Here is a 65388-nt window from a genome sequence, read left to right on the forward strand (position 1 = left end):
GGATCGGTAGGATAGTCAGTTTTCCTAGGGTAAGTTTGGCTGCGTGAGTGAAGGAGGCTTTGTTGCGAAATAGAAAGCCGATCCTAGATTTGATTTTGGATTGGAGATGTTTAATATGAGTCTGGAAGGAGAGTTTACAGTCTAGCCAGACACCTAGGTATTTATATTTGTCCACATATTCTAGGCTAGAACCGTCCAGGGTGGTGATGCTAGTCGGGCGGGCGGGTGCGGGCAGCGATCGGTTGAAAAGCATGCATTTGGTTTTACTAGCGTTTAAGAGCAGTTGGAGGCCACGGAAGGAGTGTTGTATGGCATTGAAGCTCGTTTGGAGGTTAGTTAGCACAGTGTCCAAGGAAGGGCCAGAAGTATACAGAATGGTGTTGTCTGCGTAGAGGTGGATCAGGGAATCACCAGCAGCAAGAGCAACATCATTGATCTATACAGACAAAAGAGTCGGCCCGAGAATTGAACCCTGCGGTACCCCCATAGAGACTGCCAGAGGTCCGGACAACAGGCCCTCCGATTTGACACACTGAACTCTGTCTGCAAAGTAGTTAGTGAAACAGGCGAGGCAGTCATTAGAGAAGCCAAGGCTATTGAATCTGTCGATAAGAATACAGTGATTGACAGAGTCGAAAGCCTTGGCCAGGTCAATGAAGACGGCTGCACAGTACTGTCTTTTATCGATGGCGGTTATGATATCGTTTAGTACCATGAGCGGGGCTGAGGTGCATCCATGACCAGCTCGGAAACCAGATTGCACAGCGGAGAAGGTACGGTAGAATTCGATATGGTCGGTGATCTGTTTATTAACTTGGCTTTCGAAGACTTTAGAGAGGCAGGGCAGGATAGATATAGGTCTATAGCAGTTTGGGTCTAGAGTGTCACCCCCTTTGGAGAGGGGGATGACCGTGGCAGCTTTCCAATCTTTAGGGATCTCGGACGACACGAAAGAGAGGTTGAACAGGCTGGTAATAGGGGTTGCAACAATGGCGGCGGATAGTTTTAGAAAGAGAGGGTCCAGATTGTCTAGCCCAGCTGATTTGTTCGGGTTCAGGTTTTGCAGGTGTAGAGAAATGCTTATTGAAATTTTCGATTATCATGGATTTATCGGTGGTGACCGTGTTACCTAGCGTCAGTGCAGTGGGCAGCTGGGAGGAGGTGCTCTTGTTCTCCATGGACTTTACAGTGTCCCAAAACTTCTTGGAGTTAGAGATACAGGATGAAAATTTCTGCTTGAAAAGGCTAGCCTTTGCTTTCCTGAATGGCTGCGTGTATTGGTTCCTGACTTCCCTGAACAGTTGCATATCGCGGGTACTATTCAATGCTATTGCAGTCCGCCACAGGATGTTTTTGTGCTGGTCAAGGGCAGTCAGGTCTGGAGTAAACCAAGGGCTGTATCTGTTCTTAGTTCTACATTTTTTTGAAAGGTGCATGCTTATCTAAGATGGTAAGGAAATTACTTGACTGACGGGATGAGGTCAATATCCTTCCAGGATACCCGGGCCAGGTCGATTAGAAAGGCCTGCTCGCAGAAGTGTTTTAGGGAGCATTTGGCAGTGATGAGGGGTGGTCGTTTGACCGCGGACCCATTGCGGATACAGGCAATGAGGCAGTGATCAGTGAGATCCTGATTGAAAACAGCAGATGTGTATTTGGAGGGCAAGTTGGTCAGGATAATTCATATGAGGGTGCCCATGTTTACGGATTTAGGGTTGTACCTGGTTGGTTCCTTGATGATTTTTTGGTGGCCTTCCTAAGCCAGGATTCAGACACGGCAAGAACATCAGGGTTGGCGGAGTGTGCTAAAGCAGTGAGTAAAACAAACTTAGGGAGGAGGCTTCTGATGTTAACATGCATGAAACCAAGGCTTTTTCGATCACAGAAGTCAACAAATGAGGGTGCCTGGTGACACGCAGGGCCTGAGTTTACCTCCACATCACCCGAGAAACAGAGGAGGAATAGGATGAGGGTACGGCTAAAGGCTATCAAAACTGGTCGTCTAGAGCTTTTGGGGACAAAGAATAAAAGGAGCAGATTGCTGGGCGTGGTAGAATAGATTCAGGGCATAATGTGCAGACAGGGGTATGGTGGGGTGTGGGTACAGCGGAGGTAAGCCCAGGCACTGAGTGATTATAAGAGAGGTTGCATCTCTGGACATGCTGGTTATAATGGGTGAGGTCACCGCATGTGTGGGAGGTGGGACAAAGGAGGTATCAGAGGTATGATGAGTGGAACTAGCAGCTCCATTGTAAACTAAAACAATGATAACTAACCTAAACAACAGTATACAAGGCATATTGACATTTGAGAGAGGCATAAAGCAATCACAGGTGTTGATTGGGAGAGCTAGCTAAGACAACAATGGGTAAGACAACAACAGCTAATCAGCTAAAATAACAACAACAGGTAAAATGGCAATGAGTGGGCAGAGAGGGTCGGTTAACTACACACAGAGCCTGAGTTCGCGGCTGGGGCCGACAGATAAGCAAAAATTAACAGAATGGAGTACCGTGATTAATGGACAGTCCAGCAGGCATCAGCTATGTAGTCAAGTGATCATAGGGTCCAGGAGACAGCAATAGATGGAACAGGGAAGCCGCGGAGTAGTCGCTACTACGTTGGCACGCGGGCGACACGCCGTTTAAAGTTAGCAGCCCGGGGCTAGTAGAAGCGTCTGCGCCGATGTCTGACGGAGGCTGGTTGAAGGCACAGCGGATGGAGTATTTGTCGGCAGACCAGTCGTGGTGGTGCGGCGGGGCGCCGTGTCGACAAAGGATCCAAGCCAGATGGCGAAAGAGGTATTGTAGTTGAAGTAATTTAGTTTGCTAGCCAGGAGATGCGCATGGCTCACGGCTAACTGGTGCTAGCTTCGGGGCAGGGGTATTAGCCACTATAGCCACTCGGGAGCAGCGGTGATCCGGTGCCAAGGTCCAGAGCTTACGGCAAGGATCCGGTGGAGTAGTGGATTCTAGCCGTGTTTGGGTGGAGTCCGGGTGAACAACACAGTAGGCCGGGAGGTGGGCCTGGCATGGCTCAGGGATAGCTTCAGTACTGGGTCAGTCGGTGGCAGCTAGCTAGCTGTGAAGATCAGGAGTAATGGTCCAGGGTTTACGACAGGAATCCGGCGTTGTAGTGGAGAAACAGTCCGATACCGGTAGGCTGGCGAGTATTATCCAGGCTAAAAAAAGGGCTGGTATCTGTGCAGAAGGTAAAGGCTGCTAGCAGTGGCTAACAATGACTAAATAGCTTGTGGTTAATTAGCTGGTTAGCTTCTGGTGGTTCTGGCTATAAGGTCTAAAAATAAAAAATAATAGCAGTTCCGTATCACATTGGGTGAGGCAGGTTACCGGAAGGTATAATAGAATTAAAATGGAAAAGAGATTGAAAATAAAATTGAAATATATACAAAAAAGGATGAAAAATACATAAGTACACGAGAGGACGAACAAAACACGTCTGCACTGCTACGCCATCTTGGGCTATATCAGTTTAATTTGCTCTGAAATCTTTACATAGCGGCACAACCAAGCCGACAAGCTCCCCTCTCATTTGGGGAGAACCCAGGCATAGTGACCATATCTTGGTTGTAAACACTTTAAATGGGCACTTCCTATTTTTGCGGTATTTCCTAGGGACTCTCGGGATAATTATTAATTACTCACGGTATTGAAACTTGGTATATTTTTGGGAAAATATTAATCCTTATTATGGATGAACGTCTATATTTTACGCATTAATTCTGCGTGGTTACAGGGTTAATTCCACATGGTTACAGGGTTAAAACAAAAACAACTCAAAGGTTAACAGTTTAGGTATTAATTGCGAGTGGTTAAGGTTAGGGCTATGGTTTGGGGAAGGCATAAAATAAAATAATAATAAATGACACGCGCTTACCATCAAGTATCATCAAGTATTCTCACGACTTGCTAGAGCATTCTGAACTGCGGTGGTGCAGTGGTCATAGCAGTGCGCTTCATCTCCAAGGTGGCGCCGTGGTCATAGCAGTGCGCTTCATCTCCAAGGTGGCGCCGTGGTCATAGCAGTGCGCTTCATCTTCAAGGTGGCGCCGTGGTCATAGCAGTGCGCTTCATCTCCAAGGTGGCGCCGTGGTCATAGCAGTGCGCTTCATCTCCAAGGTGGCGCCGTGGTCATAGCAGGGCGCTTCATCTCCAAGGTGGCGCCGTGGTCATAGCAGTGCACTTCATCTCCAAGGTGGCGCCGTGGTCATAGCAGTGCGCTTCATCTCCAAGGTGGCGCCGTGGTCATAGCAGTGCGCTTCATCTCCAAGGTGGCACCGTGGTCATAGCAGTGCGCTTCATCTCCAAGGTGGCGCCGTGGTCATAGCAGTGCGCTTCATCTCCAAGGTGGCGCCGTGGTCATAGCAGGGCGCTTCATCTCCAAGGTGGCGCCGTGGTCATAGCAGTGCGCTTCATCTCCAAGGTGGCGCCTTGGTCATAGCAGTGCGCTTCATCTCCAAGGTGGCGCCCTGGTCATAGCAGTGCGCTTCATCTCCAAGGTGGCGATGTGGTCATAACGGTGCGCTTCATCTCCAAGGTGCCACAGTGGTCATAGCAGTGCGCTTCATCTTCAAGCATCACGAGTTCGTTCCCAATGCTGAGCAATCACTTCGTTTTTTTTGCTGTGGAAGGAATATATCGACATTCTCAGGACCATTTCAAACGTCTGAAATCGAAGTCTATTTCTAGTGATCAGGCTGTATAATGCACTATAAAAATTCAATTGGTGGGATTTTGGCTCTGATTGTGCAGTAAAGTGTCAATAGAATCTGGCAACACTGTGCTCATTTACCCATGGTGGAATCAACTGTGATACTCACTAGTGACTACATCACAACTCACACCTCACAGTCATGTAGGATAGAATAGGTTTCCGTTAGTAGGACAAGGGGTATTGTTAACGCCACAGTTTGAGATGACAAATCAACGTCTATAGAGACAGGGTTTGTGTGAGATGAGCTGGTGCTGGTTCGAGGTGATATGAGAGAGATTTCTGTATTTTTCTCCCCCTGACTAGTAGGTGTGGCAGAGCGCTGCTCTGATGTTTTTTAGTGCTTCTCATTAACCATTCACATTTGTACCTTATGTGCAGATCACCATCGCTGCTCAACGTGGGGCCAAGCAGTTCAAAGGGAAGCGTTGCTTTGGAAGTGTGCGAGCCACCCCAGGAGGTGCCGAGTCTCGGACGCCTGCAGAGTCGTGGGTGCTGAGAGCCAGGGCGTGTTTGGATCAGGGACTGAATTTCCCTCTGAAGATGTGGAAAGGTTTACGGCGCGCTCCCACGAGAGTGACTCTCCGCTCTTTGAAGCTCCTGTCTTGGTGGCTTCTCTTATCTCAGGAAAGGATTATTTTATCTCCTCCCTTTTTACTTCTCTCCCTTTATTTCTCCATTCAGCTTTCTTCTTCTACTTTCTCTCTGTTCCTCTTTCTCTTACTTTCTGATTCTCACTCTCTCTCCCTCAGGTTTTGCCCCAGCACTCTTTCACCCCAAGACCATTACACTCCTCCGTCCCGCTTGTTCTGTCTGTTTCTCTCCCTCTGTCCCCAATTTTTCCCTCACACTTTTTACACTCATCTCCATTCCCAATTTTCTCTTTCACAGACTAGTACACCCAGCCTCTTTCCTCACCTCCTCCCCACTCTCTCTCTGTGTCTTCATCCCCTTCCCCTTCCTCCGTTGCGCCCCACTCCCTTTCTCTTCCTATCCGCTTTTCTCCCCTTCCAGCACATGACAGGCCGTGTAATTAATGAGCATCATAAACCTCTCTTTCTATTAGCTACCCATTAGTAAACCTGGCAAGCCTGTCATTTTGGACAAAAACACACAGCTCCTTCATTTGATCCCCACATCAAAGGGGGATCCCCACTGTTTTCGGCTGAATACACTAATTGTGTCCTCGTTCTGGATGGGGCTACACCCCCACCGCTTCAGAAAGGAACCAGAGTCAGTGCCGGGTGCAGAAAATAGTGAAAAAGAAGAGGTATTGATTAAAGTAGAGCTAAATTTGGGTTTTGTGTCAGAGAGGAAAAATGAATACAACCATCTGGAACTGTGACTGAAAGTCTGTGGCAGACAGCGTACGTTAACTTCGTTATTACACACTACACATTATTTACTCCATTACTGTCTTCTATACTGTAGACACATTTAGCAGAAAAAAATGGAGGGCTTAAGGCCCTATTAAGAGTGTTTTTACATGCTGCCTTTATTAGATAAAAAGGAATATTTAAGTGGGACACCAGAGTTTCCCCTCTTTTACACTACAAGCCAATAACAAAAAGTACTAGATCAGCAGCTAATTAAGATAAGTCTCTTAAAAGAAATAAGCCGGACGATTCTTTATTTGTAAGGTATGCATATATTCCAGTTTAGCAGCACCTTCAGTTTTAATTTTGCCTTCTACTTTCATTAAGTTTTTATTGATATCGCAAAAACTGCATTTAAGCATAAAAGTGTCAGAGTTGGAAATATGGTCTGCAGCTGGTCACTTCACACACCCCAACACACTCCTTGAAGAGTTCAATCAAACATATTTCCAGTACATGTCTAAAACACAAATTACTTGAAAAGATGATAGCTTTATCAGTTTAGATCAACTTAAACATATGGAATACACATTTAATTAGGTATGTGTGTTACTATGTTTGGTCAGCCAGAGTGGGAATTTGTATATAATACTTGAAGATGCATTATATGATCCACAGTCACTTTAATCTAACACAACGTGGTATCTTGTGATAGTGTTGATATCTGGCCTAGCCAGAAACATAAAGCAGATGATATGAGATAATGGAAGTGGTAATATGCAGGAGGAGATATGGTCTGTAGTGATCTTCTAATACATGTGAAAATGTCAGTGTATGTAACGATTGCAGTAGTGGGTGTGGAGTCAGGCGCAGGAAACAGGAGTAGTTGCTAACGGGCTTTTAATGAATTGCACCGTAAAAAAGAAAAGTACACCCACGAAAACACAACTGGGTGTGATCCAACAAACACAATGATCCAATAACACGTACCACTGCATAAACAACAGTCGACAACAGAAAGTAAGCCCGCACACAGAACAGGTGGGGAAACGGGCTTAAATACTCAACTAAACACTAATCATACACAGGTGCAAACAATCAAGACAAAACCAACAGAAAAGGGATCGGTGGCAGCTAGTAGGCCGGTGACGACGACCGCCGAGCGCCACCCGAACAGGGAGAGGAGTCACCCTCGGCAGGAGTCGTGACAGTACCCCCCCCTGACGTGCGGCTCCCGCAGCGCGCCGACACCGGCCTCGGGGACGACCCGGAGGGCGAGGCGCAGGGCGATCCGGGTGGAGACGATGGAAATCCCTCAATAGTGTTGGGTCCAGTATGTCCCCCACCGGCACCCAGCACCTCTCCTCCGGACCGTACCCCTCCCAGTCCACGAGGTACTGCAGGCCCCTCACCCAGCGTCTAGAGTCCAGGATGGCACGTACTGTATACGCCGGGGGCCCCTTGATGTCCAGAGGGGGCGGGGGGACCTCCGGCACCTCACCGTCTTGTAAGGGACCAGCTACCACCGGCCTGAGGAGAGACATGAAACGAGGGGTTAATACGATAATACGAAGGAAGTTGTAATCGGTAACACACCTCGTTTATCCTCCTCAAGACTTTGAAGGGCCCTACACGCTGCGGACCCAGCTTCCGGCAGGGCAGGCGAAGGGGCAGGTTTTGGGTCGAGAGCCAGACCCTGTCCCCTGGTTGGAATACGGGGGTCTCACTGCGGTGGCGGTCAGCGCTCCTCTTCTGTCGTCCCCTTGCTTCCTTAAGGGCCTCCTGGACGGCCCTCCAGGTCTCCTTGGAGCGCTGCACCCAATCCTCCACCGCAGGAGCCTCGGTCTGGCTCTGATGCCACGGTGCCAGGACCGGCTGGTAGCCCAACACACACTGAAATGGTGAAATGTTAGTGGAGGAGTGGCGGAGTGAGTTTTGGGCCAGTTCGGCCCAAGGTATGTACCTGGACCACTCCCCTGGCCGGTCCTGGCAGTACGACCGCAAAAACCTACCCACCTCCTGGTTAACTCTCTCCACCTGCCCATTGCTCTCGGGGTGATAACCGGAGGTCAAGCTGACTGAGACCCCCAGGCGCTCCATAAATGCCCTCCATACACGGGACGTGAACTGAGGACCCCGATCAGAAACGATGTCCTCCGGCACCCCATAGTGCCGGAAAACATGGGTGAATAGAGCTTCCGCAGTCTGTAGGGCCGTAGGGAGTCCGGGCAACGGGAGGAGACGACAGGACTTAGAAAACCGATCCACAACTACCAAGACCGTGGTATTCCCCTGAGACGGGGGAAGATCGGTGAGAAAGTCCACCGACAGGTGGGACCACGGCCTCTGTGGAACGGGGAGGGGTTGTAACTTCCCTCTAGGGAGGTGCCTAGGAGCCTTACTCTGGGCGCACACCGAACAGGAAGAGACATAAAACCTCACGTCCTTAGCCAAGGTGGGCCACCAGTACTTCCCCTTAAGGCCTAGCACTGTCCTTGCCACCCCAGGATGACCCGACGAGGGTAACGTATGAGCCCATCGAATCAATTGATCCGGGACACCAAGCGGCACGTACTTACGCCCTGATGGACATTTGGAAGGCGCAGGCTCCAGCTGTAGCGCCCGCTCGATGTCCGCGTCCACCTCCCATACCACTGGTGCGACCAGCTTAGAGGCTGGAAGGATGGGAGTAGGATCGATGGGCCGATCCTCAGTATCATAAAGACGGGACAGTGCGTCGGCCTTCGTGTTCATGGAACCTGGTCGATATGAAATAGTGAACTGGAACCGGGTGAAGAACATGGCCCACCATGCCTGACGCGGGTTCAGTCTCCTAGCTGCCCGGATATACTCCAGGTTCCGGTGGTCAGTCCAGATGAGAAAAGGGTGTCTAGCCCCCTCAAGCCAGTGTCTCCACACAGTCAAAGCCTTGACCACAGCCAACAGCTCCCGGTCCCCCACATCATAGTTACGCTCCGCCGGACTGAGCTTCCTAGAAAAGAAAGCACAGGGGCGGAGTTTCGGTGGCTTACCCGAGCGTTGAGATAGCACGGCACCCACCCCAGCCTTGGACGCGTCCACCTCCACTATGAATGATAAATAAGGGTTTGGGTGCGCCAACACAGGTGCATCAGTGAACAGTGCCTTCAACTGGGTGAAAGCCCTGTCCGCCTCTGTCGACCAACGCAAACGCACCGGTCCCCCCTTCAGCAGTGAGGTAATGGGAGCCGCTACCTCGCCAAAACCCCGGATAAACCTCCGGTAGTAATTGGCAAAACCCAAAAACCGCTGCACTTCCTTCACCGTGGCTGGAGTCGGCCAATTACGCACGGCCTTAACGCGGTCACACTCTATCACCACCCCCGAGGTGGAAATGCGATAACCCAGGAAGGAGACGGCTCGTTTGGAGAACTCACACTTCTCAGCCTTGACATATAGGTCATGCTCCAGCAACCTCCCAAGCACCCTGCGCACCAGGGACACATGCTCGGCGCGGGTGGTGGAGTAAATCAGGATGTCATCGATATACACTATCACGCCCTGCCCATGCAGGTCCCTGAGAATCTCGTCTACAAAGGATTGAAAGACGGCTGGAGCATTCTTTAACCCATACGGCATGACGAGGTACTCATAGTGGCCCGATGTGGTACTAAATGCAGTTTTCCACTCGTCTCCCTCCCGAATACGCACCAGATTATACGCGCTCCTGAGATCCAGTTTCGTGAAAAACGCGCTCCGTGAAATGATTCCACCGCCGTAGCAATGAGAGGTAGTGGGTAACTAAACCCCACTGTGAGGGAATTGAGACCTCTATAATCAATGCACGGACGCAGACCTCCCCCCTTTTTCTTCACGAAAAAGAAACTCGAGGAGACGGGTGAGATGGAGGGCCGAATGAACCCCTGTCTCAGAGATTCCGTGACATATGTCTCCATAGCCAACGTCTCCTCCTGAGACAAGGGGTACACGTGACTCTTGGGAAGCGCAGCGTTTGCCAGGAGGTTTATCACACAATCCCCCTGTCGATGGGGTGGTAATTCAGTTGCCTTCTTCTTACAGAAGGCGAGAGCCAAATCGGCATACTCAGGGGGAATGCGCACAGTGGAAACCTGGTCTGGACTCTCCACCGACGTGGCACCGATGGAAACTCCCAGACACCTACCCGAACACTCCTCTGACCACCCCTGGAGAACCCCCTGTTTCCACAAAATCTTAGGATTGTGACTGGCCAGCCAGGGCACTCCCAGCACCACTGGAAACGCAGGCGAATCGATAAGGAAAAAACTAATTTGCTCCTTATGATTCCCCTGCGTTACCATGTCCAGCGGCACCGTAGTCTCCCTGACCAGCCCTGACCCTAATGGCCGGCTATCTAGGGAGTGCACGGGAAAGGGGGAATCTAACGGTACTAACGGAACTCCCAGCTTAAGGGCGAGTCCGCGATCCATAAAGTTCCCCACTGCGCCTGAATCGACTAGCGCCCTATGCTGGGAACAAGGGAGAAAATCAGGAAAAAAAATTAAAACAAACATATGACCAACAGATGGTTCTGGGTGAGTTTGGTGCTGACTCACCTGGGGTGAATGAGGAGTGTTCTGCCTGCCTTCTTGACTCCCAGAGGGACCCCCCAGCACCGGTCGACCGTGTGTCCTCGGCGACCACAATTGGTGCAGGAGGAGCGCCCTCCTCCGGTTCCCTTAGATGCAGCCACTCCCAGCTCTATGGGAATGGGTGCCGGAGGGCTAGGAGGTGGAACTGACAGGACCCCTTCGGAACGCCCGCGGGCAGCCAGCAGATTGTCCAGTTGGATTGACATGTCTATCAGTTCATCCAGGGAAAGTGTATTGTCCCGACACGCTAGCTCCCTGCGGACGTCCTCCCGGAGACTGCACCGGAAATGATCCATTAGGGCCCTGTCGTTCCACCCGGCCCCCGCAGCTAAGGTCCGGAACTCCAGAGCGAAGTCTTGTGCGCTCCTCGTCTCCTGCCTGAGATGGAACAGTCGCTCACCCGCCGCCCGGCCTTCTGGAGGGTGATCGAATACGGCCCGGAAACGGCGGGTGAACTCAGGGTAATTCTCCCTCGCTGAGTTGGGGCTGTTCCAGACCGCGTTGGCCCATTCCAACGCTCGCCCCGTTAGGCAGGAGACGAGGAGGCTGACACTCTCCTTTCCCAAGGGAGTCGGTCTCACTGTAGCCAGGTATAAGTCAATCTGCAGCAGAAACCCCTGACATCCCGCTGCTCCTCCGTCATACTCCCTCGGGAGCGCACGACGCAATGCTCCAGAACCTGACGTAGGAGGGAGCGGAGTAGGTAGACTACTCTGGTGAGTCGGGGACGAAGAGAGGAGACCACTCCTCTCCCATCGATCCATCCTCTCCATCATTTGGTCCATCGCCGACCCGATTCGATGGAGCACGGTGATGTGGTGGAGGACCCGTTCCTCCATAGATGGGAGAGGGGTGGTGGCTGCTCCTGCTGACTCCATACTTGTATGGTGCGGGCTTCTGTAACGATTGCAGTAGTGGGTGTGGAGTCAGGCGCAGGAAACAGGAGTAGTTGCTAACGGGCTTTTAATGAATTGCACTGTAAAAGTAAAGTACACCCACGAAAACACAACTGGGTGTGATCCAACAAACACAATGATCCAATAACACGTACCACTGCATAAACAACAGTCGACAACAGAAAGTAAGCCCGCACACAGAACAGGTGGGTAAACGGGCTTAAATACTCAACTAAACACTAATCATACACAGGTGCAAACAATCAAGACAAAACCAACAGAAAAGGGATCGGTGGCAGCTAGTAGGCCGGTGACGACGACCACCGAGCGCCACCCGAACAGGGAGAGGAGTCACCCTCGGCAGGAGTCGTGACAGTGTAGCTTTGTGTGACAATGGGGTATTTCCATACACAATGGGATTTTTTTGGTGGGTGAATTGTTTTGGAAAAACTTCTCACACCTAGAATTATGCAAAATATCATTGTCTTGATTTGGTACATGTCTACTGCTATTTTCCATAATAATGATAGGCCTGAATGCTACATAGCAGTGTTACACTTAGACATTAAAACCACTAGATAGTAGTGCTGATGTCATCCACATATCCCTATGGAAAATGCCCGATGGCGCTAGTGGCGTGGATTCATAGATGCCAAAGGAAGCCAGGCTCCCTCAAAAAATTGACCAAGAAAAAAAAAAATAAACATATAAAATAATGTATATTTCATCTCTTTGTGTTTACATAATTTTCCTTGTATCTCACCAGAGAAAGCATCCAAGCGAGCGAAACAGTGGCCCTCTGTCTCTGTAGGCAATCTATCTGAAGCGGTCTGGTCATAAAGTGTATGATATTGTTGCCACCTGTAGCATTGAATGCAAGGTAAGCCAGTAAGCATTTGGCCTCCCTTAATAAAAAAAAAAGTATAAAATAATAGCCAATCAGCGTTGAGCTAAATTGAGCGAGCTCAACTGTGAATGGTCCTGACGCACCAAAGAAAAAGTGTCAAGGGAAGCCAGTTTGCAATTGGCTTCACTCATATCACAGAGAAATACGTCATCGACAGAAACAACTTGAATCGTTGCATATCGTTGTGTTGTTGTCCTACAATTGGCCCTTTCCTAAATTAGCCATGCATGGCGATAAGGGTTTGGACTTGTGGTTTTACTTAATTCTCCGTACTGGCCAATGATTATAACGGCAATTCTGATCCAACCATAAAATACATTGTGCCCCTGCACTGAGAGGATGGAAGTTCAATATGTAGCTAGTATCACGACACAAGGTGAGACCCAAATGCAGACACAGGAGGCAGATGGTTTGAGCTCTGGTATTTATTATAATCCAAGGGATAGACAAAAGGCAGGTCGGGACAGGCAAGCGTTCATAGCCAGGGCAGAGTCCAAAACGGTACAGGGCAGCAGGCAGGCTCGAAGGTCAGGGGCAGGCAGAGTGGTCATGCAGGCGGGCTCAGAGTCAGGACAGGAAAGGGTCAAAACCAGGAGGATGAGGAAAAAGAGAGACTGGGGAAAACCAGGAGCTGAGAGAAAACTGCTGGTTGACTTGGCAAACAAGGCGAACTGGCACAGACAGACAGAAAACACAGGTATAAATACCCAGGGGATAAGTGGGGAAGATGGGCGACACCTGGAGGTGGGTGGAGACAAGCACAAGGACAGGTGAAACGGATCAGGGTCTGACAGCTAGATGTAGAAGGCTGATATGTTAACTTTCTAATGTTGCTCACAGCTATGAAATGAAGTAAGGCTAGTGAGCAAGCATTTTAGCCAGGTAGCCTAGGACGACAAAAAATAAAAGTATGACAGAGTCCATTTCATCAACATGAAGGATTCTCTACAAGAGAACAGGAATGCAAACATACACACAAATCAGAACCATCATATCTAGCTTAAGTTGATTGGACTAAATTGTTTTTGGTATCTTTTAGTTGTCACTGTATTAGACCAAGAATAGGTGATTTTATGATGCTGAAATGTTGAAGTTGAAATGGTGCTGGAATAGTGGAGGCACTTTCACCATGATCCTTATCGATTTTTTTTGGGTGCTGTTCAGCCCCATTCAGCAATATGGCGCACTTGCGACCGTGATATATGCCTAAGGCTGAGACATTAATAAGACACAGTGGCAGAATAACATCAACCACACCTTTGTTTATTAATCCGAAAATGTCGGAATCATTAACTTGAATGACCATGCTGTAGGTCATGTAACTGTTTGTTACATGCAATATGCTTTGTGGACTTCACCGGACAGAGGTTGCTCTCCGGTTTTGTGATAAAACAAAGGTGTGGTTGATGTTATTCTGCCACTGTGTCTTATTAATGTCTCAGCCTTAGGCATATATCACGGTCGCAAGGCATATGAACTAACAGGTTATAGAGAAAACAACACAATTATCACAACACATATGTTGTAATATGACTTTTTTTCCTGGCTTGGCTTCCCCAGGGATTTGACCCACGCACTGCTACTGGATGGCAAATGAAGCGGAAGTATTTTAATTTGAAGTGCGCCATATTGCTGAATGGGGCTGAATGGCACCCAAAAAATGTATAAGGATCATGATGAAAGTGGCCGTAACTAGCAAAGGATCATGGTTGATGTAGTCGTTTAAATCCTGCCTGAGAGTGTCAACCACGGACATTAAAGCCATCATCTTATTACTGCATGTCATGAAACGAAGACGACCAAATTAAGTTAGCTAAATCGACCAGGTATGCCCATAACCTGCATAATCATGCAATAACCTAATGCTAACCTACTGTTAAACCTTTGCAGCAGAATGTTCATTTGAAAGCTCAGCATTACCTAGAACCTAGCCAGGTCAACATTGGAGAATAAAATGGACAGCAAATATTAACTATGATAATCAGAATGATGACTGATTTACCGGAAAAATGGCGATTAGACTCTTTCGAGTGGCGATTAGTACAATTAAATAATGAACATGTTGGCATGGTGACTGTCTTTGTAAAATCTAACTCAAATTGCAGTAAAGTTAAGTGCGAGTGAGTACCCTTTCTAGTCTATCATAGACCATGATCCTTCCACCTGAAAATAAAAAGGTAATGGGCTACCACCGCATCACACCTCGGTTATGCTATATTGGATTACCCCATGAGACTATATATAAATTATATATTTATTTTATCTCAATTCTGTATTTTTATATGATTGTAGACTATCATTTGTGCAACTGCATCATTTTGTCATCATAAAAAATAACCTTAGACATGATGCAGTTTGGAATTCAAAATGTACTAAATTATAATTGCATATTACATTGATATTTCAAACATAGTGTGAGCCAATCCTCCATGTCCATCCTCTGTCATCCTCTGTCAGCCCCATAGCCATTGATCAACCCTTCCATCTCCACTTGATAGGCTCGTTAACTCCGCGCTCTCATCTAGATACTGTAGCACACCACACCCCCTTAGGTCTGCAAAGAGCGTGCAAGAGAGTGTGAGCCTCCTTGTAGCCTGCCGGTCTGTGATTGGTTTGTGTCAGAAAGGATAACTATTTAATTAAATATCTTGATTTGTAGCAAACTTTAAAATAATTCACAGTGAGGACCGAACTTGATCATAATAAACACATTTTAGAGCCCCATACGGTCGTCTAAAATTTTTTTGGGGCCGTTCTGGCAATCGTAATTTACATAGGGCAGACCAGGGCTTTTGGCACTGCTAGGTTGCTACCAGCAGAGCTTGTGACTACACACTCCAGACCGGACACTGGGGGCCTGGTTACAGTACACTGAGTCCATACATTTTTTGTAGATTAATTCAGCACTGGATGACTATAGGCAGCATTCTCCATTCTCCATATGGAACGGCATACACACGACCGGCCAGAGCTCCCTTCCTAAAGACCCCTCGCCTGACACATCACACGCTGAGCTCACCACAATCAGCTGAGTCACCACCGCTCCAGGAACCAACACTGTACTTCAATCACGATTGTCTTCTGCCCTTTACATCATCCCCCCTCCTTTTGTCCCACTACAAAAAGGCAACAGTCACATGTTTGTCCTCTAAGCGCCCAGCAGCTGCTCAGCTAGACGCTAGGCCCTCTCTCTATATGCTCCCTCCACACCCCCTCCTCCTCACTGAAGCGGCATCCAGTGTGCACCCCAGGCAGCCTCCCTAACATTGTTACAAGGACATAAACACAGACAAAGCATTAGATCCCCCCGAATCCAGGGAGCTGAATGTCCCCTATTATTCCTGTTGCCAGGGAGAGAACAGGGTGGAATCAACTGGGCTAGGCCACCAAAGTGGTCGGTAAATAGGTTGACAGCCAGGCAGGTGTCCATCTTAAGACCTCAGTCTACACTCTTCTTCCGCTGTGTACTTATACCTCAGAGCACCTTCCTTTCACCTCTATGTGACTGTTGTTATCTTGTTTACTCTCTGAAGTTCAAGCCAGACAGAGATTACTGCACTGCTCTGTACATGACATATCAAGTATGTTATTAGAGACACATGAATAAGAAGATGGCCCCTTTGAAATATATTTTTGGTCCATTCCATAGCGGGATGATGGGTAATGGAGCTGAAAGTAGCCCAGTGCACAACAGCAGAATCAATGGGTGTGGGTGGTTGGAGTTTGATTCAGATCCATCTGTGCAATGGAATTCTGGCTTGAAACCCCTCCACCTCCTCTCCCAGGCATCAAAGCGCCAGGCTCGGAAATCGGGACGCAAAGCCATCTCTCCGTTGGCCTCTTCAAAGAACAGGAAGTGTGTCAGAGGGACAGGCCTTGGTTCCCAGCAAACGCAAGTGAGCCGAGCGGCTATAATAACAAGCTCATCTGCGTGTCTTTGGCAGAGGAGTTCAAAGAGAGAGGCCTGATTCCTCTGATACAACGTGATGATAGACTCAGGATGCGGAAAACCTCTGTTTAGTGGAAATGCACTTGGATGGGGTCTGTGGTGGCTGGTGTCAGAGACAAGCTTGCTGCTTCCACTGTATGTACATTTGAATCCTCCAAGAAGCGAAAATCCCCCAGAAAAGTGTGAAGAGATTAGATTATTGAGCATGACCTCCCCTTCAAAAAACATCCCACTTGCTTTAACTTAAATGAAACCACAGTAAAGTTTCTCTCAGTGCACTACTTTAGCAGACTTCCTGTGCAGGTAGCTGGTATAGTGCTCAGAGTACCATACCGCCACCACACCACACATTGAGACCAGACCTCCCACATGGACCTGCTCCCACGAGTGTTTTCAGGCTTGACTGCAGCTGAATACAGATAAAGGGGGAGGGTGAGAGACAAAGAGAGAGAGACAGAGAGAGAGACAGAGACAGAGAGAGCAAGAGAGACCACAGAGAGAGACCACAGGTTTCCAGTGAAGGAGAGAGAGAAGGCCCCCTTCCTCTAACATGTACTCCACAGTGTCATAACTCACTCTACCAACTCTTATCCAGCCAGATCTACAGACTCCGGTCTGGCTGATTCAGAAACTACACTCTTTGGTCTTGCTGAACCGTGTCTGAGAGGCAGGCAGGCAGGCAGTCGACTGGAGTGGTTTTGCGGCTACTGCCAGCAGTTAAGATTTCGGTGGAGACCCCGGTGCCAGTGATTTTATCCGCTGCTGCAGGGCCCAGGGCCTGTCAGAGGCAGACACTGCTAATGGAGCATGGCCTGGAGCATGGCCTAGAGCCTTTGGGGCTGGAGGTATCCTAGTGGTTAGAGCGTTGGGCCAGTAACTGAACGGTGGCTGGATCAAATCCCCAATTTAAAAAAAATCTGTCATTCTGCCTCTGAACAAGGCAGTTAACCCACTGTTCCCTGGTAGGCTGTCATTGTAAATAAGAATTTGTTCTTAACTGACTTGCCTAGTTAAATAAAGGTTAAATAAATGGAAAAAATTCAGGGTAGGACCAGCAGAGTGCAAGCCAGGCCTGGAGTCTTGAGCCCCAGGGAAGGACTAACAGAGAGCAGGACGTGGAGCTGTACACCCAGGCACAGAGTGCGAATTATACTGTTAAATTCGGGGGTCTCTTTTTTTTCATGGGACTTCCTATTTGTGCCTTGCAGTAAAAATGTAATAGGCCTAATAGTAAAGACATGTATTTTAACAGTAAACATGTATTATCTTTTAATGTGGCATGAACAAAAACCAGTCGTGAGATTTTTATCTGATTGTCAAACAAATTACTTCAAAAAATAGGCTACCTGTGCACATTCGTCCACTCCAAAATAATTCCAGCTTCCAAACAGTGCACTGTGCACCAGCCATTGGGTGAATGGAAAGCGACATATGTTCCAAAACACCATAAAGTGTAGCATGATGACCTTCTGCGATTGTCATCAGATCTACACTCTTGTAGCCTAAATTAATTGATGTGTCTTGCTGACAAATGGGTATTTTTTATATAAAAAAAGTTGGACTCCTGAAAAGGGGCTGAAATACGGGACTCAAATACAGCTGTGTCTGTCCCGAGCTCATCTGCATGGAAACTGTGAGGGCCCAGTTGAAACAATGTTGCAAGTTTGCTTGTGAAAGCTGGAGACAGAGACAGGGGGAGTAGAAAGGTGAATGTGATTGAAAGAACCTGAACCAACTGTCACTTGTTTAAACCATGACTGGGGTGTTGGTTTCATTTGGAATAAGCTTTATATTTCATATTTACCACTGTATCAGTACAAAATAGCATTTTAAACAAATAGGAGAATGGTTCAATTAGAGACCCCCCAAAGTTTCACTTTTGTTGCATTTAGGGGAGCTCATGTCTCATTCGGGGGTCTGAGCCCCCCTGTAATTCGCACACTGTTCAGGCATGTGGGTTGGTGGTGCAGGTGGCTGCCTGGCTTGGTAGATCTAAACTGCTGCAGGAGGCTGACCAGGCCTGTAAACTTAAACATAGCCTTGACTGTTATAGAGGCCCAGGATAATTTAGGGGCCATTACACTTGGGCCACGTGGGCCATCCTGTGAAATTGTGCACTTTTTTTGTTAAAGCAATAATTGGCATTTTTTTGTAAGACCTTGTACAAGTCTCCAAGTTGTATGGGACTTCATGAGATTTGAAATGTAGCTAGTATTATACACATTAGAAAATGCAATGTGTCTTGATAGAGACACAAACTTTCCTGTCAACAGGCTCATACAGTATGTTGTAAAATGTCTGAAGGGCATTTATGGTTTATCAAATGTATGCCCCAAATTAGTTTGTCTTGTGTTTATTTTAGTTTTAAAACTGGAATTTTAAAGTGTTCTATAAGTGCCATAAATATTATAAATTGTATTCCATAAATATTCGTTTTTGTTTATTCAGGACTCTCTCCCACAGTGTGAACTATGAATAAAAATTGTAAACAAGTTATTATAGGAAGCAATTAACCCAAAGTTTATATGATTAATAAAATATTATGTTTGCATGTCTATCAATCAAAGACATGTTTTTATTCATAATTTTTTATCGTCCTGCGAAATATCATTTTAAGCCCTATTTCGCTGCTCTACGACCACTGCGACTACTTGGCTGGCTGTGAATGGTGGTAGTGGTTACGGGGGCTGCTGCATTACTGCTCTTTTCATATTTGGAAACTCCGAAAGAGTCTCGGCTGGCTCTCATGTGCCGCCTTCGTCCAATAAAACAGAAGAGGGCCTGCCTGCAAATCGTCTAATCTTGGGCGAGGTGTCAATCATGTTCATTCAGAGGTAGAAGTGCGGGTTTTGGTAACCGCCTCCTTTACGCTTGGAAGGGAGACGAAGGGGGGAGCTTTCTTCGGATCAAAGGCTGGTGTGGCGCTGTTGCCGTAGGATGTACTGAGTGCAGCCTGCTGCTTTCTTTACGGACGCTTCTTGTATCGTCTGGATATCGCTGATTTCTGGATTATAAATACATTTGATGGTTTTCAATCCCAACTCAATGCAGAGAAATGGGTAAACTTCACTCGAAACATGGTAAGATACGATGTTTTACCGAAACATGTCACCCCTAATCGTTGATTTGAATGCTCACTTGCGGTAATACTTTCGAGTAATGCCTATCTTTATGTTCTCTGTTTCTCTCGACAATTGTCCCGAAAAGCTGCGATTTGTAAACCGAGGGAAAGTCCGGAGGGTGAGTAGCCAATAGGCCTACACTTAGGACAGGCTATACATTTGTTGTCTATATTTTATTATATTTGTTTAAAATATACATTGTTAAAAGTATTTCCAGTCTATCATCCCATTTATCCATGCACCAATAATGACCGACTCGTTAACAACATCAGACAGTCTGCTATCATTCAAGAAAAGTTAGGAAAAAAAAACACAATGCTGAAGAAAGATGTTACATTGTAACCTAACCGTAACATGTTGTTTACATTGTAATAATGCACATTGTTTGTTGATTTCAGGCGACAGTTTTGTAGTTAATGCCTGTTTGGCAAGGAAGGGAATTGACGATTGGCTCGTGAAACAGAAATACTATTGCACGGGCTCGCGGCTTGAGCAACAGGACTGTCACCACACGAATAAATGCGGCTTGTCTACTCCGGTAAGTTAAACAAATGGTTCAATAAATTATTATGATTTCAAAAACAAGATTGTTAATATGTTTGTTACAATGAAGCCTGTAGGGTCCTAACTTTCTTAGCTTCCCTTTCGAGGTTTAGCCAAGGCTGCAATTTATTTTTACTGGGATAAATTGTAGTCTAAGGTTTAACTGAATTTATCGATTGTTTCAAATTAAGAACATATACATATATACATACATACATACATACATACATACATACATACATACATACATACATACAAAAGTAGATTCTCGGTAACCTTATTGCAGTACACCAATGGAATGATAATACCTGATAAATATCCTACAAGTCTTCAGATGTTGCCCGCTTAATTTTTCTTCAAACACTCGTAAAGCAAAAAGTCAGCTTCTGACATAGACCTATTCAGCGACATTCTCAAGCAATTTTGCTTATTAATATGTATTCTGTGCATTATGCAGAAGTTGAAAAGAAGAAATGTTGTAAAAAGAAAGTAGCAGTGTGTTTAGTTATAGGCTAGTTGAGGGAAAGTTATAGGTCAGACTAATAATATCAATTAAAAAATGGAAAATGATAATATAAAGCTGACATCATAGAGATAGTCAGCATATGTCTTTTTTTTGTTTGTTTAGATAATCATTATTTGCTTTGTTGGCTAGGCAACATAGATAGACATTCTTCACTCTCTCATCCAGACACATGGAAATTATTGAATGCAGTGGCACATTAGAAGTCTCATGCAGGTGTGGCAAGGTAAAAGCTGCTATTTAAAATTCCGTGTGCACGAACTTCATCATTCTTATCAGTGTGTTCATTTCATTCCCATTGTAAACAGTTAAGGATGTTTTGTGATTCTGGAAAATGTTAACACAATGACATGGCTGTTGACAGTACACACTTGGGCCCATATACATTATGGACCAAATATTTAAGAGTGAAAACTTTGTAGGCTTGTGTTTAAACCTCTCTATTAACAAATATCTTTCCCACAATACTTTTCAGTCTTTCAGCCATGTTTGTTTCAACATACAGTACAAAACAGCATATGTTAATACAACTTTTTACAAAAGGAGCCCTGGCTTGCTACACACTGCTTGCTTTGGTAACTGTCTAATCATCAGACACTTTTGGTGCATGGGAACAAATGTGTCACACCACCAAGAACAGATGCTGCTAAAGTTTATACTCTAGGTAATAGATCACGGCTGAGTTGAAAGCATTGCAGTCTGACAGACTGGTGACAGGGCTGCATTGTAAGGCTGGGGTAGAGGTGGTGGAGGTCATGTCTGTTTCAGATTTGTCATCCCGGTAAACACAGTGGTTGCATCCCAAATGGCACCTGATTCCCGATATAGTGCACTACTTTTAACCAGAGCCCTCTGGTCAAAAGTAGTGCACTATATAGGGACTAGGGCTCTAATCAAAAGTAGTGCACTATATAGGGAATAGGGTGCCATTTGGGACGTAACCTGTGTTGTCGAGAGGAGAAAAGCTTCAGAGGAACCGGGTGTAAGCCTCTTTGGTTAGGGATGCTCACTTCTCAAAGGCAGCATTTTTGAGGATTGAGGGCTCATCAAAAAATCCACCGGGACTTTTCCACTTCTCAGCTACTGAGCTCACTCAGCCCACTGGAACAGAGGGAAGCTAATACTCTGTCCAGCAATGTGGCCATCATGTTGTGACCACAGACATACCATCATTGGGATGTTTACATGCTACATTTCATGCTAAAGTTGCATTCAATGAGAATCATGTCACACTATTTCATGGACATTGCATTTCTAGTGAGCTGCTCATGCTTGTGTGCATGAAAAGCCTTGTGTTAACTGAACAAGAGGTGTTTGCCGTTGTTTCTCTAGTTGGATTATCCCAAGCGTTTGTTACCCCAGCACTTTGAAACTTTGGCAATGCACACAAAGGAATATATCTAAACTGAATCTTTTATGTGATGGCATATGCCTCTTTTTGCTTTGCTTCTTCTGATTTCTCATGTCATTATCATAAGGAAGTGACCGATAGCAGCGCATACCAGACCAGTCTGGTTCATTTCATTTAAATGTCTCTGGTATGAGGAAGACACAGGGATATGCTGGTAAGGAGCCAAGTCAAGGACTCCTTCAGGGAGTGACAATCGGCCTCATGCACACTGTCAAAATATCTTGATCAAAGTCCAACCTGTCTAAAGTACAGTTGTTTTCTCTATCCCTGCCGTGAGGTGTTTTTAATAGCAGCACATTGGTCGGCGGGCTGTGAAGGTGTGATGCTCTGTTAGCCCAGGGAGGTTGACGAGAAAAGCAGCGGGCTGAGATTTTTATGACTTATGCCCAGTTTGTATTGACGTGCGAGTGATCAAGTGTAGCACTGAGTGCCGTGATGGGGTCAGCCTCAGGTCTGCTTGTTGCCTGCACATGGTGTCAAAGCCACTAAGCCTGACATGCTGTCAGGCCTCTAATAAACATCTTCATATTGTAATCGGACCCTCCTTATGACATCATCATCGGGGTAGGAAGGGGTTCGGTGTTCTGTTCCGTGTAGTGTAGCAGCCCTCTGGGCACAGTTAGGGTATCTGTGGGCCCTCTTCACTTCAGCAGACTCACCAGAGGGCATTGTGGGATACATGTGAAAGGGTGGGATTGTTTTGTGGAGCATTTTTTTAATTCGCCAGATGGTGTGAAGTGATATTTGGCCAGGATGGAAAAGGAACCCCACTGAAAAAGTAGGATGGTTTTGAACAATTTGGGCTCACGGAGTTTTCTGTTTTATAAATGATTTAATTCTATGTGCCTAATGGCTTTCACAGCGCTGCGGGAAAATGAATAGAATAGGACGAAAAGTGTTCCTGACATCAATATTTATTTGGATGCTTTTCCCTTCGTTTTTTTCCCTTCAACAAAGTGGTCTTTAGAACTTGAATATTTCAATGTAATGTTTTTCATATTTTGTTTGCTTGCTTTGACATGGCATTTCATGTGTTTTATTTTAGGGTTTATTTTAGGGACCATTTGTCATTTTAGATTTATTCAGTTTTTTTAGATTTTAAAACACTTAAGTATGACAATGCTTGAAATTACAGTACATTTTTCTAAATTGTGAGATTAACTAGCAAATGTCTTATAAATGATCTATAACTTATCATGAAGCATTAGCATTACAAATCTTCACAGGAAGTTCGTGGAAGTTACTGCTTTCCATAAGTCGTAGTAAATACCCTAACCCCATAGTATTGTCAAATGAAAAAGGGCTAAATCCTTAGCTAGGTGAGAATGCAATGCAAACAACCCTCTTAGCCTTTAAAAGCGGCCCATGTTGTATAGGATACATATACTTTATAGGCCGTGTTCTTTTTGCCTCCCGGCTGAATTGGGGTCCAGGAGGATGTGGGTCAGATGGTGGCAGCAGCGGGGAGTCTGAGACTGGAATCCTTTTGATCTGAAACCTCCCAAACCAAACTATCATATTCTTGAAAGGAGAGAGGGGATTACTGCCATAGTCTACCTCCATTAAAATGAAATGCCCATTTATGGAACATGTTTGTTTTGTTGAGCTGATTACATTAGCAAGGTTGTTATCATTGGTTGAGGTATATATGCATTGAGTTATGTTATGTGGTAGGGAGAGGAGAGACTCCAGAGTCAAGAAAAGTTTTCTTGCATATAGATTTAGTGCATATAGATGATTTTAAACTCACTTGTTCTTATGTATTTGAAATCAAAATGTAAGTAAGTTAACAGAGTTATTTTATGTGGAACTGAGCAGTAAGAACAGCTGGTATTGTCATGTGAGGTCCACAACAGGTGAGCTGGGTACATTTTCTCTTTAAATATAGAATCCACTTTAGGGGAAACAGCGCCACTGTTTTCCCCAGTTCCTTTGTTATTGTTTTTTGTTTGGTTGACAAACGGAGGTGAGCGGCATCCAAATGAAATGAGCAGTTTGGGGGGAAAAATTGCAGTACTTAATCCTTGTCTCATTATCGCGCGTGCAATAATGTCTGAGGGGGAAAAAACGGTTTGTTCTTTGCAGTAACTTCTATGTTGTTGTGTTATCCCGAACAGATGTGTTAGTTTCACCACTAAGGATTCCAGCTTTAATTCTGACTCTAAGCACACTTTTTGTTTTTGACTATGCTGTTTTTATATCTCCTATAAAGGTTTGTAATCTAGATTATTAAGAAGAAGTAGAGAAGTCAACAGTTTATGATTTGGCAGTTCCAATGCCTGTCTGGTTTGTTGGGTCTTAAGAAGTCTCTGAGCCCAGGTGTTGAAGGTCTACTGCCCTCCCCTGTCTTCTCCGGTTCTCCTCAGGCAGTGTTGTGAGTTGTTCCCTAAGCCAGTGGTCTGTCTGGGGAATTTGCAATGTGCTGAAAGCAAATTGCAAAGATTTAATTTGATGATTTGTTAACGCATTTTCCCCCACACCCTTGCCAGTAACTTTCATCCTCCCTTAAGCCCCCTCCCCCCATCTCAGCTCTCTCCTCTCCACCTCTCCCATTTTCCCTCTCAGGCTCCATCCATCTGTTTCTTGTGTTTACCCTGTGGCCTTGCCTGGTTGTTGCTGATGAAATTAGACTGCATTTGAAGTGGGCCAGGGACGTTTATATATATATATGCCCCCTCTGTGAGGCCTAACCCTCTGTGTAGTAAAAGGAGGCCCCAGTGATGCTACTGCTCTGGACTGACAATTCCAAAGCACATTTTTCAAAACCTTCCATCTAATATTTAGGTTCTAAACCCATACAAAACTGGGACAAAATATCTTAAGGTACATCTGACAACTAATGGCATTCCGAAATGAATCACAGAGTAGAACTTCTGCCCACATCCCAGTGTTTCTCACTGGGAGCCAGCGCTCTGATTTTTGAAGTAAAGCTTTTAAATGTGCTACCCTCAGCCTCTGAGTCTGATAAAAGACATGGCAGTTCTGTGGCCTAGCTTCTTTTCTTACTTCTCCTGTAGTGTTTTTTTTATTGTCTTCACAAAAGCACAGGGTCCTTGTCTCAGTGCTGAATGCACCTTTCAAATGCTTACTCCTCACTTTCTGTCCTCTCTCTCGCTTTCTGTCCTCTCTCTCGCTTTCTGTCCTCTCTCTCGCTTTCTGTCCTCTCTCTCGCTTTCTGTCCTCTCTCTCGCTTTCTGTCCTCTCTCTCGCTTTCTGTCCTCTCTCTCGCTTTCTGTCCTCTCTCTCGCTTTCTGTCCTTTCTCTCGCTTTCTGTCCTCTCCCCATGCCTGTGCTGTTCCCACCAGCTGTCCCCCTATGTGCTGTGCGTGACAGTGTGTCATGTGCCCCTCTCCCACCAGGCCGTACCCCTCCACACCCCCTGGGAGGACAGGCCTGTTGTTGGTCTTTGAAGAGGCTGGGAGAAGTTTGGAGCTGTGGTCTAAGAAAAGAAAGCGTTTGCCTTTGGGGAGAGGGCTGGGGACTAGGGGGACATGCACCTGGCTCTGTTATTACAATGAGAATAGAGGAGAAGAAGTCTTGGGTTGTCGTTTACGTATCTGGGGGACTGGGAGGGAGAGGAGACACAGGTGGCATTAATGTCACTTCCCGGATCGTGTGTCACAGATTACATAGCTGGAGGAATTTCACCCTATGTGACAATGTGAAGCCCTCATTGGGTGTTGTGAATGGGACTGCCGGAAATGGTTTCGGTGAAAGAAGGAGATGATAATGATATACTAAATGAGGTAAAAGTATTGATACACAGACATTAGATCTGTTGGCCCTGTTGTTTACAACTTTCTGTTGTGTGTTGTGATACTCCTGTGCTACATCTCACACGGTTCTCCTCCATTCATTTTAGGTTGAGTATCTTCACAATATTGTTCCATTGTTGATTTTTGTCTCGGTTTATTGTTGGGTTCCATGTCTGTGTGATGTTTTGATCTGATTCTTTATATGTGTGAATGTGTAAAAATTGTGATTGAGCATGTGAGGTATGGGGGTGTGCAGGGGGACGGCATGAGACGTTTGTGTCTGGGATGGGCTGTCCGGATGCACTCAGGAGATCAAAGCAGTCCCTGGAATGTGCTCTGAATCCCCAGGGATTAGCAGCTGAGATTTGAGCTTTGTTTCCCCAAATATCTGCTCACTGTGGAGCTACAGATATCCCAGGATCAATTGGAAGTGTTTCTCTTCTCCTCTCTCTTCTCTTATGATGCTTGGCTTTCAGTAGGAGTTGTTTGTATGCTAGAAGAGCTACTTTTTTTGTGTAATTTTAACACTACGGACCACGGATTGATTTTTTTCTCTTTGACTCTCCCTTTGCCTTTATTTTGTGACAGAGTTTATAGCTTCCGGTTTTGAGATGGCTTATCGAATTGATGAGTGTGTGCATATTAAGTATCAGTGAAAGGCCTAATTAGCAGATTATCCATCTAAATATAGAGCTAATCACGCTGACATCATCACGCTGAGATGAGATGCTCGCTTCTCTTTATCCTTTTGATGTGTGGATGCATCAGACACAGAACAACGATCTAGAAAGCAAATACAGATGTAGGATCTTAATTTGAGCCAGTTTCCTACAGCAGGAAAATAATCCTGCAGCAAAATTAAATGTGGATTATAATTAATGTTTTTTTTTTTAGGAGTTGATACATTTTTCATTAGGGAAAATCAAGTCTGAAATTTCAAATTGGAAATGACAAACTTTAGAAGCATTTTAAACTCATACACTACAAGTTTGCACTTCCTGCTTTACAAAAGAGTAATCAAATTCAGATCCTATACCGGTAAACTATATCCCCATTTTATTTATTTTTTACACTGGCTGATTGAAAAGGGATGGTCACAGAGACTGTTGGTAGTAATGGATGTTATATGGGACAGGAAGAATTGGTAAAGATGGAGCGTGTGAGGCAGGACCATGTATAGACTGAGAGGGGGAGGGAGAGATTGAGCGGGAAAGAAACTCCTGTGGTGGCGCTGGGTTCCGCTGAGCATTCCATGTGAAGCTCAGTGCCCATTTTAATCACACACTTAAAAGGCTCTGCTGAAGTGGGCGTTTAAGCGTTTAAACCCTGAATAATCATCTCTTGTTTGTTTATGTGGTCCCCCTGTGGGTTGTGCTCCGGCCCATGGTAGTAAGCACTGAATAATTTGACTGAGCAGTCAGTCGCTGCATGTATATGGCTCTTATAAATAGGACAAGATCGTCATCTGGGGCGGCAGGTAGCCTAGTGGTTAGAGCGTTGGACCAGTAACCAGCAGGTAGCCTAGTGGTTAGAGCGTTGGACCAGTAACCAGCAGGTAGCCTAGTGGTTAGAGCGTTGGACCAGTAACCTAAAGGTTGCAAGATCAAATCCCCGAGCTGACAAGGAAAAAAATCTGTCATTCTGCCCCTGACCAAGGCACTGTTCCTAGGCCATCATTGAAAATAAGAATTTGTTCTTAACTGACTTGCCTAGTTAAATAAAGGTGTATATAATTTTGTTTTAAATAAATCTGAGTAAAACTGCAATCACACACAGACACAGTCAGGCACACACACTCTCTCTCAACATATTTATTTAGTTGTTGATTTAGGATTAGTAACTGCCAAATACCAATTTAGTCTACTTCCACATTTGTATGTTTTCATTAGTAGGATGACACAGGGAGACACCAATGATGGTCTCCAGTCTACAACTCTTGGAGTAGTTACTCTCTGCTTCAGACACAGGATGACCACTAGAATCCTGTGGTCACCTGAGTGACAGGCAGAGCGAGAACAGAGGAAGTGGGGCATAGATAAACAGCTCTGGGACCATTGTGGCCTCCTGACATCCAGTGTGGGATGTAGGTCCTTCCCATGGCGCCTGGGACCCAGGGGCCCTGGGCCTGGCCTGGAGAGAGGTTGCCTACCTGGGCCTGGATTGCCTGTTGGGGGATGTTTTCGACCTGGGCTGGAGGGAGCTGGCATGGGCTGGAGGTGGCATTGGATTGTTTGTTAGGGGATGTTTCCGGTTGAGTGAAGCCCAAACACAGGACAGGAGCGGGGGGTGGGGTGGGGGGGGGGGCAGCTGTAAAGGAATGGCCCTGCTCCCCGCTGCTCTCTGGTGTGTTTATGCTCCACAGGTGCCTGAGTGAGGCCCAGAGAGGAGAGGACTTTACCCCACGTCACAGCCTGTCACTGGGTCAGGACGACCAGGGAGGAGTCCCTGAAGGCCCATTTGGCCTGGCTGTTAACCTTAAACCCATTACTCATGCTAAACACAGGCAGAGGAACCTCAACCGGAAGAGTGCTTAACCAGAGATGGAGTTGGTCTGTGTGAACTCTGAATGGAACTGAATGTAAAGTGGCCACAGGCTGTCAAGCGTTTAACTGTGACTACTGGTTTGTGGAGGTGCGTGGCTGGTTGGTTCTTCTTCCATGGCCTCTGATTATATTGCCCAGAGTTGTTTTTGTTGGTTTGTGTATGCATGTGGTGTGTCTGTGTGGATGATGAGGGCAGCTGGGGGAATCTGGGCTAATGACAGTGCTCAGGGGACAGGGATGAGTGTGTAGGAACATCCAGGGGCCTGAGCTGTAGGCTTCCTCACCAGGCAGAGGTTAACACAAGCCTCACTGTCTTGCCTCTGCTACACCATTTAAACTCATATAGCACAACTATAATTACTAAACACTGTGTAACATTTCTGGGTCATTTCCACTCCAGAAGCTTCAGTGTTCGTCTAGCTGAAGTCTGCCCAGACATTGGACTGTGGTGGGCCTAGCTTAAGTTGCATCCCTCTCTGAGGTACACCTGGGGCAGATGGAAATACTGTTTCAAATGCAGTGTGTCGTTCACCTCCTCCTTCTGAGGGAGATATCTATGTGAAACGGTTGTGCTTTAACTTACTGCTGCAGTATCAGTGGAACCTCACATATTTTGAAATCTGTGAGTGAAATACAGGGGTTGCCTGAAGGCGGTGGAAGTGGAACAAACTGACTGTGCCGATTCATATTTGATGCTTCAAAGCCAATCCGCCTGTATGCCGTCAGTGTGCTACTTTCACTTGAGATTATGAAGCCACTGCTAATGCTACACATTTCCCAAGATCTTTGAAACCAACAAAAGTGAGAGGTTCAATGACTGAGTTCTGGATTCTGTGAGTGGGGTGCTCAGAGATTTGTTTTGTTCCTTCCTGTTTGAGTACCCGTTTCCTGATTGGTTTGTCACTGGTAACTTTTCCTGTGTGTGCGTGTGCGGTAGTGCACACACGTGCTGTGCAGGTGATTGTTTGTGTGTGTGCTTGCAGGGGATTCAGTCAAGCACGAGCGTGAACAACATGCTCCACCAAAGTTCATTATCGTGACCAACTGACAGCTAACCCTGACCACTAATTCTGGTTAGAGCTATGAATAGAAACCCTTAAACCTGCCACTGGCACCAGAGTGCTCTCTGGAGTTGGAAGTGGTTATTTCTGCCCCCGTGTTTATTTGCTAAGTTGAGAAGTTGTCTGTAATTAAAAATAATGTTTGTGTAAAGTTTGAAGTTCAACATGAGAGAGTTACATATGACGTGGAGGGTGTCTGTCTGGATTGGGCTGAAAAATTCCTCATATAGGCTCCAATAAAGTGTGTGTGTGTCTCTGTCTCTGTCTTCCAGGTCTCTGGGTTCCTTCCCATGTCAGCCTTAGAAAATGTTCACCTAAACCTTATTCCACCTTTGTCCTAGGTTTAAAAACAAGACACAACTATCTGGAAGTGGCTGTGAATGGTCCCTTTACATAATGGCTTGGGACATTGAAAAAAGGGCAGTCAGAGCAGATGTAGGCCCAGATGTCATTTCCTGACAAGGTAGAGAACAGAGGTGTGTTTAGCTGGATATCTCCCCAGTGCTCTGTCTGTGGTGAGGCTGAAGTGCCTGTCACTTTCTACTTCCCCTCCCACATTCTGAAGCACATTAGACCTGCGTCTGAACCCACACATACCCCTACAGCACCACCTCCTAAACCAACTCATGATACTTCAACTAATTACCCAGATCTCCTAGACACACTGTGTCAAGCCCTCTGGAACGCATACAGCTCTCGCTCTCTGCTGCTGCTTGGCAGTATAGCTAGATGTTTCCAAAGAGCTCCATCATTTCCTGTGCGGTGAGAGGTATGTGATTGCAGTTTTAAGCCCTCAGACAGAGATGAGGTGTGACACTGTCTCTGCTGCCTGTACGACTCCTCTCCCCTCATCTCTTCCATTCTTTAGAAATGTGCTTCACTTCACTCTGTATTCAAAGACAAGGGCTATAACATAGTGATTTGCTACTCTTGGCAGACTGGGCCACCTGTAAATCAAGGCCAAGTGACAAGCGGTCTCCATTCCTTTCCAATCCTGGCTCCCTCTGGGAATGGAGGCTTTCTCCCAGAGAGGGTTCGTCATAGTGGCTGGGCTGGCTGGCGGAGAATGTGTTCGAGAGAGTGAAGAACAAACACCATTGTAAATGCAACCTATATTTATGTTTATTTTTTTCCCTATTTTCACATCGTTACAACACTGTACATAGCCATAATATGACATTTGAATTGTCTTTATTCCTTTTGAGACTTTTGTGTAATGTTTACTGTTCATCTATTTCACTTGCTTTGGCAAGGGGGGTGACTGAGACTGACTATTGGCTATACTAAAACTCTTTAACATCATCCTTAGCTCTGTCATCTTCCCCAATATTTGGAACCAAGGACTGATCACCCCAATCCACAAAAGTGGAGACAAATTTGACCCCAATAACTACTGTTGGGTATGCATCACAGCATACCTTGGGAAAATCCTCTGCATTAACAGCAGACTTGTACATTTCCTCAGTGAAAACAATGTACTGAGCAAATGTCAAATTGGCTTTTTCACAAATTATCATACGACAGACCACGTGTTCACCTTGCACAACCTAATTGACAAACAAACAAACCAAAGCAAAGTCTTCTCATGCTTTGTTGATTTAAAAAAAGCCTTCAACTCAATTTGGCACAAAGGTCTGCTATAATTGATGGAAAGTGGTGTTGGGGGGGAAAAACATCTAACATTATAAAATCCATGTACACAAACAACAAGTGTGTGGTTAAAATAGGCATATAACACACATTTCTTCCCACAGGGATGCAGCTTAAGCCCCACCCTTTTCAACATGTATATCAACGAATTGGCGAGGGCACTAGAACAGTCTGCAGCACCCGGCCACACCCTACTAGAATCTGAAGTCAAATGTCTACTGTTTGCTGATGATCTGGTGCTTCTGTCACCAACCAAGGAGGGCCTACAGCAGCACCTAGATCTTCTGCACAGATTCTGCCAGACCTGGGCCTGTCAGTAAATCTCAGTAAGACCAAAATAATGGTGTTCCAAATAAGGTCCAGTTGCCAGGACCACAAATACAAATTCCATCTAGACACTGTTGCCCTAGAGCACACAAACTATACCTTGGCCTAAACATCAGCGCCACAGGTAACTTCCACAAAGCTGTGAATGATCTGAGAGACAAGGCAAGAAGGGCATTCCATGCCATCAAAAGGAACATAAAATTCGACATACCAATTAGGATCTGGCTAAAAATAATTGAATCAGTTATAGAACCCCTTGTCTATTATGGTTGTGAGGTCTGGGGTCCGCTCACCAACCAAGAATTCACAAAATGGGACAAACACCAAATTGAGACTCTGCATGCAGAATTCTGCAAAAATATCCTCTGTGTACAACGTAGAACACCAAATAATGCACGCAGAGCAGAATTAGGCCGAGACCCACTAATTATAAAAATCCAGAAAAGAGTCATTCAATTCTACAACCACCGAAAAGGAAGCGTTTCCCAAACCTTCCATAACAAAGCCATCACCTACAGAGAGATGAACCTGGAGAAGAGTCCCCTAAGCAAGCTGGTCCTGGGACTCACAAACACACCCCACAGAGCCCCAGGACAGCAACACAATTAGACCCAACCAAATCATGTTAACAAAAAGATAATTCTTTCCAATGTGTCAAGTAATTAACAAAAAAACTGAGCAAACTAGAATGCTATTTGGCCCTCAACAGAGAGTACACCGTGGCAGAATACCTGACCACTGTGACTGACCCAAACTTAAGGAAAGCTTTGACTATGTACAGACTCAGTGAGCATAGCCTTGCTATTGAGAAAGGACGCCGTAGGCAGACCTGGCTCTCAAGAGAAGACAGGCTATGTGCACTGCCCACAAAATGAGGTGGAAACTGAGCTGCACTTCCTAACCTTGTGCCCAATGTATGACCATTTTAGAGACACATAATTCACACAGATCCACAAATAATACAATAACAAACCCGATTTTGATAAACTCCCATATCTACTGGGTGAAATACCACAGCAAGATTTGAGACCTGTTGCCACAAGAAAAGGTCAACCAGTGAAGAACAATCACCATTGTAAATATAACCCATATTTATGCTTATTTATTTTCCCTTTTGTACTTTAACCATTTGTACATCGTTACAACACTGTACATATGTCATTTGTAATGTCTTTATTATTTTGGATCTTCTGTGAGTAATGTTTACTGTTCCTTTTTATTGTTTATTTCACTTTTGTATATTACCTACCTCACTTGCTTTGGCAATGTTACCATGTTTCCCATGCCAATAAAGCCCCTTGAATTGAATTGAATTGAATTGAATTGAATTGAATTGAGAGCAGTCCACCTGGAGTTCATATGGTCTATCTACTGTATCTCCATGAACCCCTTCTCTGCTGCTGGGCTGGGGGGAACCAGCCGCAGAATAACATGAGCTTTAAAGACCCTTGATCAAGCAGCCATTTTCTCCTCTCTGTGAGAAACTCATTTGATAAACAGCCTGATAAAAGCTAATTGCAGTGGTTACATATTTTCAAAGCCCTAATAAATACCTTGCTTTATGCCTTGAGAAACAGGCAGGTTACAGTGGTGTGTGTTGCTGAAGGGGTTAGCAAGCTAGCAGAGCTGTAAAAGATTATCTTTGCAGGTGTAAAAGTTTTGTAAATGGGTCATTAAAGCGTTGGCTAACTTCACACATGAACCACGAAGAGGGAGGGAGATTAGCTCAAATCAGCATGTTTCTGAAGTACAGAAATAAGGGCTGTAAATCTCCACTAATATTCTACTGAGCCTTTTAGGGGGAAGCCTTTGATGTGGATGAGGTAATGTGACCAGCAATGTTTGCAATGTTAATCTGACTTGGTTAAAATGACTGTACACGGCCTGGCCACCAATCAGACTATAAAAGCCAGAGCCAGTTATTAGGGGAGGAGTCTTCTGGGGGGCTGTCAACAGAGCTGGATTCACGCAGACGGGCGCTCATGCACACACCATTTTCTCTCTCCAGGCCCAAGAGTTAAATCTGGGATCCAAAGGCATCACATTCAGCAATGTTATGTTATGCAGTTGGTCTGCACAGACACACCAAATGTCACTAAACATACCAGCATGAATCCATGAGATTGGACACCACAACTCCTCCAATCACAGGACTTTTTTTCCCCTTCCCAGTGTTGCAAGCTGTCTGTGTGTGACCTGTCCAGTTAACTAGAGATAAGATGGTAAGCCCACTGGCATGCATCCTTCCAGGCCTCTCCACCTCTCCTAACCAGCCCAGCGTAGCCATCACAGAGCCCTGGTGCTGCTCACTGCATACCATACACATCATAAGGCAGCTTCCTCCAACATGACTGGCTGACTGACTGTTGACGAATCCCTAGCCTGTGGCAATAATTTCCTTCCTGGGTCACAGGCAGGAAAGGAAGACAAGTGGGTGTGCTGTGAGTGAGCAGTGTCATGCTTGGGGCCGCAGAGTCTACACTGTAACCTCGCCGACTGCAATGAAGGTGTCTGGTCCACTCTGCTCCTTCAGAAGTGTCCAATTAGCCAGCGTCATCCTCCGACCGTCTGGCATGGTGTTTCAAACGGGCGACCTGGAGTTCAGTCAGTGAGTTGTTATGGTCCAGTTAGAGTTCAAGGAAACATTCTTTGTTTCCTTGAAGAGAGTTTTATCTGATCAGGCTGGACTTGGCTCACAAGTTGAAAAGAACCTCAAGATCAAACCTCGGATTGCCTTGACATGCTTTGATCTCAGCGAATAACGTTCAGTTGATTATCAAATGTGCATCAAATAGCATTGTAAAAGAAAACAGATATGTCTCTTCTTGGCATTTCAAACGGCCTCTCCTCTGCTTTTATGCAGTTATGCATAATAAAGATCTATGATGTTGGAGTCTGTCCAAGTATCTATGATTTTGGAGGGAACCCAAGAAATACCTCAAAGTAGCATCAAATGTTTTGGCCCGAGAGGATAGGCTCTTCACAGCTGAACAACAGAACAGGTCTCTCTGGTTCTGGCTCATAGTTCTACATGCTACGTGCAGACACCTACATTATGTTTACTCAACACACACACGCGGACACAGAGATGGCTGTTGATCTAACAGATGTGTTGCACAATAATTGGCAGTCTGCTTTCTCCACCCTGGTAGATGTGTCTTTCTGTTGCCTGACAGGTTCGCTACATTATGATTTTCTGAGATCTTAATTTCTTGTGTGCAAACCGATCCTTTTGGAAGCCATGCTTAGAGGCAGTGCTCCGTTCACTACCTCACAACAACACTTTCTATCTTGGAACGATCTCAAGGTGTCGTGTTTTGTCGGTACGTGCCGCCCAGTCTGACTGTGGCTGTTAAATATCGGGTAGAGACAAGTGAGGAGGAGGAGCGTTTCACATGAAGAACTGAAGCTGAGTCTTGGGTCGTGTTCATTATGGCAACAGAAAACACAAATTTGCATTTGTTATTGGACAAATCCATGTAGCTCCACTGCATTTGACTCAGTTTTCAACCTAGCTCTAAGCTGCTGTCTGGTGTCTGCTGATGCTTTCTGTTTTCCCAAACAGTACCACACAATTAAAAGGGTCACTGCACTTCTAACTCTGATCTAGATCCCCCTTCTCAAGGATATAGTCGCAGCACCAGACCCAAACCTTTGAACCAGCCTCTGGAGTGTCTCAGCTTACTCTGTTGGGGGCGGAGAGGGGATGGGCATTTCCTCTCAAGAGGTCCTGCTCCAGTAACACTACACCTTAAGCTCATTTGCAGCCCTAAAACCAATATACTTTTTGTTGTTTTAGTTCTAAGCTTTCAACGTCAGCCATTTGTGTGCTGCAACCTATAGTATTGTCACCAAGCCATTTGGAAATGTCTTGGCTTTACAAACTAGCAGTTTTAGTTGATTTCTTTCATTATGAATTGAATTTATATATACATTTCAGATGTTAGCAATGGTGTGGTTTTCTAGGTTATTCATAACCCTGTCTTGACTTAGTTGTTGTATCACCTGGACAATTTCTACATTTAAAACCCTTTTCCTTTTTTAATACCTGGGCTCCCTAGTGGCGCAGTGGTCTAAGGCACATCATCCCAGTGTTAGACGTGTCACTACAGACATCCTGGTTCAAATCCAGGCTGTATCACAACCGGCCGTGATTGGGAGTCCCATAGGGCGGCGCACAATTTGCCCAGCGTCATCTGTGTTTGGCCGGTGTAGGCCATCATTGTAAATAAGAATTTGTTCTTAACTGACTTGCCTAGTTAAATAAAGGTTACATTTCCTCTGGCTTTGGGTGAGGCTGTCTCTGTCAAAAGGACCCAGCAGGCCTAACAGACAGACAACCAGGCAAACATGGCCACCAAACATTTCCTTGTTCTCCTCTCTCTCTTGTCTTCCTCGCTCTGTTTGTCTTTCTCACATTCCCTAAATGGCCTTTCATGTGTTGTTTCCCTCCCTGCTCGGCATCGTGGGACTGTCTTGCTCCAGTCTAAATGTCAGACCTGAAGGTGTTCTCCAGTTCCAGCACTGCCTGGGAGAGCAGAGTAGAGAGCAGCGGGAGGCACCCAACCCAATGCTTCACTCTCATAATGAGAATTTTCCTGGGTTTTGAAGGAGTGCCAGTAACTAGTAACACTGCTCCAACCCAACGCTGCTCCCGAGGCCTCCGGCTTGCCTCCACCGAGCCCTGTGCCCCGGCTGGCTGGCGCACGATCAGGGGGAGCTGTCGTCCCGTGTAAATTGTCAGCCGCCTGTGTTGGGTGGAGGCAGACAGCGTAGAGACCAGGGCCTTGTAGGACTTTTCACAACCCCACACTTACACACGTAAACACACATATGGTAGTATCACACGCACTCATACACGGAATGCGCTCACAACCACACAGTCACGCACATGTAATTACACATGCACTTATGCACACGCGCGCGTACACACACACACACACACACACACACACACACACACACACACACACACACACACACACACACACACACACACACACACACACACACACACACACACACACACACACACACACACGGCCCAGTCTGTCTGTGAACACAGTGCCAGGGTAAGGCTTGCGGGCCCCCATGGCAACCTCATGCCCTAACTTGCCAAACTTCAGTCAGTCTATGATTTGCTCTTCACCCCTGCAGTCAGTGGTTCCTTGGCTCACTTAAACTCTCAATATAACCAATGTTAGTTCTTAAAAATATTATTATTTGTAAATACGCAAATCTGGGTTTTCCTTTATTTTCCCTTATTCAAATCCATATTTATGTGTCTCATTGACGTGGGTCCTAGTAGACAGAGCGGGCAGACTGTCCAGTACTGATGTAGCTAGCTGGGATGCTGTAATGCAGCACAGTCACACTGTGTTCCTGTCTTATACTGCTCTAGGAATAAATCACTTTCTGTGAAGGGGCTTTAACAACTTTAAAACACACTGGGGCCATACAATCCTCCATCCTCCAAGCCCAGAAGAGAAGAAGCTCTGAAGGGTCTGGCTCCTGTTGAAAGCAAAATGCTTTAAACTTTGGTTTCCACAGAACATTAAACATCATGTCTGGAAAATTGTTTTTGGTGGTCCCAAGCATTGGAGGAAAGAGGCTTGTTAATTTGCTTACAGCCTTTCATGATACTCTGAAGCTCTGGGGTAGCGCCCAAATACGTTCTGCAGAGCTGGGAAAGTGACACTTCACTGTAGTCTTCGTAAAACCTTCATAAACACTCCATAACACCAGTCGTGAACACACAGAAAAAAAGCCAAAAGACCTTTACACGTACAGTATCACACAATGTTCATCTGAGCAATTCATTCTCCTCGACTATTTCTCAAATGAGCAGCTGGGCCTTCACTTTTTTGTTTGGTATAGAGTTAGACCAGAGAAGCACATTTGATTAGCATATATAGTATGGAAGACGGTTACTGAAGGTATGAAAGATACAGGAAGATGCGGTGTTCATTGAGGTCTTCTTGAGATGATCAAAGTGGTGCAGCTCTTGGCCTTGTCCCTGACTCTGTTTGCCTTAAGCTGCACTCCTATTGTGACCCTTGACCCAACATAGGACAAAGGTCACCAGACAGGCCTGTGATTGGCTCATTGGCCTGACACAACAGGTCAAGATGGATGGCTCTTTTAAGGTCAGCTGATTACCATGCTTATAGCCAGTGGAAAACACGGTCATTGAAGATAAAGAATAAAGGTTGGCTGAACAAAAGATGCAATCACTGAATAACATTTTAAGAATAGTATAAATTATTCTTTGATATCGTCACTTGTGTATTGAATCCCACATTGGCCCTGAAGCAGAGGACGAAACAACTTTGAATTGTGAATAAAAAAAAATCTGTAAGCATCCTGTGTGAAGTCTTCCATATATTGAGCCAGCCAAGAATCCATCAATGAACAAAAACAAGTCCTAAACCTTTTTTAGAACCCCCTAAAAGAGGACAGAGGTCACTAGTCACTATCCCCATCCCCTAATCCTCAAACCTGGGAGCTGTGGGGTCCCTGTGAGATCCCCAGGAAGAAAAGAGCAGTCAGTCCCACAGTAGAGAGGGGTAAGGGCCTGAGGGGTGCGGGCCTGGGCCAGGTCCTCCATTGATCTAAATGGAGATGCTGACGTGGCAGGGAGGGGCTGAAGACAATGGAGTGCTCAGTGTGTCACCACCAGAGTCAGAAGTGAGGTTCAGGGGATTAAACTTCATTCTCATAGGGCTGAATAAAGCTGGTCCAGCCCTCTGTCCAGCCTTCTGCCTGCCTGGTGAGGAGGTGAGGACCTGAGCCTCACTGAAAGTGTTATTGTAGCTCCATTAAAGCCTGCTGACGGGGCCACAACAGGCCCTGGAGCTGCTGGACAAAGAGAGTGGCCTTATTGTTCCTTTGGGACAAGGCCCTGAAAGAAAGAACGAGAGACATTCAGTCACTTCACTGCCAGGACCAGAGGAATCTTAAAATGGGGAATTTTGGGCAGTTCTGGTCTGAGTTCAAACTTTGAGTGTGTGTCGAATTGCCCAGTTCTCTGAACGGCACATTCTAGAAAGTAGAAGAGAAAAAATATACTTCAAATGATTCTTTCTGCCTAGTTCTGTTGTTTCTCTTATCATATTCCTCCTGCCGTTTAGCGGTCAGGTCTTTTGATGATGGGATGAGAGAAACGAGAGGGAGTGATGGAGGAGAGAGGGAGTGATGGAGGAGAGAGGGAGTGATGGAGGAGAGAGGGAGTGATGGAGGATAGAGGGAGTGATGGAGTAAGGGAGAGAGGGAGTGAGAGAGGGAGGGAGTGAGTGAGAGGGGGGAGTGAGTGAGAGAGAGGGGGAGGGAGTGAGAGAGAGGGGGAGGGAGGGAGTGGGAGAGGGGGAGTGAGTGAGAGGAGAGGGGGAGTGATGGAGGGAATGCGAGAGAGGAGGAGGGAGGGGGAGAGAGGCAAGGGAGAGAGAAACGAGAAGGGGGTGAGAGCGAGGGGGTGGAGGGAGTGAGAGAGAAAGGAGAGGGGGGGAGGGGGAGTGTTAGAGCGAAGGAGAGGAATGAGAGAAAGGAGAGGGAGTGAGAGCAAACCGAGAGGGGGGCGAGGGAGAGAGGGGCAGGAGTGAGAGAGAAACGAGAGGGAGTGAGAGAGAGAAATGAGAGGGGGGCGAGGGGGAGTGAGTGAGAGAGGAGAGGGGGAGTGATGGAGAGAGAGGGAGTGATGGAGGGAATGGGAGAGAGGAGGAGGGAGGGGGAGAGAGGCAAGGGAGAGAGAAATGAGAAGGGGGTGAGAGCAAGGGGGTAGAGGGAGTGAGGGAGAGAAAGGAAAGGGGGCGAGAGGGGGGGAGAGGGAGTGAGAGAGCGAAGGAGAGGAGTGAGAGAAAGGAGAGGGAGTGAGAGCGAACCGAGAGGGGGGCGAGGGAGAGAGGGGCAGGAGAGAGGGAGAGGGAGTGAGAGAGAAACGAGAGGGAGGGAGAGAGAGAAATGAGAGGGGGGCGAGAGGGAGCGGGGCAGTGGAGAGGGAGTGAGAGAGAGAAACGAGAAGGGGGCGAGAAAGGTGGTGAGAGAGGGAGAAAGACTCTCTCGGGTTTTTACTGAATGTATAAAAACATTTTCAACATTAAGCAGAGATGCCAAGAACAGATCCCGGAGTAACCCCAGCATACTAATAATACTGCTGCCATCCATCATCACAGACAACAACCAATTAGCACATTCCTCTTTCCCCTGTTCTCATGTTTTTGGCTAATCCCTCCATTTTGTGTCATTCATCAAAAACAGAAAATGTTCTCGACTCAATACTATGCGTGAGTGATAGTGAGTGTGTGTGTGTGAGAGGCTGGAGGAATGTTGATTGAGGGGTGATTTTTCTGAAGGTTTATGGAAGGAGGCTGGGGCCTTGGCTGGGTCCTAGGCTGGGGTTACTGTACAGGCCTGGACCTTAATTGTGAAGAGTACTGTAGACCTGGAGCTCTGTGGCTGTGGTGCCAATACTGGCTGCAGTACTACTGACAATTAAGTTGTCAGCTGGCACTCCAGAGCTGCCCTCCTCTGACCTGAAGAACTCTGCCTGACCTGCAGAGATAGTCCTGACGCCACTCAGGGACAGCCATCTGACTGCAGCTCTCTCTCTCTCTCTCTCTCTCTCTCTCTCTCTCTCTGTCTCCGTCTCTCTCTCTCACACACACACACACACACACACACTGCACTGTACAGCTTAATCTGTACTACATTCAGAGCCCCCCCGCTGAGGATCTGTAAATACAAGGCATTCAGAAATGCTTTACAGATGTGTGTTGGCAGCAGGATTTCAGTAGTGCTGAGACATTCAGGTCTCTGAGTGTGTTCTTGTGTTGGACAGGGATATCTTTTAAAGCAGCGTGCACATGGAGAGGCTCTCCTGTTACTTACCCTGTCTGCTGCAGACTGCTCTGCTGGCTGCCTCTCAAAGGCAAAGCAGGCAGGGGCTGAGCGCCTAAGCAGCAACACAACACCGCTTCATATATCTCTCTCCCCACCGTCCCACCTCCCCACCGCCCACTCCCCTCCTCTCTCGATCTCTACTCTCAATTCTTCCACACAGTCAGTGTCTGATTTTTATCTCCTGGGCTGGCTTCTTTTGGGCCTGACCATATTAGTCTGGGTCAGGCCTAGTTTAAATAGCAGGCTGGTAAGGTTTCGGCTCAGAGGGAGAGAGAGGAACCTGGCTACATCCTGAGGAGGTTTTAATGATTCAGACAGCCTCAGTCAAGCTGTCTCCCAAATGGCACCCTACTCCATATTTAGTGCACTTTAGTCAGTGTCAGTCAGTGAGTAGTGTACACTCCTCCTGAGGGGCCACCCCACTGAGTACACTGCAGAGCTGCTCTACTAGGCTGACTGGGCTAGGATCACACCAGCTGAACGCTACCTCTCTACTGGATTAAACCCAAATCCCTCCTACACGTTCTCACTCTCATAAATCCACCTCTTTAACACGGAGAGGGGAGAGAGCTAGTATCTCCACATAGACTAGATCAAGCAGCTCAGGTGTTGTTTTAGTGGTTTATGATTTGATTGTTGGAGTAGGTACTTCATACATAAGGGATAGGGTGTACTGTGTTTATAATGTAGTTAGTATGTCTCTGGGGTTATATCTCTGTAGGTTTACGGTGTGAGATTGTTTTCAGTATTATGTATGTCTATGCCAGAGCGAGAGAGAGAGCTTTTTCCGATGTGTGTGTTAAAGAGAACTCTCAAATCAGGGGTGTGTGTGTGAAAGAGAACTCTCAGATCAGGGGTGTGTGTGTGTAATGGTTATTGGGCCAGATGACTGTAATGCCACAGAGACACCTGAGTTGGCATTTTCCATGGTGAAGCCCTGTGCTCACATATCACGCAGTCCCATTGGTATGCGCTCACAGACACGGCTGCCAGGAGAGGAGAGGGGCTCGGGTCGGGTGGACTGAATCCCACCAGCGTATCGCTACCCCCAATGACGATAGCCTCACAGACAACCCACAATTCCCCACAGGAAGAGTGTGATTGTGACCAGTGTTTGAGGCCGTTCTTTGACCAACTCCAGTACTGTGTGGCAGTGGCAGTCAGTCGTACACTCACTCTGTTTAGATTCTTCAATCACAGTACTGTCTTCTCTAACTTTCTGGTTCTGCTCAGCTTCAGCTCACAGTTGTCAAACAAATATATAGAGCTCAATACTGTCATTTGGATTTAGCCATGTCACTATGTATTGGCGGCTCTAATGTAGATCTCCAGTGTCCATCTAGAATACTTTGTTTATATGGTGACTATACTCTTCCTCTCTACTTCCTCTCCTCTCTTCCTCTCTACAAACATGGAAATAAACTCTGTAGCTAAATCTGGTGGAATATATATTTGTTGTGCATAGTTCGTGACAAATGCACTAAAATAAATGTGTCTGTATGTTTCTCTTTCTCCAGGATGTGTTGGACAAGGCGTGTGCAGAGGGAATCAGTGATGAACATTACCGTTTAGAAGGTATGACCCCCCCCCCCACCACCACTAAGCTCCTGAAATGTGCTGATGAGGTGGATGTATGGAACCCCTCCCCCAGTCCCTCTCTCCCCCCTTACCTACCTTCTCCTTTCCTCCTCCCTTTCTCTCACCTGGCCCTCCCCTCCCTCTCTGTGTTTTGCAATCCACCTCCATCTATTCTGTTTTCCCCCTGTGTGGTGTGATCCTGGATTAAGGAATCAGGGTGGAAGGCCTCCCCCTTCATCTGAACGGAGCTGGAAAAGAGCACCAGAGCTCTGTTGTGCTACCTAACTGGCAGCAGAGGAGACTGGGATGGGACCAGCCCAGATATGTGGGTCAGGGTGTCGTTGAGTTGAGCTAGTTCAGGCTGGTTTATTTTAAGTGGTGGGCCACGTATGCTTTGGTCCTCATCATTGTCCTGTCCTCATAAAGGTGCCTAAAGACCTGGTGAAAAGCACTATAAATACAACCTATTATAGAACATGTAATTATGATAACGTTAGATGACCATTCACACCACACCTTGTTCATGTCAAAATCCCTCCATGTGTCTGCTTAGGAGCCATCTTGCTCCCTTTCTCTTCCCCTCATTCTCAGAAGAGTAGACACACCATGGTTCTCTTACAGACTTTGTAAGTACTATTTGTGGTACATTTCAGTCAGAACTGAGAGACAACTTATTATCAAAGTAGTTCTTGATTACCGTTTGGTACAATTCTTCTTTAGACCTGGGGGTTCACTAACAGATTTCTTAAATCACATTTAAACTTGAATGAAAGCCGTTATGGAGCATTCCGGCTTTTTGATTCTTTATAACCCAGGAATGAAAGTGGTTTGTTGAAGGGGAAAGGGACAGACATAGAGAGCCAGAGAGAGGTTACAGATGATCGTTAGGCCAAAGCACATATGAAAGCTTGTCTTTCCTCAGGTCTTCAGTAAGCATTTTCAAAGAAAGTTTGTGAGGATTAAAAAAGAACTTGCTGGCAAAATTGCAGAGGGATGAAGCAAAAGGGATCCCAAGATGGTAATGTGTTTTGACTCTTCGGATCTTGCAGTTGCATCCTCTGTGCCTTTTCAAATGTAGTTTTCACAAGGCCATTAACTGAGGCTTAGAAGTCCCAATCAGCTGTATAAACCTGTATCTCTGTGTCTGGTCACACTTGCTTGACTCTCAGCTTTCACTTCTGTGTGGATGGTCTGAGAGTGTGTGACAGCGGTCTTGTGTGTGTGTGTGTGTGTGTGTATGTGTAATGGCAGGGCTGTTGGATCAAGCATGAACGCATTGGGAGAGTGCCAGCCCAGTCCCTCCTCCACTCCCATCAGATCACCAGCCAATCCTCTGGCAGCATTTAGTTCCACTCATAAAGAGCAGGCTGACTGTATTTCAGTGACGAGGGGGGTCAGAGTCTGAGAGGGAGATATCAGATTATGTCTACATAGGAAATAGGGTGCCCTCTGGGACATAGCCTACAGTATTCCTCTGGGTCTTTTCATTAGCCTGGAGATAAGCATCACCATCTCCACATTGGGCTTATTACCCAACAGATTTGCCCCCTTGCACGGCACAATGGTACCTTTGAGCATCTGTGATGATCAAAAGACAGGGTTCAATTTTCCTCCTTCAAAAAGTTTTTGCTCCCCAGGACGCTGCCTTTCATTGTGCCTGCAGCCGAGGGGACGGGAGACGGACAGACATGTTCCTCTCTCTTTGATCTGCTTGGATACGGAGGAAAGAGAACGAGGCTGTTGTGTCTGTCTGTCTGCTCCTTTGGCGACCACAACAAACGCTGTTTCAGATTTAACTTGGCTTAATTAATTAGTTATTCTGTTTTACAGCCGGCTGGTCTGATCCTCGGCCAAAAGGTTTGAGAATGGAACTTCAAAGTGCAACAGGGGGGAGGGGGTTGGGGGGGAGCTGAGCTGTGTGTGTGTGTATGCGTGCATGCGCAGTAACCCAGCCATCTCCTGATCCTGATTGGTCGGGCAGGAGCACAAGCAAAACCAAATGGCCACCAACTGCGTCCCAATGAAATGGCACCCTATTCCATAAATAGTGCACTACTTGGACCCATGGAGTGACTCTGTGTATTCATGGCCTCTGCCCGTGGCCTATCAGTCTGTTTTTCATTTGTAGTACCCAGGTCTGAAACATCTGAGGTTTTAATTGGATTATGATGTGATGAAAGGACTGTGACATGTTACAGTAGGAGATGTTGGTGGGCTGACATGCACTATAAGGGTTTGATACTGTAGTTGGGGCCTATTGTTGTTGAGGATGTGCGTAGCGGTGGAATAGGATGTGTGTGTGACAGACGAGGTGAGGCGTCCCTATGGACGCTGTCTGTCTGGGCTATATGTCTGGAAGCTATAATACTCAGTGAAACATCCAGCATTATGAGCTCAGCTACAGTGGGCACAGAGACTGAGGCAGGGCTCCCATGGGGTTCTTTGATGTTCAGATCAGATGATGTTCCCACTTTAGAATGTAATATCTTAAGCCACATTATACAGTAGCATCATGTCCTGTTCTTGGCATGTAGGGCATGTTATGTCTGTTCAGTTCCATGTTCTAGTCATCCACCTCCTCAACCATTCCTGGGGCTGTTAGCACTTTCCCATGACAATGATTTGCATCCAAGCCCCGAAGTATTTTGTGTCTGTGCCTTATGCTTATTTATACACTGGATTCTTGACGTAGCTTACTGTAATATATCTACTGCTGTACATATCTACTGCTGTACATATCATTCTTAGTTGATCTTGTGTACATTCTCCCGGTGTACATAGATATAGTTTGCCTTTGATTACTGCTACAGTGCTATTTGGGTTGTTAATCAGATTCGTCCCGCCGTTGTTGATTTCTTGTCGTTTTTTGTATTTTCTTACATTTTATTTTACATTGTACTGCATTGTTAGGAGCTAGTAATATTAGCATTTCGCTGCACCTGCTACAACATCTGCTAAACTGTGTACTCGACCAGTAAACTTATCATTTGGTTGCGTGTGTGTTCTTACAGTGGCGCTGCCCCCGGAGAAGACGGTGGACAGTTGCTGTGTGGAGGAGAAGATGCAGGGGAGAGAGAACCAGGTGCCCACAGGCACACAGAAACAGCTCCAGTTTGAAGTGAGTGTGAAGTTGACCTGTGAACCACCAACGTGGACCATTTATTAGTGCTTCTGGGAAAAACTAGAGCAACAAATAATACTCTTTCAGGGATGGAAGGAGGCACACAGTCGTGAACGTATTGATACTTATATTGCAATGCGATTCGTTTCAGGAGCTTGAGTGTGCCGTCTCTGTAGAGGAAGACAACAGACAGGAGTGGACGTTCACGCTCTATGATTTTGACAACAATGGCAAGGTCACCAGAGAGGTAAGGGTTCAAACACATTTTATATTCAAACATACTCTAATACATAACAGGGCACTTTCCTTTTCTTTACCTGCCCATGATCTTTTCCTCTTTCAAACTAATACACACATGCAGATGTGCGTGAGACACAACCAGATGAAGTTACATACATACATTTCAATAATACAGCCACTAGGAACCAAAGAGACTTTTTCCTTCCCAGCGTTAGATACCTAGTGGCGGGCTGCTGCCTTGTAAAGATCTGAGCAGTGCAGTCAGAGAGGCCTGTATTTTTGGAGAGCTGAGTTGAAACGGTGTGAAGAGACTGAAGCTGTCCTCTGTGTAGTGGGATGGTTGGATCTCCAGTTTCTTTGGCATCGCCCATGGCCCCGCGGCACATGAGACGGCAGGCGGCAGCTCACACAAAAAGAAGAAGAAGAAGGAAATAGCTTTCTTCTCCAGCTCCCTTTTTTTATTTCTTCAGACGTATGAAAAAATGGAAAACTAAAAATGACATAGGAGGCTTTTTTACGTCTTAGCGTTTGAAACGGTATCTGGAGCCAGTCCCCAAAGAGCTCATAATAGGCCTTTATGTTGCATTCAGAGAGAGGCAAGGCAATAGGAATGCAGGCATTTGGACGTTTTAGAGGAGCGAGAGCAGAAGCTAGGCTAACAGGCCCAAAAAGGTCCCAATTTCTGAGTGGTTTTGTAAGACCCTTTTCTTGGCAGTGGCAGTCCAGGGAACATTAGTAGAAATGCAGTAATTACCTTCAGAGGGAAAATCCTAACAAGACTTGAAATATGTATTATTAAACATGCTATGTTATTGATCCATCTGTGGATGTTCATGTTGCTCTCTTCCTGAACAGGCTTTTAAAGACTTAAGCGAGTACAGATTTCAGATGTCTGCTCTGTGCTCACTGACTTTGTGTGTGGCTGTTATTCGGCCTTTCTACAGGAATCCCATCCTACAGAATTTTCCCTCTTATCTTCTCTCTGTCTATGTCTGACTCTTAGCCCTGAGGCAAAGGTCTGTGCTATGGCCCTCAGCTACTCGACTCTTTCAAAGAGCGAGAAAGAGAGAGATATTGAGAGGGAGATAATACTTTTAAAAGCTCTTAATTGAACCACTCCGAAAGTTACACTAACCACCATAAAAAGCCTACAGAGAGAAAGAGTAATGAAGGCTCTACCTATTAAGAGCAGAGCTGCTATAGAGTGGGTTGTGCATCAGTTCATCTTTTAGCACTTCTCCTCCCATCTCCCAGACATATCTTGTCATGCATTTATCCCATCTTTGTACTCCCTGCCTGATCACTTTACAGGGAGAACACTGAAATAAAACAACTGACAACTCAGCATGTTCTTCTCTTCATCTCTCCTGTTTGTCTGTAACATGCTAGACAGACTACAGTAACTGAGTTGTCGGCTGTGCACTAACTCAGACCATCTCGCTCTCTCTCTCTCCCTCCCCTCCTCAGGACATCACCAGCCTGCTCCACACCATCTATGAGGTGGTGGACACGTCGGTCAACCATTCCCCCAGCAGCAGCAAGACACTGCGGGTCAAGCTCTCCGTGGCCCCCGACCCCAGCCAGCGCTGGCGGAGCTGCACTCAGGGCCCCGCAGGTAACCACCAGGCTGGGGGAGGATCACAGGGCTGGGAAAGGGAAGGGAGGGAGGATGGGGAGATAGAGGGGGAAGAAGAGGTAGGGGAGGGGAGAGAGCGGTGTTCTTTGGGCTCCCCTACTTGACTGTTCTGCTGTCAGCACATCCAGAGTCTTGTTTGTTGTCATGCGGAAAGGCACCTGCTTCAGGCATGTCAGACTCCTCTCTCTCTCTCTCTCTCACTCTTTGCCTGTGTCTCCATCTCTTCCATTGCTCCATCTCTCCGGCACAATGGGGTTCATTTTTAATGATGGGAGTAGTGACAGAGCTGAGAACCCCCCAGTGCCTTCAAATACTCCGAAAGAAACCTTAAGAGATGCACCAACTCCGTTTGATAACCACAACCATTTTATTTTTCTCCAAAGTGTTTCTTCTTCTCCCTCACCCCCCACTTCTCAGAGCTGTCGGTAAAATATAGCTACATTCAACGTAACTTTTCTAACTGACGACTTGGTAAACAAGTATTGAGAATTTAAAAAAAATTGCTACAAAATATGACGCCCTGTTTGTTTACTTCCTGTTGTTGTGTCTATTTATAACGTCAAGCGATTCAAAAGAAGCAGGCTTTGAAAACGAAACATTAGCTGGCTGTCTTCACGCAAATTTCAACTGTCTTCAGGATAATTTCAAACCACAACACTTCATTAATACACTCTGGGTTATATATACAGTACCAGTCAAAAGTTTGGACGCAACTACTCATTCCAGGGTTTTTCTTTATTTTTACTATTTAATAGTGAAGACATCAGAACTATGAAATAACACATATGGAATCATGTAGTAATCAAAAAAGTGTTAAACAAATCAAAATATATTTTATATTTGAGATTCTTCAAAGTACCCACCCTTTGCCTTTGTGGAATTTCTTTCCTTCTTAATGCGTTTGAGCCAATCAGTTGTGTTGTGACAAGGTAGGTTGTAGTATGCAGAAGATAGCCCTATTTGGTAAAAGAACAGCTCAAATAAGCAAAGAGAAACGACAGACCATCATTACTTTAAGACATGAAGGTCAGTCAATCCGGGAAAATTTGAAGAACTTTGAAAGTTGCTTTAAGTGCAGTCGCAAAAAACATCAGGCGCTATGATGAAATGAGCTCTCATGATGACCGCCACGGGAAAGGAAGACCCAGAGTTACCTCTGCTGCAGAGGATAAGTTCATTAGAGTTACCAGCCTCAGAAATTGCTTCACAGAGTTCAGGTAACAGACACATTGAAACATCAACTGTTCAGAGGAGACTGTGTGAATCAGGCCTTCATGGTTGAATTGCTACAAAGAAACCACTACTAAAGGACACCAATAAGAAGAAGAGATTTGCTTGGGCCAAGAAACACGAGCAATGGACATTAGACTGGTGGAAACCTGTCCAAATTTGAGATTTTTGGTTCCAACCGCCGTCTGTTTGTGAGACGCAGAGTAGGTGAATGGATGTTCTCTGCGTGTGTGGTTCCCACCATGAACCATGGAGGAGGTGGTGTGGGGGTGCTATGATGGTGACACAGCCTGTGATTTATTTTGAATTCAAGGTAGACTTAAACAGCATGGCTACCACAGCATTCTGCAGCATTACGCCAGTCCCACTAAGCGCAAACCAGATGGGATATAATTTGTTTTTCAACAGGACAATGACCCAACACACCTCCAGGCTGTGTAAGGGCTATTTGACCAAGGAGGAGAGTGATGGAGTGCTGCATCAGATGACTGGCCACCCCAATCACCTGACCTCAACCCAATTGAGATGGTTTGGGATGAGTTGGACTGCAGAGTGAAGGAAAAGCACTCAACAAGTGCTCAGCATATGCGGGAACTCCTTCAAGACTGTTGGAAAATCATTCCAGGTGAAGCTGGTTGAGAGAATGCCAGGGGTGTGCAAAGCTGTCATCAAGGCAAAGGGTTGCTACTTTGAAGAATCTCAAATATATTTTGATTTGTTTAACACTTTTTTGGTTACTACATGATATGTAGTAACCATATGTGTTATTTCATAGTTTTGGTGTCTTCACTATTATTCTACAATGTAGAAATTAGTAAAAATAAAGAAAAACCCTTGAATGAATAGATGTGCCCAAGCTTTTGACTGGTACTGTATATATTTTTTATTTGTCTTATATGAGGCCTGGAGTAAATAAATGAAGCATTGAACAAAGGTTTCTTTCTTCTGAGAGAAATAGATGTGCGTGCGTGTGTGTGGCTGCTCTTTTTGATAATGTGCTGCTCACTCTCTCACAGACATGCCCCACCCCAGAACCAAGACTGACAGGTGCATTGAAGACCTTAAAAGTGCGGAGAAGAAGTCTCGAGCCCTCCTCAGGTAACAGATGTTTTACAGCCTGCATCAATGTTTTACAAGACAATAATGTATATCTGTGCATTTTTGACACTAATAACATTTATTTTGACACCGACAGAATGTATGTTTTGCAATACATCTTAGAGAGCTAAAATACTGCTTCAAGCTGTTGTAAAGTCCCATCTCTCTCCCCTCCAGGCGCCATCACAGTGACCACCACACTATCCAGCACCAGGTTCTGACCCAGCAGGGTCAGGGTCACAGTCAGGGCTGCCAGCGCCACTGTGTGGATGAGAACCTGGAGCGCAGGAACCACTACCTAGACCTGGCCGGCATCGAGAATTACACATCCCGCTTTGGAGCAGGTGAGCTGGCCCAGGTGGGCTGGTCCGGGGTGTAGAAAGCCAGAGGGATGGGGGGGCTAGGGCCGGGGGTGATGATGGAGAGATTGTAGACTAGAGGCACTGACCGATCACAGCACCGCGGTACTTTGAAGCTGTGTCCAGATAGAGAGAGGCCTTCATTACCCCAGCACCTGCTTGGAGGGAGACAGGCAGGTAGGTCTGGCCAGTAAAACATCTGGACCCACCAGGGCACAATACGATATGTCTTCAGGGGCCAGGCCTCATCATGAAGTGAATTAAATTCTGTTTATTATGGGGCTGCTTTTGTTTAAATGTCTGTGTTGACGGGAGGATTTTTTTAGTGTGACCCCCTCTAGTTCAAAGTAAAAAAATACTCTTTGTCCCGTGAAAAAAATAAAGCAGAAAAAATGGAAAAAGTTATTAAAATAGTATTGGAACTGGTAATATTAACGTTTATGAGTTCTCCGTCTTTCAATGAAGTTATTGATGTATCAATTGACCCATCATGGGTTTTTTATCCTGTGCTGTATTTCTCCCCTCTCCAGCCCCCACCACAGAGCCTGTGAAAGCAGAGCCACAGACCCGATCATCGAACCAGACCAGGTCTCGCTCTCATGAACCAGAGAATGGCCAAACCTACTCCCACCACCGTCGCTCACAGGTGGCCATGGAGAGCAGCGCTGCCCCAGGCCCTGACACCCTTTGTCCCCCACGACCGAGTAAAGACTCAGGTAAACACGCCCTGCGCTCCCCCAAGACCCACAGCCGGACGCACCCCACACAGACCACCATGGGCAGGGTGATGAGGAGCAGAGGGGCCCCACCTCCCCCAGCCCTACCCAGCCAGGCCCCCCCTCACCAGTCCTCAGCCCCCTACCGCAGGCACAAGCAGAGGGCCAAGGAGGGCCAGCAGCAGTACCGGGCTCTGGGGGCTCCAGTGGGGCCTGTGGTGGAGAAGGAGCAGGTGAGGGACCTACCTAGTGTGCTCCTCTATGAAGGAGGGCTGGCCCAGATGGTTCAAAGGCACGAGCATCATCACCACCATGAGCACCACCACCACTACCACCACTTCTACCAGTCCTGAGGCAGCCAGCCAGCTCCCTGCCCTGCTGCCCCCAGCCCCAGAGCACCTTCTCACAGCCCCACCTCAACTTGGCTCCACTGCCAAGCCAGTAGACTCTACAGACACAGGCCCCTCCCACACAGCACAGCAACAGCACAGCCAGAACTGTGTCACTGTTAGGGGGAGTTGGGTCTTGCATGGCCCTGTGGGCTAAGAGGACAGGACATCAAGAGGAGTTGGACAGACAGGGAGAGGTGCAGGGTGAAGGTCGTTATTATGGGGTTGTCCAGGCATGAAGAGTCCCTTTGAGGCAGCGGGACAGTTTCTTGGTCTTCAGGCCTGCTAGGAACCAGGAGCAGGACTTGGCAGAGGGATGTAACGGGAGCCTGAGAGGAACAGAATGAGAAAAGAGACTTGGCTGTAATCCTTCAGAGGACTCCTCTCATCCCTCTCTACTCTGATGGACTAGCTGACTTTACGAAGCCATACTGGCACTGCCATCCTCACATATCTCTACGTTTTGGGGAATGAGAAGTGAGGGTCTGGTTTGGAGAGTGAGAGAGATTTGTGTGTATGAATATACAGTGTGTGTGAGAGCATGTGTTACCTGTCTGCTGTGACACCCCTATCGTCACTGAAAACCACTTGAAAAGCACTTGTGGGTGCAGTTGCATTGGAGACACTTTGGGCTGTCAGAACAGAGGACTGACAGGCATCGGCTGGATATGATGAAGACAAGATCATCCAGCTCCTGAATCTCACATGCAATACAGGACCCTCCCTGAGAGAACGATGTTGAAATGTTCAGTGAGAATAGAAGACTGTAATCAGCTGCTACCTCTAGTGTTATTAATGGAATTGTTGGTGTTATTATTATTGTTAATAATCAGATGCTATTTTTCAGTTACATTTTATTTTATTTTTTAAAGATGACACAATCTGCAGTAATGTAGTGTTGAAACGCTTCTACATTTTTTTACCTACATATTGTATGTACATATATTATCAACATTATAAGCTTTATTTATAATGTGACGTTTGTATCAACAATCTACATTTATTTCTCACTCAACCCCATTTTCCCGATGTACCATATTGAAAGACCACTATGTATACAATTTAGACCATCAAAGATACAACTTTGACTCCCTCTAATATCACCACCTAATATCACCACACACAGTTCTTTCACACAAATGGTCAGTGTACACCTTCTCAAGTACATCTCTGCCTTCTGAACAGTGTCTGTCTAATCGTTGTGGTTAGCAGTTCACAGTAAGGCTCTTTCTCATTAGCTGAATCATAAGTATGTAGTGGTTGACAATCCACAGCAGTCCCATGATCCTCCAGGTCTGATCATAACACATGACCCTAACCGCTGTCCCCCCATGAGGCATCCCCCTGTCCCCAGCTGTCAGCACCCGTTTCCCCAGCTGTCAGCACCCGTTTCACCAGGCTGCCATCACGCCATGTGTCCCCAGCACTCAGGCAACAAAGCTCTGTTTATGACGCTGGCTGGACCGGGGTGGAGGCTCTCAGCTGTCTGTCTCATTCCTCTGGTGCTAGGTGACACCAGGCCCAGCCTGCAGGCTCCACCAGGACCATAACTCACCCTGCTGAAGGCCTGCTGTCGGACAGGCAGCTTCAACCACACAGGACCTCTCAGATCCTCTCCCACCCTAGGTGAACCATCAGAACCCTACACCACTGTTTAGGACAGGTCACTACGGTATGCCTGCATCTAGTCCAGGAGCTCCTGACCGAGTATCATCTGGCCAGGGTAAAGAGGAAAATACTGTAATCAGCAATGTTCCCTCTATTTTTTTCGTCACTGAGCAAATTTCAGGTCTGCTGAGCGCAAACTTGAACATTGTGAAAATTTGGTGCAACTTACGAAGCACGTTTAATGTGAACACTGAGGCTGTACCCGCTAGGGTACACCTTTAACAGTGGTCAAGTAGGCTACTGTGGCTATTTGACAATAATGTAGGCCTACTTGACTGGCCAACCATCAAAAACAATGGAGACAATTCATCCCATAATATGTTAACATGGAAATAGCTGTTCTATCGTTCAGCCTACAGTAGCAGACAATGTGTGGTGTTCAATGTAGGCCTACATTCTATGAGACTTTTGAAAAGTACATGCAGGGCTTAACATTAACCTCTTTATCCACTTGTCCTTCAGACAAGGAGGTGACTGAAAATGTTGTGGTGTTTGATGCAAGAATCCACTTTATAAAATTAAATGCATCATTATTCACATGCTATTATTACAGAGAATCAGGCAAAATATTCTACCCTCTGCCAATTGGCTACACTGCCCCTTTAAGACAAATAAGCAATTTACCTGACTTGCTTTCCAAAGATGTCTAGAAATGCACACGTTTTGTGCTCTTGTAGGAAGCAATCACTCCCCCATTGCTGACTACAAATGATCTATAACTGGGCTAATAACTGACTAACTAGCGAAGGATATGAACACATGTACACACGTCGCTACATGTAGCTCTGGCTTTGATCTCAAAACAAACTCATCTACTCACCACCACTCATGCTGTGTAAACAGTCCAGTTCAAAGTGAATGGCACAGATCCATATATGGCAATGGTCTATTTGCATATAGGCCTACTGCAGCTCTGATTGGTTATGGGGCACCGGTCTGTGTAGAGTACGGCCAATGTTGTGCCTGTCAATGCAATGAAATCCTACTCCGATGCGTTCTGCCTACAACAAATCTCTTGCATGGTTTTGTTTCGGTATGTTGCATTGAAAGTGGCTAATATTGCATTGATTCAATCACATTTCCCACAGTAAACGGAAACGTTGATCGTGTTAACTAATGTGGAAAACTCTAGAAAGTTCGCACTTCTCTTTGCGGGCTGATATTTCTGCTGCATGACAGTCCTGGGTGAGCTGCACACCTGCACTCTCGCGCATCTTAGAGGGAACATTGGTAGTCAGTATGAGCTAATAGACCTCGCTACTGGCTATGCGTTGTGAGCAGGTGTGAAGTGTTCACAAATTCCCCTACAGGTGTGTTGAACCTCACACCAGGTGTGTGGACATCAAAGCCAACTTTCCACTCTGGGTCATGTATAGGTTTAGAGCTTTTACTACAAGTTTCCGTTAGTGTGTGTTTTGGGTCAGTTGAGGGAATCTGGTGCATTCCAGGCTTGTCCTGAGCTCCAGTGCTGCACTCCCTCACACAGCTGCAGGCTGTGCATTAGCAGAGGCACCAGTCAGGCTGGCCTCACCACGGGACACAGTCACCCACCTCAGCCACCCCCAAGGGGAACGCAGCTGCACCCCATTCCACAGCCCCTCTCTCCCCTACAACGCTGCCGCTCTGCGATCTGCTTGGCGCTGTCATCTGTCTGGTCTAGCATCGCAGCACCCCAACTGACGGAGCCCATCACAATACTATAACTCATGATGTAGTCTTCACACCACAGCTAAACAGTAGAGGTGTTGATACTAGCACCTGCCCATAGGATAGACATGCTTAAGGTGGAAATGGCTTGTTGCTGCATTGGGGGCTATATCAAGCCAGGGAGAGGCAGAGGTCCCGTGTCTCCCTTCATGGTGGTCCTCATTAGGCATATGTGTGTGTGATGATGTCTGCAGTGATCCCCTCAGACAGACACCATGGCTAAAAGGCAGGGATCTGCTTGGGTTCTCATCCTCAGTTAAACTTACAATCCCTCTGCCATCTTCCCCCAACACCACAGACACTAGATGAATGGTGCCATGTGCCTCTAGAGTACTGTGGTATTAGTGGGGCAGCCACTGGAACAGATATCTCTGTGGTGCGTTTGAAATGCAGCCCTATTCCCTATATAATGTACAACTTTTGACCAGGGCCCAGGGTCTCTGGTCAAAAATAGTGCACTGTGCCTCTTTAAAGGGACACTCCAGCTTCACCGGCATCTAAAGTTCTGCTCCAGAATGCTCCACTGTATCTTCTTCATCTGTAAATGATTTCAATTTCGGTATTTACAGACAAGACTGAATTTAATTTTCTCACTGTATTCCACCTCTAAGTTATGTTTTGTAAAATTAATGTATCTACATGTTAAACTAATGTAAATAGTATATGGACTGCAGAAAGGTTATACCAGTATCGTGTAGAAGGAAAAAACGTATTTATAATAATTGAATGATTGAGCAAATATACAGTATTTCTTCCAAGCTATCACATTTGCCTACTATTTTGTCACTTCTCTACTGTATCCGCTGTGCCAATCAGTGCTAGCAGGGAAGGATAGTTGTCTCTTTCTCTCACTTCCTTCACTTCTTCTTGGTGATTGTTGTAAATGAAACATGTCTAGCACTTGCTGTTCAGTTCCTCAATAGCAGACCAGACCCTTTCTCTCTTTTCCCTAATGGCTTTTTCATGACTTTGTTTAGTTTATATAGATGGTTTTTGATTAATTGCTTTATTTATTTGATAGCAGAACTGTGCCAAGGGAGATACCCTTTCATTAAAGTATGAACCTGTTCCCTAGAATACGTCTGCTGACTCCTCTTTGTGTGGCTTTGTGCTGTGCGTATTTGTGTTGGATGTATATGGATGAGGGAGGGAGTGTGTGTGTGTGTGATCTAAACCACCGCAGGTCACCTGTGTGTCTTGGAATCTATTTCTGCTGGACCTCTGTGCCAGTGGTGTTTTTTATGCATACATTTCCTCATTGTGGTGTTTGTGCGTTTGGGTTTATTTCGGGCTGTTTTATCCGCTTGTGTGTGCGTTAGTCTGTGTGTGTGTGTTTTGATGTGCCGTGTATGTGTTTGTTTGATGTGGCTGAATGTGGGAACATGTGGGGATGAGGGAGTCGGAGGACAGGGGAAGGAGAAGGGAGGATCCTTTCCATCCCACCCCATGGAGCCTCGGTGGGCTCCCAAATATGGCTGGCAACAGCTGCCCGCCATGCCACGCTCTCTACATGCACACCCTTTGATATGCAGCTTAAGCTCTTATCTCTCATTGGGACGACCACAGTGTCCACGGCAACGTGTCTCTCGGCAACGTGACCTGTCATTCTCTCCCAAATACAGCCCATTTAAATCAACCATGTTTGTGTGTCTGGAGAAGTCGGCATCATGATAAACAGTATCTATCCCTCCGACACTGACACATCAAACCATTTCCAAAGCTCCCTTTCTTCATTTCATCTTTTAGTACATCAATCGTATCCCCAGCCCACTGCAGGGTCTACATGGAGATATGTTAGCCAGGAGTGGGTATAGAAAACACAGCAATATCTAAGATCAGTCTTTCAAAGTCATTCTTTGGATTCTTGCATTCATGTGACTTTGACATGTCTTTTTGAACTCACTGGTATTATGTTTATTAACTAACGCAGAAATTGGAAATTGCACTGCTATAATTTCTAAGGTGTTTGATTTGCCCTGTACTGTCTAAGTATCTGCTCTGCTGAATTTCTGTTCTCCTTTTTGCCGTCTAATGTATGCGTCGCCTCCTGTTAATCCTCTCAGAGCAAAGCAGAGTGGGGCAGGCTGGTTGGTTTAGCATGATGAGCACCAGAGAGATATCACCACAGGAATAATTAGACTGACCTCAGATCAATATCTGGCTCAGTTGCTTGCTTTGGCTCTCTCTCTCTCTCTCTCTGTCTCTGTGTCTCTGTCTCTCTCTCTCTGTCTGTCTCTCTCTCTGTGTGTGTGTTTGGTGCTCTGTGTGTGAGCATTCAGATGAACCCAGGTCAGAGGGTTATTATAGAGCCCTGATCATTTATAGATGAGCCCAAACTCCACTGTAATACAGCAATTACTCTGTGATGGCCCCTGAGAGACATGGGGAGAACACTTTGGAAAGAAGGCAGTTAGGATGGTGCTCTGTTCACTCAGCAGAGGAAGAGCTCCATTCCCATCACACAGTGGATATTTAAAGCTACAATATCAAATCATTATTCGTTCATACAGTTGAAGTCGGAAGTTTACATACACCTTAGCCAAATACATTTAAACTCAATTTTTCACAATTCCTGACATTTAATCCTAGTAAAAATTCCCTGTCTTAGGTCAGTTAGGATCATTACTTTATTTTAAGAATGTGAAATGTCAGAATAATAGTAGAGAGAATGATTGCTTTATTTCAGCTTTTACCCACATTCCCAGTGGGTCAGAAGTTTACATACACTCAATTAGTATTTGGTAGCATTGCCTTTAAATTGTTTAACTTGGGTCAAACGTTTTGGGTAGCCTTCCACAAGCTTCCCACAATAAGTTGGGTGAATTTTGGCCCATTCCTCCTGACAGAGCTGGTGTAACTGAGTCAGCTTTGTAGGCCTCCTTGCTCGCACACGCTTTTTCAGTTCTGCCCAGAAATGTTCCATAGGATTGAGGTTAGGGCTTTGTGATGGACACTACAATACCTTGACTTTGTTGTCCTTAAGCCATTTTGCCACAACTTTGGAAGTATTATTGGGGTCATTGTCCATTTGGAAGACCCATTTGCGACCAAGCTTTAACTTCCTGACCGATGTCTTGATGTTGCTTCATTATATCCATATAATTTTCCCTCCTCATGATGTCATCTATTTTGTGAAGTGCACCAGTCCCTCCTGCAGCAAAGCACTCCCACAACAGGATGCTGCCACCCCCGTGCTTCACGGTTGGGATGGTGTTCTTCGGCTTGCAAGCCTCCACCCTTTTTCCTCCAAACATAATGATGGTCATTATGGCCAAACAGTTCTATTTTTGCTTCATCAGATCAGAGGACATTTCTCCAAAAAGTACGATCTTTGTTCCCATGTGCAGTTGCAAACCGTAGTCTGCCTTTTTTATGGCGGTTTTGGAGCAGTGGCTTCTTCCTTGCTGAGCGGCCTTTCAAGTTATGTCGATATAGGACTCGTTTTACTGTGGATATAGATACTTTTTACCTGTTTCCTCCAGCATCTTCACAAGGTCCTTTGCTGTTGTTCTGGGATTGATTTGCACTTCTCGCACCAAAGTACGTTCATCTCTAGGAGACAGAACTCATCTCCTTCCTGAGCGGTATGACGGCTGCGTGGTCCCATGGTGTTTATACTTGCGTACTATTGTTTGTACAGATGAAAGTGGTACCTTCAGGCATTTGGAAATTGCTCCCAAGGATGAAGCAGACTTGTGGAGGTCGACAATTTTTTGTTCTGAGGTCTTGGCTGATTTCTTTTGATTTTCCCATGATGTCAAGCAAAGAGGCAATGAGTTTGAAGGTAGGCCTTGAAATACATCCACAGGTACACCTCCAATTGACTCAAATGATGTCAATTAGCCTATCAGAAGCTTCTAAAGCCATGACATCATTTTCTGGAAATTTCCTAGCTGTTTAAGGCACAGTCAACTTAGTGTATGTAAACTTCTGACCCACTGGAATTGTGATACAGTGAATTATAAGTCTGTAATAATAATCTGTCTGTAAATAATTGTTTGAAAAATCACAAAGTAGATGTTCTAACCGACTTGCCAAAACTATAACTTTGTTAACAAGAAATTTGTGGAGTGGTTGAAAAACGGGTTTTAATGACTCCAACCCAAGTGAATGTAAACTAACGACTTCAACTGTATGTACACCTCTGGTTACTCTAACGCTGCGTTTATACAGGAAGCCCAATTCAAATATTTTTTGGACCAATCAGATTAGCTCTGAAAAAGATCTGAGGAGAAAAGATCTTATGTAATTTGTCAAAATACTCATTACTGGAAAAAATATTATATAATATATTTTTGTGACCACAAATATACATTATAGAACCCAGTGCAGTTCGCTTAATTTCTTGTGCATTGTCAACATTCCAAAGGAACTCAAACCCCTAAAAAGTGCCCAGAAGCGAACCGAACTGAGACCATCTTGAGAGGTGGTCTGAGTTCGATTCGCTTGAATTCCAAGGTTCGGTTCCCTTTAAAGGGAAATGCGAACAAAAAGCTCACCAGCTTCGCTTGTCATTATTACCACACACTAGACAACTGCAACACCATTTCCCCTCCCATAACCCCTCACACTAGATGACTGCAACACCGTTTCCCCTCCCATAACCCCTCACACTAGACTGTTTAACACTGTTTCCCCTGATATAACCCCTCACACTAGACTAAATCAAATCAAATCAAATCAAATTTATTTATATAGCCCTTCGTACATCAGCTGAAATCTCAGTGCTGTACAGAAACCCAGCCTAAAACCCCAAACAGCAAGCAATGCATGTGAAAGAAGCACGGTGGCTGGGAAAAACTCCCTAGGAAAAACTCCTGAGAAAGGCCAAAAACCTAGGAAGAAACCTAGAGAGGAACCAGGCTATGAGGGGTGGCCAGTCCTCTTCTGGCTGTGCCGGGTGGATATTATAACAGAACATGGTCAAGATGTTAAAATGTTCGTAAATGACCAGCATGGTCAAATAATAATAATCATAGTAATTGTCGAGGGTGCAACAAGCACGTCCGGTGAACAGGTCAGGGTTCCGTAGCCGCAGGCAGAACAGTTGAAACTGGAGCAGCAGCATGGCCAGGTGGACTGGGGACAGCAAGGAGTCATCATGCCAGGTAGTCCTAGGGCTCAGGTCCTCCGAGAGAAAGAAAGAAAGAAAGAGAGAATTAGAGAGAGCATATTTACATTCACACAGGACACTGGATAAGACAAGAGAATACTCCAGATGTAACAGACTGACCCTAGCCCCCCGACACATAAACTACTGCAGCATAAATACTGGAGGCTGAGACAGGAGGGATCAGAAGACACTGTGGCCCCATCCGATGATACCCCCGGACAGGGCCAAACAGGCAGGATATAACCCCACCCACTTTGCCAAAGCACAGCCCCCACACCACTAGAGGGATATCTACAACCACCAACTTACCGTCCGAAGACAAGGCCGAGTATAGCCCACAAAGATGTCCGCCACGGCACAACCCAAGGGGGGGGCGCCAGCCCAGACAGGAAGACCACGTCAGTGGCTCAACCTACTCAAGTGACGCACCCCTCCCATGGACGGCATGGAAGAACACCAGTAAGTCAGTGACTCAGCCCCTGTAAAAGGGTTAGAGGCAGAGAATCCCAGTGGGAAGAGGGGAACCGACAAGGCAGAGACAGCAAGGGCGGTTCGTTGCTCCAGCCTTTCCGTTCACCTTCACACTCCTGGGCCAGACTATACTTAATCATAGGACCTACTGAAGAGATAAGTCTTCAGTAAAGACTTAAAGGTTGAGACTGAGTCTGCGTCTCTCACATGGGTAGGCAGACCATTCCATAAAAATGGAGCTCTATAGGAGAAAGCCCTACCTCCAGCCGTTTGCTTAGAAATTCTAGGGACAATTAGGAGGCCTGCGTCTTGTGACCGTAGCGTACGTGTAGGTATGTACGGCAGGACCAAATCGGAAAGATAGGTAGGAGCAAGCCCATGTAATGCTTTGTAGGTTAGCAGTAAAACCTTGAAATCAGCCCTTGCCTTAACAGGAAGCCAGTGTAGGGAAGCTAGCACTGGAGTAATATGATCAAATTTTTTGGTTCTAGTCAGGATTCTAGCAGCCGTATTTAGCACTAACTGAAGTTTGTTTAGTGCTTTATCCGGGTAGCCGGAAAGTAGAGCATTGCAGTAGTCGAGCCTAGAAGTAACAAAAGCATGGATTAATTTTTCTGCGTCATTTTTGGACAGAAAGTTTCTGATTTTTGCAATGTTACGTAGATGGAAAAAAGCTGTCCTTGAAGCAGTCTTGATATGTTCTTCAAAAGAGAGATCAGGGTCCAGAGTAACGCCGAGGTCCTTCACAGTTTTATTTGAGACGACTGTACAACCATCCAGATTAATTGTCAGATTCAACAGAAGATCTCTTTGTTTCTTGGGACCTAGGACAAGCATCTCTGTTTTGTCCGAGTTTAAAAGTAGAAAATTTGCAGCCATCCACTTCCTTATGTCTGAAACACAGGCTTCTAGCGAGGGCAATTTTGGGGCTTCACCATGTTTCATTGAAATGTACAGCTGTGTGTCGTCCGCATAGCAGTGAAATTTAACATTATGTTTTCGAATGACATCCCCAAGAGGTAAAATATATAGTGAAAACAATAGTGGTCCTAGAACGGAACCTTGAGGAACACCGAAATTTACAATTGATTTGTCAGAGGACGAACCATTCACAGAGACAAACTGATATCTTTCCGACAGATAAGATCTAAACCAGGCCAGAACTTGTCCATGTAGACCAATTTGGGTTTCCAATCTCTCCAAAAGAATGTGGTGATCGATGGTATCAAAAGCGGCACTAAGATCTAGGAGCACGAGGACAGATGCAGAGCCTCGGTCTGACGTCATTAAAAGGTCATTTACCACCTTCACAAGTGCAGTCTCAGTGCTATGATGGGGTCTAAAACCAGACTGAAGCGTTTCGTATACATTGTTTGTCTTCAGGAAGGCAGTGAGTTGCTGCGCAACAACTTTTTCTAAAATTTTTGAGAGGAATGGAAGATTCGATATAGGCCGATAGTTTTTTTATAATTTCTGGGTCAAGATTCGGCTTTTTCAAGAGAGGCTTTATTACTGCCACTTTTAGTGAGCTTGGTACACATCCGGTGGATAGAGAGCCGTTTATTATGTTCAACATAGGAGGGCCAAGCACAGGAAGCAGCTCTTTCAGTAGTTTAATTGGAATAGGGTCCAGTATGCAGCTTGAGGGTTTGGAGGCCATGATTATTTTCATCATTGTGTCAAGAGATATAGTACTAAAACACTTTAGTATCTCCCTTGAGCCAAGGTCCTGGCAGAGTTGTGCAGACTCTGGACAATGAAGCCCTGGAGGAATACCCAGATTTAAAGATGAGTCCGTAATTTGCTTTCTAATGATCATGATCTTTTCTTCAAAAAAGTTCATAAATTTATTACTGCTGAAGTGAAAGCCATCCTCCATTTGCGAATGCTGCTTTTTAGTTAGCTTTGCGACAGTGTCAAAAAGAAATTTCGGATTGTTCTTATTTTCCTCAATTAAGTTGGAAAAATAGGATGATCGTGCAGCAGTGAGGGCTCTTCGATACTGCACGGTACTGTCTTTCCAAGCTAGTCGGAAGACTTCCAGTTTAGTGTGGCGCCATTTCCGTTCCAATTTTCTGGAAGCTTGCTTCAGAGCTCGTGTATTTTCTGTATACCAGGGAGCTAGTTTCTTATGACAGATGTTTTTAATTTTTAGGGGTGCAACTGCATCTAGGGTATTGCGCAAGGTTGAATTGAGTTCCTCGGTTAGGTGGTTAACTGATTCTTGTCCTCTGACGTCCTTGGGTAGGCAGAGGGAGTCTGGAAGGGCATCAAGGAATCTTTGGGTTGTCTGAGAATTTATAGCACGACTTTTAATCTTCCTTGGTTGGGGTCTGAGCAGATTATTTGTTGCAATTGTAAACGCAATAAAATGGTGGTCCGATAATCCAGGATTGTGAGGAAAAACATTAAGATCCACAACATTTATTCCATGGGACAAAACTAGGTCCAGAGTATGACTGTGGCAGTGAGTAGGTCCAGAGACATGTTGGACAAAACCCACTGAGTCGATGATGGCTCCGAAAGCCTTTTGGAGTGGGTCTGTGGACTTTTCCATGTGAATGTTAAAGTCACCAAAAATTAGAATATTATCTGCTATGACTACAAGATCCGATAGGAATTCAGGGAACTCAGTAAGGAACACTGCATATGGCCCAGGAGGCCTGTAAACAGTAGCTATAAAAAGTGATTGAGTAGGCTGCATAGATTTCATGACTAGAAGCACAAAAGACGAAAACGTCATTGTTTTTTTTTTTGTAAATTGAAATTTGCTATCGTAAATGTTAGCAACACCTCCGCCTTTGCCGGATGCACGGGGGGTTTGGTCACTAGTGTAACCAGGGGGTGAGGCCTCATTTAACACAGTAAATTCATCAGGCTTAAGCCATGTTTCAGTCAGGCCAATCACATCAAGATTATGATCAGTGATTAGTTCATTGACTATAACTGCCTTGGAAGTGAGGGATCTAACATTAAGTAACCCAATTTTGAGATGTGAAGTATCACAATCTCTTTCAATAATGGCAGGAATGGAGGAGGTCTTTATACTAGTAAGATTACTGAAGCGAACACCGCCATTTTTAATTTTGCCCAACCAAGATCGAGGCACAGACACGGTCTCAATGGGGAAAGCTGAGCTGACTACGCTAACTGTGCTAGTGGCAGACTCCACTAAGCTGGCAGGCTGGCTAACAGCCTGTTGCCTGGCCTGCACCCTATTTCATTGTGGAGCTAGAGGAGTTAGAGCCCTGTCTATGTTCGTAGATAAGATGAGAGCACCGCTCCAGCTAGGATGGAGTCCGTCACTCCTCAGCAGGCCAGGCTTGGTCCTGTTTGTGGGTGAATCCCAGAAAGAGGGCCAGTTATCTACAAATTCTATCTTTTGGGAGGGGCAGAAAACAGTTTTCATCCAGCGATTGAGTTGTGAGACTCTGCTGTAGAGCTCATCACTCCCCCTAACTGGGAGGGGGCCAGAGACAATTACTCGATGCCGACACATCTTTCTAGCTGATTTACACGCTGAAGCTATATTGCGCTTGGTGACCTCTGACTGTTTCATCCTAACATCGTTGGTGCCGACGTGGATAACAATATCTCTATACTCTCTACACTCGCCAGTTTTAGCTTTAGCCAGCACCGTCTTTAGATTAGCCTTAACGTCGGTAGCCCTGCCCCCTGGTAAACAGTGTATGATCGCTGGATGATTAGTTTTAAGTCTAATACTGCGGGTAATGGAGTCGCCAATGACTAGGGTTTTCAATTTGTCAGAGCTAATGGTGGGAGCCGTCGGCGTCTCAGACCCCACAACGGGAGGAGCAGAGACCAGAGAAGTCTCGGCCTCCGACTCCGACTCGCTTAACGGGGAGAACCGGTTGAAAGTTTCTGTCGGCTGAATAAGCGACACCGGTTGAGCATTCCTACAGCGTTTCCCTCCAGAAGCCATGAGAAAGATGTCCGGCTGCGGGGACCGTGCGAGGGGGTTTATACTAACGTTACTATCTGTACTTGCTGGTGGCACAGACGCTGTTTCATCCTTTCCTACACTGAAATTACCCTTGCCTAGCGATTGCGTCTGAAGCTGGGCTTGCAGCACAGCTATCCTTGCCGTAAGGCGATCGTTCTCCTGTATATTATGAGTACAACGACTGCAATTAGAAGGCATCATGTTAATGTTACTTAGCTTCGGCTGTTTGAAGTCCTGACGAACCATGTCCAGATAAAACCTCCGGGGTAGGAGAGTTGAATGAAAAAAAAGTTGAGTGAGGGAAAAAGTAAAAATATACGGTAATGAAAAAGTAAAAACCGTCAGGTAGCAAAGTAAAAACGGCAACAAAAACGCACAACAGCGTAAACAAGTCTGCAAGTTGTGACCGGAAACAGGAAACTCAACCTGTCACATGGAGCCTGTCACCACCAACCTCCTCCACTCCACTACCACTACTGACATAACCCCTCACACTAGACTACTGCAACACTGTTTCCCCTGATATAACCCCTCACACTAGGCTACTGACAAAACCCCTCACACTTAGACTACTGCATCACTGTTTCCCCTGATATAACCCCTCACACTAGACTACTGCAAAACCGTTTCCCCTGCCATAACCCCTCACACTAGACTACTGCCATAACCCCTCACACTAGACTACTGTAACACTGTTTCCCCTGCCATAACCCCTCACACTAGACTACTGCAATACTGTTTCCCCTGATATAACCCCTCACACTAGACTACTGCCATCACCCCTCACACTAGACTACTGTAACACTGTTTCCCCTGCCATAACCCCTCACACTAGACTACTGTAACACTGTTTCCCCTGCCATAACCCCTCACACTAGACTACTGCAATACTGTTTCCCCTGATATAACCCCTCACACTAGACTACTGCCATAACCCCTCACACTAGACTACTGCAATACTGTTTCCCCTGATATAACCCCTCACACTAGACTACTGCCATCACCCCTCACACTAGACTACTGCAAGACTGTTTCCCCTGACATAACCCCTCACACTAGACTACTGACATAACCACTCACACTAGACTACTGCAACACCGTTTCCCCTGCCATAACCCCTCACACTAGACTACTGTAACACTGTTTCCCCTGCCATTACCTCTCACACTAGACTACTGCAATACTGTTTCCCCTGCCATAACCCCTCACACTAGACTACTGCAATACTGTTTCCCCTGCCATAACCCCTCACACTAGACTACTGTAACACTGTTTCCCCTGACATAACCCCTCACACTAGACTACTGCCATAACCCCTAACACTAGACTACTGCAACACCATTTCCCCTGCCATAACCCCTCACACTAGTCTACTGACATAACCCCTCACACTAGACTACTGCAACGCCGTTTCCCCTGACATAACCACTCACACTAGACTACTGTAACACTGTTTCCCCTGATATAACCCCTCACACTAGACTACTGCAACACTGTTTCCCCTGCCATAACCCCTCACACTAGACTACTGTAACACTGTTTCCCCTGCCATAACCCTTCACACTAGACTACTGACATAACTACTCACACTAGACTACTGCTACACCGTTTCCCCTGCCATAACCCCTCACACTAGACTACTGCAACACTGTTTCCCCTGCCATAACCCCTCACACGAGACTACTGCAACACCGTTTCTCCTGCCATAACCCCTCACACTAGATTACTGCAACACCGTTTCCCCTGCCATAATCCCTCACACTAGACTACTGCAACACCGTTTCCCCTACCATAACCCCTCACACTAGACAACTGCAACATAGTTTCCCCTGCCATAACCCTCACACTAGACTACTGCA

At 46.0% G+C, this 65388-nt stretch overlaps 1 protein-coding gene across 1 annotated transcript; it reads left to right on the plus strand.

The window, feature by feature from the left end:
• Positions 1-19120: 19120 nt before the first annotated feature.
• LOC115203289 (protein naked cuticle homolog 1) lies at positions 19121-51746 on the plus strand. Its single transcript, XM_029767850.1, has 10 exons — positions 19121-19489; positions 19617-19649; positions 19930-20069; positions 41757-41814; positions 44829-44935; positions 45090-45185; positions 46646-46793; positions 49061-49142; positions 49320-49486; positions 50032-51746. Exons 1-10 carry the CDS (start codon positions 19465-19467, stop codon positions 50568-50570), a joined length of 1395 nt encoding a protein of 464 aa, XP_029623710.1. The 5' UTR covers positions 19121-19464; the 3' UTR covers positions 50571-51746.
• Positions 51747-65388: the final 13642 nt, after the last annotated feature.

This window comes from Salmo trutta, chromosome 12 (assembly GCF_901001165.1).
Source record: "Salmo trutta chromosome 12, fSalTru1.1, whole genome shotgun sequence".
Lineage (NCBI taxonomy): Eukaryota > Metazoa > Chordata > Actinopteri > Salmoniformes > Salmonidae > Salmo > Salmo trutta.

Bases quoted from the DNA above. Each gene is read 5' to 3' on its own strand.
- LOC115203289 (XM_029767850.1), top strand. From the start codon at position 19,465: ATGGGTAAACTTCACTCGAAACATG. The intron at 19,650-19,929 runs GTGAGTAGCCAA...TGTTGATTTCAG, and splicing joins ACCGAGGGAAAGTCCGGAGG to GCGACAGTTTTGTAGTTAAT. The intron at 20,070-41,756 runs GTAAGTTAAACA...CTCTTTCTCCAG, and splicing joins AATGCGGCTTGTCTACTCCG to GATGTGTTGGACAAGGCGTG.